The 72,089-nt window shown below is 35.4% G+C and overlaps 3 protein-coding genes across 4 annotated transcripts in view; 1 reads left to right on the top strand and 2 right to left on the bottom strand.

Annotated features, from left to right (window-relative positions):
- LOC113311997 (uncharacterized mitochondrial protein AtMg00810-like) overlaps positions 1 to 390 on the bottom strand; it is a 961-nt gene extending 571 nt beyond the window's left edge. Inside the window, exon 1 of the mRNA XM_026560775.1 lies at positions 1 to 390. This exon is cut by the window's left edge and continues 249 nt beyond it. Coding sequence (XP_026416560.1) covers positions 1 to 390 — 390 coding nt within the window.
- A 21,984-nt stretch (positions 391 to 22,374) lies between these two features.
- On the top strand, positions 22,375 to 23,434 carry LOC113310807 (dehydrodolichyl diphosphate synthase 2-like). The gene is made up of 3 exons (XM_026559595.1): positions 22,375 to 22,658; positions 22,736 to 22,803; positions 22,879 to 23,434. The coding sequence occupies exons 2-3, from the start codon at positions 22,754 to 22,756 to the stop codon at positions 23,348 to 23,350; spliced, it is 522 nt and encodes a 173-aa protein (XP_026415380.1). The 5' UTR covers positions 22,375 to 22,658; positions 22,736 to 22,753; the 3' UTR covers positions 23,351 to 23,434.
- A 159-nt stretch (positions 23,435 to 23,593) lies between these two features.
- On the bottom strand, positions 23,594 to 28,331 carry LOC113310806 (phosphoglucan phosphatase DSP4, amyloplastic-like). 2 transcript variants are annotated; one of them, XM_026559593.1, is made up of 14 exons: positions 28,052 to 28,331; positions 27,895 to 27,979; positions 27,748 to 27,792; positions 27,403 to 27,505; positions 27,228 to 27,304; positions 27,050 to 27,126; positions 26,598 to 26,678; positions 26,378 to 26,510; positions 25,847 to 25,906; positions 25,417 to 25,473; positions 25,067 to 25,162; positions 24,820 to 24,879; positions 24,590 to 24,697; positions 23,594 to 24,072 (listed from the first exon to the last, which is right to left on the bottom strand). In XM_026559593.1, the coding sequence occupies exons 1-14, from the start codon at positions 28,075 to 28,077 to the stop codon at positions 23,956 to 23,958; spliced, it is 1,125 nt and encodes a 374-aa protein (XP_026415378.1). In that variant the 5' UTR covers positions 28,078 to 28,331; the 3' UTR covers positions 23,594 to 23,955. The 2 variants fall into 2 exon arrangements, with proteins under 2 accessions (XP_026415378.1, XP_026415379.1); XM_026559594.1 differs by having other exon boundaries at positions 27,904 to 27,979.
- Between the last annotated feature and the right edge of the window lie 43,758 nt (positions 28,332 to 72,089).

Raw genomic sequence — 72,089 nt, 5'->3', positions numbered from 1 at the left:
AGATCTATAATCAGAAGCATCAACTAAAAATTCACCATCATGTTTGCTCAATTTAGAGTTTGCAATAGCTGGTGAAGAATATGGTTTTGCATCTATCGTATTTGTCTTTTTCAGAAGTTCAACTATGTACTTGGTTTGTGAAAGATGCATAACTGTGTCATTTCTCATGATTTCTAATCCTAGAAAGTAAAGAATGGGACCCAAATCTTTAACAAGTAATGAATTAGAGAGTTGACAAATAACCTGATCACAAGCAGAAAGAGAAGACCCTGTAATAAGTATGTCATCAATATAAATGAGTATAATTATAATAATAGATCCATGCTTGAGGGTGAATAAAGAAGTATCAGCTTGAAATGCTTCAAAACCAAGAGAAAGTAGAGACTCCATGAGCTTCTCATACCAAAGCTCTAGGAGCTTGATTGAGACCATAAATTGATTTATGTAATCTGCATACATAATTAGGTTGTGTGGATCTTGGAAACCCTAGAGGCTGAGTCATATAGACAACTTCTTTGAGATTGAAAATGCGGGGGTACCAAAATACACCACCAATATTTTCTTAGGCAATCTGGATGGACTAAACTCAAATACAATTCCGAGAGTTACAACTTAATGAATCTCAATCGGGAATTATATGAAGAGTTTATATCTCTTACTCTCACAATCAGTACGTATTCGGAAACAAATCTGTGAACTTTATTATACCGTGAGAGTTCTTGGACGATTTCAAAGATCAATATCCAAGATCAATCAAGTCGTATCCAAAAATTAAGATGGACGCATTTACTTTGATTGATTTACGTATAATCTGTGATATTACAATTATAAAGATAAACAATATAATGTGGAAAAAGAAATAACACATACACCAGAAATTTTGTTAACGAGGAAACCGCAAATGCAGAAAAACCCCGGGACCTTGTCTAGATTTGAACACCAAACTGTATTAAGCCGCTACAGACTCTAGCTTACTATCAAAACTTTGGAATGAAATATGGTTGAGACCGAATCTAGCGTCACAAATGTTTTAGTTACAGTCGCGCTCCTTACGTCTCTTGAATCTCGCAAGACTCTGCGCAATTGATTCCCTTAGCTGACATCCCTACATCCTAAGAGTTGCTTCAACTCAATTGAAGACTTTAAACCAATCTGCCTCCCACAGATAAGCCTATATGTGATTTTCGTTCAGATCAAATATCAAGGTGAAATAGAAAATCGATTGCAACAGACAAAGTCTAGCAAACCTCAAAATATGGTACTTACGACTCCCTAAGAGCATCCTAGATTATTATTTACCTCACAAGTAATTCATACTTCTATTTCTACAAAGAATCATTATAACAGAATATACCTTTGGAATCACAAAGTCTGAGACGAAGAACTTTGTGATTGTTATCTATCTCGCCTGTTGGATCTAAAGGCTCAAAAAACAGTTGTAAGATCAGGATACACGAACTATCAGATAAAGATAGTTGGACCTAGATTCACAAATCCCTAGGTGAAGTCTATTTAGTCGCTAAATCTAAAAAAGTTTAAAGTAGAGGACGACTCTAGTTTATAAGTAGGACACACAAGAATAGTGTCAGGGATTCAAAGATCCCAGTTGTTCGAGGTTCTCCTTGTATAGAATTTCAAGATCAATGTTTCTTTAGATTTAAGCTAAAGTAGCTTTGGAATCAAGCAATCAATAATCACCATTAGATGAAAAACTTGACTTGATATTAACATAACCGAATATACACTCTGGTTAGGATGAACCATAACTGATCCGTGTACAATGACTTGTTCATGAAAGGTTAGCCGAAACTAGCCAGACGAACTGTAAGCTTAACCATTTTCATATAACACTTTAAGACTTTAATCTTGGGTCACAACCATAGGTTATAATGTGATCAAATATGTCTAGATAGTGTTTTTAGAGAGTTGTTCAAATGCCAGTTATCTCATAGAAATAATTCTGATGCATTTGAATATATTCGATAGGGTAACTACATGTACCTGGTACTTGTGTTGTATGCCTTCTCGTGAGCATTTTTTTGTCATGGTACGTTTACCAGGTGTGTATACCCGTAAGAAAAAAACAAGTTCAGGAGTCAACAGATCTTTTCCGGATTGCATACCGGGTATGGGTACCATCTGGTTCACGAGTCAACAGACTTTTTAAGGTGTGCATACCGGGTATGCGTACCAAAAGTCATTGCCGAACTATAGCTACGCCGGTACGTGTACTGGGTACATGTACTGCGGATCCAGACCTATAAAAGTTATGCCAGTATGTGATCTGGTATGCATACTATCCTGTATCCAAATTTACAGTAGTTCTATATCTCTCTAATAATCAATTTGAAACATTCTCGAATAACATCAATGACAAATGTCACTGTTCTAGGCTATTTTCAAATGATTAAATCTTGAATCATAATTTAGGTCATAAACACTAAATTGTTCTTAACCAAATTCATAAAGTGAACAAATGTTCTTAAACTTAGTCAACATATTTCGAGAATGATTAACAAGATAAACTTGACTCGGAATTTTTGTTATGCATGTAATATTTTAGGCATGCGACATTTTATCATAGATAGAAATGTAGAAAATTGAGTAATATGTGGTTCAGTCTTCACTTACCTTTTGTTGATGGAGTTCTCCAAAAGCTTCGATTGATCTTCGCCTTCAAATAGTAGAATGCAGTGATGTCTGGTACTCAACTACATACTTTTATCCTAATCCAAGACTTGACTAAATGTATACTAGAAATCAAGATACAGTTTTGATCAACTAAATTTGACAACAAGCTTGAGATAGAAACACTTGTGAGTTCGACCGAGAAATGCTCTAACAATATCCCCCTTTGTCAATTTTAGTGACAAAACTATCAATACATATGGATTAGAAAATAAAGCTTCAAAACTCCAAAATCCATCATGCTTGATTTCCTTGGTTCTCCAACTCCTTGAATTCTTCGTTACTTCATGTTGCAATGATTCTGAACGTGTTCAACTTAGCATCGTTGTTGTTGAAGATCCGTAGCGATGACAACTTTGAAAACAAATATTCTCAATCGTCGTTATACAGAAACATAATATTATTATCTTTTCCAAAGTTCAATTATATCGCAACTTCGAAGTAATACTACAGTGATATGTTTCTCCCTCTTAGTCGATACTTACATCTTTTTCATAATAGGTGAAACCTATAGATATTGATTCACTCCCTCTTACATAATGATCTGTAAACCATATGTATGTAGTACGAAACTACTAATTAATTCTCCTCCTTTTGTCAATAAAAATTGGCAAAGGTACAAAAATTATGGGATTGTAATGAATTATAACAAAAAATGCTTCAAGACTTAAAGGAACATATATGAACTTTAAATTAGATGATATCATAGAGTTTAAAATACTAAGCATCTCATCTAGGAGATTTAAGATACAAACATCCCCTTTATATTCCACATCCGCTCTCCCCACAAAGATATAGCAATTAAGCACAAGTTCAATTAAGAACTCTCCCCCATATGATGTCATTCCCAACAGAACACCATGATTGACCTTACTTTAATGAAAAAGGATTTTGTCGTAAATTATAACAAATCACATGGATTTGTATCTTAAACATCGACATAAGTTAATCTCAACGCCACTTACGAACAATGAGACAATTTAATCAATAAGACTCAACATATGAAAATCTTACAGAGTTGATAATGCAGTAATTACACAAGAGTGTGACCACGAGTAGATCAATACTGTGAAAAATTCTTCGAAAGATTGTTCTATTTTTAATTCATAAAACTTAATAGATTTAACTTTAGAACATATATGAGATATCAGTTCAATTCACAAAAAGTAAAGGACACATGTATCTCATAAGACTTTGCAATACATAAAATCAATAATGATTAGATACTGCAAGTTCATCTTCCAAAAACTCTAAATAAATAAACCTAAAAACATGCAAGATGAAAATCGTTGGAAATAACTTGTGTACTCACAATATATGTTATACCAAACCATAATTATCCTTCTTGAACACAAGAATAAATTCTCACAAGAAATTTCCTAGTACATAGACGAAAATATCCATTATAACTTTTAAACTTCATCTATTTCTTCGTACCTTTCCATAACTCCATTGTAAAACGTGTCACTGATGTCCTTAATTCGCTGAACTGCTGAGAGGCCATGCTCGTGGGTTAGGATACCAACCTTCCGATTGATAATACGAGCAAGTTGCCTAGCTTTAGTGCACTTAGATATCAGCTTCTTCTGGTTCCATATCATGACTTTTTGCTTTTCAAGGATTTTGGTTTGACCATCAATGAGATGATTTAATTGCAATTTTAGATTTGCAATATCAACCTTTGATTCATTCTGAAAATGAGTTAGATCTTTGATGGACTTAGCAACCCAGGAGTTTTGTTCTTTTCTTACAACCATCTTTTTTTAAAAGAGACCCTTGAAACGAACTTCTTTCTTCTTTGACATCTTCATCATCAAGATCAATATTTTAATGAGATCTCTTCGAGCTTCCCTTCTTTCAATAAGAAGAAGGATGAAGGACTCAACTAATTATTCGGTCAACACAAGGGTTTTTCAAAAGAATAGGAATCCTTTGTCCTTATTTATAGATAACATACTCTTAACCCTAGTAAGATAAGTGAACTAGTTAGCAAACCATAGTTCATGAGTTCAAGTATTAAGGGATATTATAAGATTTTTTCAAAACATTAGTTTTACTTAAATAACATTCGATCTCTTAAGTGTCAATTATGAATTCTTATCTCAATAAAAATGATTTCCAAGAGAGATACATCTTTAGAGCATCGTAACTATTAACACTCATTTTCCCAGAGGGTAATGATAAAAACTCAATAAAACATTAAGGAGCCAGGCTCAACTAAAATATTATATGTTAATTTCGTAGAAAGAGATGTAAAACTAACTACTTAATACTTGAGCAACCTCATCATTCATACAAATGTTGATATGAGTGCAGTCCTTGTAACTCTCACGTTAGTTTCAAGGACAAATGATGTACTGTTAGGTAACAAAGTGAGACAGTCTCACTAGATGTATCACAAGGTGATGCATTGAGGTTTTTCATGTGATGATTTTTTTTTCTATTTCGTTTCCTCATAAAAGATTTAGATCTTATTCCCTTTGTTAAAAGTAAATTTGATGAGCTCTCTTGTTTCCTGAACTGATCAATGTCACTTGACCGCTCCTCATAAGAAGAGTTTCTCAAAGAAGAAAGTCTATGACCTCTTGAAATTTGTTTCAAGAAATAGGAGTTACTAGGAACCCAAGTCTTAGAGGTGGAACTTTCGGACTTGCCCTCTTTATCAGTAGGAAATCTTATACTAGGAGTGTTGTTAGACACTTCAGAGTGAGGGTATCTGGAATTACGTAGATTTTTTGCGAAGTTAAGATCTATTGAAGCTGCTGACAGATTTTTTACTTCTTCAATTGCAAAGGTAAGAAATTTTTTAAGTTTTGTCATCTGTTTCTTCCTACTAAAGCACTTCAATGCAAGATGGCCTCATTTACCGCAGTGTGAACAAACATGTGGATTATCAAAAAACATTATCGGTTACTGATCTCTACTCGAAGTATTCTTCGTTACTGGTTTTTTACACAAACGTTTCTTACCGTTTTCCTTATTTAAGGTGGAATTCTCAATGTTAGAACATACCTTTGAATATCCAAAGACATCATCAGGTTTTGAGAATGTTCACTTATAAGAGAAGAACTATTCTTTTTAAAATAATTCAAATTGTTCTCGACTACGAAGAGATCAGATTCAATTTTTTATTTTTCACACGAAGTTCATTCATCTTTGATGAGTGGGTCTCAATTAGATATTTCTCTCATATCCCGTATTCCTTGACAGTATCCTCAATACCACTAACATTTTCTCTGTACATGTTAGTTTCTTGAATGAGTCTTTTGATATTATCAGTGAAAGAATTAATCATGTCAAAGATACTGTGCTCTCTATCTAGAGACTGTTGAAGTTCATCAGTAATACTGAGCCTTTTCTTTTTCAAGATTTCTGATTCTAAAAGCTTGAAAATCAATAATCTCAACATCCTTTTTTAACTTCTGTTAAGCTCCAACTCAGATTCTGACATGGAACCAATTATGTGCTTGAGAGTTGTATCTTCATAACGTGAAAACATAAGCTTATCTCCTCTAGATTTGGAAGAACCAACAAGGAGTTATCCTTTGAGGTAAGTCCCAAACACTTGCGTAATCAAAATCAATTCGAGACATGTTGGTACATGAATACATATTCCTAGAGTGTTTCAAACACAAACTTGTTAGGTCTTTCGCGTGTTTGCCTGCTCTGATACCAATTGAAAATACGGGGGTAACAAAATATACCACCAAATGTTTCTTAAGAAACTTGTATGGACTAAACTCAAATACAATTCTGAGAGTTACAACTTAATGAATCTCAATCAGGAATCATATGAAGAGTTTATATCTCTTACTCTCACAATCAATATGTACTCAGAAACAAATCCGTGAACCTGATTATACAATGAGAGTTCTTGGACGATTCCAAAGATCAATATCCAAGATCAATCAAGTCATATCCAATAATTACGACAGACGTATCTACTTTGATTGATTTACGTACAACCTATGATATTCCAATTATAAAGATAAACAATATAATGCGGAAAAGGAAATAACACGAACAATAGAAATTTTGTTAACGAGGAAACCGCAAATGCAGAAAAACCCAAGGACCTTGTCTAGATTTGAACACCAAACTGTATTACTACAAATTATAGCCTACTATCAAAACTTCAGACTGGAATGTAGTTGAGACTAAATCTTCCGTCACAGTGATTTAGTTACAGTCGCGCTCCTTACGTCTATTTAATCTTGAAGGACTCTGCGCAATTGATTCCCTTAGCTGACGTCCTTTACATCCTAAGAGTTGTTTTAACTCAATTGAATACATTAAACCAATTTGCCTCCCACAGATAAGCCTATATGTGATTCCCGTTCTGATCAAAGATCAAGGTGAAATACGAAATCGATTGCAATAGACAAAGTCTAGCAAACCTCAAAATTCGGTACTTACGACTCCCTAAGAACAACCTAGATTATTATTTACCTCACAAGTAATTCCTACTTCGATTTCAACAAAGAATCATTATAGAGGAGTATACCTTTGGAATCACAAAGTCTTAGACGAAGAACTTTGTGATTTCTATCTATCTCGCCTGTTGGAGCTAAAATCTCAAAAATCAGTAGCAAGATCAGGATACACGAACTGTTAAGATAAAGATAGTTGGACCTGGCTTCAGGAATCCCTAGTTGAAGTTTTTTTATTCGCTAAACCTGAAAAGGTTTAAAGGAGAGGACGGCCCTAATTTACAACTAGGACATACAAGAATAGTGTCAGGGATTTAGAGATCACAGTTGTTTAAGGTTCTCCTAAGGAAACTACGGAATCAAGCAATCAATAATCACCGTTAGATGAAAAACTTGACTTGAGATTAAAGTAACCGAATATATACTCTGGTTATGATGAACCATAACCGAATCGTGTACAATGACTTGTTCATGAAAGGTTAGCAGCCGAACTGTAAGCTTAACCACTTTCGTGTAACACTTTAAAACTTTAATTTTGGGTCACAACCATAGGTTATAATATGATCAAATATGTCTAGATAGTGTTTTTAGAGAGTTGTTAAAATACCGGTTATCTCGTATAAATAATTCTGATGCATCTGAATATATTCGAGAGGGTAACAACATTACATGGTACATGTACTGTATTCCTGTTTGTGAGCATTTTTTGTCATGGTACGTTGTAGTAGGGTAAAAACTGATTCTAGAGAAAAAAGTAAAAGTAGATAGATTGATGAGAAACGAGTCTAGACCCTAAAAAAATGTACTGCACATGATTACTTTAGATTCGACAGATCAATCTGTTCAATTCTGGCTTAAACCAAGAATGGCGGTTCCAGCCTTGCTTCAGTCACAAAATGAAGGAGAAGGGTTGATCTTAGGGAGGAAAGCAAGGAAGGTGTTGAGATCAGAGGGATAGACTTTGTAAGGTGTAGTTGTTTTATGACTTGTATCAGAATGTGGAACTTGCTTGTAAAATATAAGTTGTATGTTTTTAATGTTTTCTGGATACTTGCTTTGATTTTTCCGATTCAATAGATGGAAAATCTATTTTATTGTAAGTCATAATGAATACCCTGATCTCGTAGGAAGTAGAGGTAGTTGAGTAGTGAAGAGGTGGAGATCGTGTGAAAGTGATGAGAACCATGTCCCTATTGTGAAGGGAAGACTAGCCGGTTTTACATACACTACTCCTCTACTTTTATCAGCTTTCCACCTTTCCTGACACTTTCTCGTAATGGGTGTGTTGCACACCCCATGCTGTAAACTTCCATATCAATACCCTGATGAACATCCCCAATTGTGACATGTTTGATGTCTCGAGTACTTTTGTAGAAAATAATACATAGTCTTGACTTTCATAGCTATATTACTTGCACAACTAGGCCTACTTGCATGGTAAAGTCCATATGACATGGAGCAAGTCGTATCACAACTGGTAATGTGAAGCGTGGTAATTGCTGAGTGGGCCCACCATCATATCGTGTGAGAAATGGTTATAAGGGGTGTAGGAAATAAACACGTGATTATCCCAGCAACTAACATGTGTCGTGAGCCTTGTATGTAAAATCTACAAGTAGAGAAATATTTCGACCGATCACGCGCAAGATAGGCAGCAGGTGGTCATAAGTGACAAGTCAAGTCGTAAGAATGGGACTTACCGTGAGTAGTAATCAAAAAACAACACACGGTGCTTTGGGTTAAATAATTAGATTATATATTCGATGCTCTAAAAATATCGTTTGTAAGTGATGCAGGTGAAGCATCATTTTCAAGCAAGCAACTCAAAATAATCGATGCACGTAAAGCATCATTGTATACAGCATGCCTGAATTAGTCGCAGATTTCATAGTTTAAAAAGCGGTCTGACCACCTTTGTTTGGCCGGCCATTGGTGGTTGCACGCGTAGGCTACGAACGACGTGATTGGTCCGTTAAGAAGAAGGATGAAAGGTGGGAATCACGGTACCTCATTAGATCGCCTAAATTTTAATCTAGGCCGGCCAAATTGGCCAACCAAATTGGACGACTGAGATGAATTGCAGAAGTTATGGGTCGTCGTTGACCTAATTAAGACTCTTGTAGGCAGCTCGACAAGCCTATTTTGGTAGACGATTTAGAGTGGAGCATGTAGGCTAGGAGTGCTCTGATTGGTTGAGATAGTAGAAGAGCGACAGGTAATCACCATAGAGCTTGCTAGGTCATGCCAGGAAGGAGCCAAGCTTGTTAAATCGACCGGCCATGTTGTGTGGTCGTGATCATTCTGTGACTGACTTGGACGACCAATATTTATATTTAAATACAAATAGGAAGATCGAAAAGCCTACTTTGGTCGAAGATTTTGAGCGGAGTTTGTAGGCTAGGAGTGATGTGATTGGCCGATAAAAATGAGGGGCGCAAGGGGGCCAACATGGAGCAAGGTCGGTCGTCCATGGAAGACGCGAGCTAGGAAAATCAATTCCATGACTGACCTAATCAATGACGGTTTTCTCTTTGTTTATTTTTTCCAACTTCTATTAGGATTTTACTCCTACTGGCTCTATGATGGGTTAATTCCTAGCTTGCCTAGGTTTAATGTCCACCAATAGGATCACAATATCGTGCATGCTCCAATTTAGGGCAAAAAAATCCAATTTTGTGAGTTGACACAAAATTAGGTTAAAAATTGAATTGACACAAAATTAATCAATTTAGGTGAATTTTTTATGTTAACACAAAATTACTAACTTTTGACTCTTGCGAGTAGCGGGAGGTTTTGCTGGCACAGCTTACACGCTTTAGGTACCTTCATGCATATCTTAATTCAGACACTTCGGGAGATTCATGTTACTCAGCTGAGAGTGAACATTAATCGTCATGTGATGTCAGTATTAAGAGTTCAGCTGGGAATACAACATAAAATAGATACTCAGGAGGCTCTGCATTAGTGAGTAACGCAACTAGGAGCTCGAACTTTAATGTAACAAAATTATAGAATACCTAGGGGTATTGCAACATGCACCAGTATCATTCTAATAATTTTCATACATGTACATACTGAATTATACAATAAATACAAATCACACATGCATATATATATATATATGTGTGTGTGTGTATATATGAATTCAGCCAGGCGAAGTTCATAAATATAGCTATATACATGTAGAGAAAGAGGTGAAAAGACGAGGATCCCAAATATACCTCAATCTAAAACTTTTACACCTATAAGTCCTTTCTACGAAAGTGATTGTCTATGGACTGAGTCGAGACAATACAATTAATCGGTTCACACTTCGTGTGATTGTCTATGGATACGAGATCGAGACAATACGACAACAAGATAATTTGCATGATTGACCATGGATACAAGATCGAGACAATACAACAACGAAGTATGTTTACTTGATAAAAGGTTCGAACTTAACCAAACACAATAGGATTAATATCAAGTAAATAGGAATTAACGTTTGTGTATTTTACTTCTGATTATAATAAAACGATTATAATTGCGGAAATAGAAAAGTAAAAGACACAACAAGATTTTGTTAACGAGGAAACTGCAAATGCAGAAAAACCCCGGGACCTTGTCCAGAATTGAATACTCCCAGGATTAATCCGCTATACAAAATCTAAACCAACTTCGTATAGTTGAGACCAAGCAACTAAACCTATAGTTCACCTAGTTCCGTCTGTATCCCTGCGCCTCCAACTTGCAATAAGTCACGCACTTGAACAATTCCTTTTGTTCGTATTCCAAACAGTAAAGGAACAACAAATATGTTCCGTAACAACTCTTTTCAATCAAGTGATATGAGTTCGACAAAAGGCTCTTCCGTTTATCACAATAAACTCATTTGTCAGGTCCTTAGATCTATCCAATAACAATTACCAAAGTAATTGTCAAGATTTTGCAATCAATACTTTGAATCACAAAGAATTGTATTGATGCCGATCAACTCAACCAATCAATCAAATCTATCACAAAGATAAATAGATTATAGTTGGATCCTTTTCCAGCCGAAACAATTATTGTGCACACCAAAGATTATGTACCCAAGTCAGAAATTTTCTTCGTCTTCAGATCTTCTTAGGTCTTCAATAAACACCTGCACACAATCAACTTGAATCTCTTGTGATCAATCACGCACAGAACATAATATATTAACAATGGATTATCACAAGACGTCTTTAGATATACAAACAGTCTAAAGATCCCCGTCGAAACTTCGATCTAGTTTGAGAGAATCTTATATCATAAGAGAAGATTCTCAAGCATAAACAAACTAGTTGCAATCAAAGTTCAACAACTGTTAGTCAATCAAATCAATCGAAAACTAATAATAAACCACAATTATCTAGTTTCCCACCAACGTTACTAATAGAGCTTCTCAATCCCAAATAAGTCTTTAAACCGAGCAGTCGTAAGAGATTTCGCCGAATAGGCGGCTCCACCAGTAACAACACAACTAGGTAGTTTTGCTGGCCCTGAGGATTAGTTTGCTCGAAATGCAAACTTCAATATTTATAGACCAAGGAAGTTTGGACACCAAGGAATTTCCAAAACCGAAAATATTCAAAAGATATGCAATATATTTCCAAATTCGGTTTTCATAATTCCTGGATATGCTTTGTCCAAATATTGACCGAAAATCTCTTAGAAGATCTCCAACTAGTAAATGCACATTACTATTTTTTATTTCCTAAAGATATGCAAAAATAAAAACCTTAATTAAAAGATTCTTAATTTATTTCGATCCAGGATTCTCCTTTAGCTATTAAGGAATATCTTTGAACAATAATATATAAACGTTACTGCACATGTTCAAAGTATGTCGACATCTTTACTTTGTAAGTCCTTTTTCACACTTACAATCTTGGAACCGATTTGCCACACTTCCAAAACGAGTTTATAATTGGTTCATCTGACTTCCAAGAACTATGTGATTGATTATCCTATCAAATCACCAAACATGGGTTTCATGGTTCTACCAAAACAAGTGTCGGTTTTACCTCCATGTGAGTACTAGAATTAGTAACGCTAGTTACCAAAACTTGGTTGACTAGGTACTAGGATCGGTTCCCACATATATATGGTATCTAACTTGTATTTGGTGCACATGTCCATAGGATCGGTTCCCAATAACTAAAAACGTGTTGCACATGTTCATAGGATCGGTTCCCAATAACTAGAAACTTTTTGCACCTCTTACAAGGATTGATTCCCCTTTTGTGATCGGTTGCACCTCTTACAAGGATCGGTCCACCAATGTCTAGAGTTGGTCATACCAATTACAACAAATCGATCATACCATCTCAGGTGATTACTTAAGATCGGTTTCACTAATAAAAGTCATACCAATACAAAAGTCAGGCCTTATGGATAGTTTTACCAAGAACATAAGCAAGTCATGAGCGGTTATACTAAACACACATATTGGTAATTCAAAAGATTTTCAATGAATAACAATACCAATAAGCCTAGCGATTTCCTTTTCGATTCAAAAAACAAGTTCATGAATGTACTTCCTTTAAACGAATGTAAAACATTGTTTCCTAGGACGAAATCTTCACCTCTTACCTATACATAATCACAGTAGCATTCAAACGGTTATGTCGATGTTTTATATACGAAGTTCAAAAGATAAGCGTTATACTTCGTATTGTATCATCTCCCGCAATGAATTCACAAATCTCTGTGATTATACATGGAAAACCGAGATGTCTCTTTATTCCTTGGGAGGAAATAGAATCTGAGATTTTGATCATTTGGCTAACAATAATTCCGCAGAGATCAATGTGAGAATCTCTTTTCAACAGGAAATAGACGAATTCTGCAAAATCCTTATCCCAAACTGACTTATCTCTTGTACTTGCAAATAGGGTAGCTGAAGCAATTTTACCGAATACCCTTAGGTGGAAGGGTATATATTTTTTTGGTAGTCTACCATTTTCCCACTCTGTTGATCTTCCAATGAGATGTGTTGAAATGGTACCATAGTCAATTTCAACTCCAGTAATCAAGTGATTACATTCCACATTGTAATTAATATCATTAGATATTGTGTTACGATCAACATAGTAGAGTCCTCGACCAACAAGAGTAACAAAGGTAAGATTTTTTTGATCAACATAATGAATATTTGCATAAAAAACTCTTACCATATCAGGTGAAAAAATTTCACAATAAATTTTTTTTCCCCAGTTCCGATCTTGAACAAACTTCATATAATCCTTATCTTGGACATCTGGATCGAATTTATTTTCTGTGGTAAACTCCATTCTCTTGAGAGTTTCATATTTCCTAAAACATAAGTTGTCAACAAAACAAGTGAATTCATGCTTTTCATCAATACTATTAGGAAATCTGATCCTATCGATGTCATCCCACCTGACCCGATCATCAGGGGATGTGCCACTGTATTTCCTCTTCCTCATATTTGTGAAAATATGAAAAACCCTAGTTAAGGTTTTGATCGGTCTTCCCCAATATGTTTGTACACACAGCAAGAGATTATCTTTTACAGGAAGAATAGATATCAAAAACCGGAAATAACTAGCTTTAGGAAATTCTACCAAAATGGAAACCGAGGCTTGTGGGGAAACAATTCCGATTTTATATCTAGGTCTTTCTTTTGGAAAACCGATTTTTCATGGTCTGGATCTTTATTACAGATTTATTCTATGCTTTTGTCCAAAAATATGTTTACTCTTTTATTGTCAGAATTTGATAACATCATTTGAAATTCACTCAAGAATTTTCTACAAGAGTATCCACAGATAAATTTGAACAAAATATGATATTTATTAAAAATACCATTAGAATCATAAACTCTGTAATATTTCAAAAGATCACTTGCTTCATTAAATCAGTTGTGAGGTGTATGGAGCAATCCATTGCTAATAGAATTATTAACTGAAAACTCATTCCTTGTAGGATTATACATTTTCCAAAATCGCATCCTAGATAGCGATACATTGACAGTCTTTGCTCTGAAAATGTACATATATATACGTTGGTAGTTCATCCAAAATATATTTAAGATTCCAGATTCTTCAAGAACACAATGGTCATGGTTCATATAATAATGAAAAATTCTGAGAGGAATCTTATGCGTTTTCAAGATACATACTGTCACATATAGAATTGTATCATTGTTGCAGTTAGTATCAAACACAATGATATACAACCATATCTGATCCAAAGGATTATGTAAGTCATCCAAGACATACATAGACATAATTCCAATTCCTAAAATATTTAGGAATAAGAAAATTACATACTTCATTCGTGTCTTCCACCACGATTTTTTGAAGTAGTCAAATCCTGCCTTTACATTAACTGAATCAGACATAGATTCAATTTCTTATAGGTTGGATCGCACCAAATACAGATTGTTAGATCTTTTCGTGTTTGCCTGCTCTGATACCAATTGAAAAGACGAGGGTACCCAAATATACCTCAATCTAAAACTTTTCCACCTATAAGTCCTTTCTCCGAAAGTGATTGTCTATAGACCAAGTCGAGACAATACAACTAATCGGTTCACACTTCGTGTGATCGGCTATGGATACGAGATCGAGACAATACGACAATAAGATAACTTGCGTGATTGACTATGGATACAAGATCGAGACAATACACAACGAAGTATGTTTACTTGATAAAAGGTTCGGACTTAACTTAACACAATAGGGTTACTATCAAGTAAATAGGAACTAACGTTTGTGTATTTTATTTCTAATTATAATAAAACAATTATAATTGCGGAAATAGAAAAGTAAAAGACACATCAAGATTTTGTTAACGAGGAAACCGCAAATGCAAAAAAAACCGGGGACCTTGTCCAAAATTGAATACTCTCAGGATTAAGACGTTATACAAAATCTAAACCAACTTCGTATAGTTGAGACCAAGCAACTAAACCTATAGTTCACCTAGTTTCGTATGTATCCCTGCGCCTCCAACTTGCAATAAGTCACGCACTTGGAACAATTCCTTTGGTTCGTATTCCAAACAGTAAACGAACAACAAATCTGTTCGGTAACAAATCTTTTCAATCAAGTGATATGAGTTCGACAAAAGGCTCTTCCGTTTATCACAATAAACTCATTTTCAGGTCCTTAGATCTATCTAATAACAACTACCAAAGTAATTGTTAAGATTTTGCAACCAATACTTTGAATCACAAAGAATTGTATTGATGTCGATCTACTCAACTAATCAATCAAATCTATCACAAAGATAAACCGATTATAGTTGGATCCTTTTCCAGCCGAAACAAGTATTGTGCACACCAAAGATTATGAACCCAAATCAGAAATCTTCTTCGTCTTCAAATCTTCTTAGGTCTTCAATAAATACCTGCACACAATCAACTTGAATCTCTTGTGATCAATCACACACCTAACGGAGTCTGTTAACAATGGATTATCACAAGACGTCTTTAGATCTACAAATAGTCTAAAGATCCCCCACTATTGGAAAACAACAATTCCGCGACTGCCATGACACGTCATATATACGAGTTAAACGACCTGTTCTAGGGTTCTCTGAATGGGTCGTTTATAAAGCGTTTTTTAATTGCACCACCCTTATTGCGTGGGTCTCTGAACAGAGACCGTTTCTTACAGTAACTAGTTGTTGACCCGCGATGTTGGTCTTAGATTTGAATTATAATATAAAAAAAATACAGATTCAGATCAGCTGAAATTTCTGAATGGCTGAATCTGAATTAATGTTACTGGCATTTTAGTCAAACAGTCAACTCAAGTTAAGTCAAACTACAATAAAGTCAAGTTAAGTCAAACTGAAATTCAAATGCAACCTCAAATTTAACTGCAATTTATAATCAAAGTGAGAATTTTAACATTCATTCATTTTATCCATTAAGTGTAAAATTACACAAAAAAGGATGAAATACTGAGTTCAGAGAATACATGCCCAATATAGCTAGTAAATTCTAACAATAACCTGTGATTCAATCACGGAGAACTAAGTAACATACAATTAGATTATATGCCAGCACAATCTTTGATACGAATTGAATGTGTACAGCGAAAAAAGCCCCCATACTTGACTAAATCCAGTATTAATTAATGTGTAACAAACTACGAATACACTCGTAGAGAAAGCGGTATGTTAAACAGAACTACACAATATAACCTAATATGACCTAGCTAAATTTCTTACTAGTGGCGTTAGGTCCATGCTCTTACCTCATGCCAAAAAGAGAAAAATAAAAAGCATTTATTTCCTCCTAAAATGCACATGGCCTCCAACCAGTAGCTAACTTAATCCAATATCAACAAGGGTTAATGCTTGAAGTTGGCATTTACGAACCTGAAATAATTGAGCTATTCATCAAATAAAACAATAAAGGAAAGGAATATGTTAACAACAAATTCTACAAACTTTGAGATAAAGGAACTAAGGTTCTAACAATCATTTCTGCAAGCACCTTGAGCTCCTTAGTGACAACAAGCACTCGAAATTGCATTTCTCATTTTTAGCATCACGCGTTCTCATTGTTACCTATCTACTTGTTAAACCTATCATGCTGCATAAACCTATCTACTTATTAAACTTTCTCTGTGGAATTTGACTTACGTAAGTATCAATTGGTAGAATGGTATCACATTGCACATCCTTAAAAAAAGGATAATGTTCGAAAAATTAACATTCCTTGTGACATTAACAAAGGGTGCAACAATAAAATCACGATGTTATGCTAAAAAAATTGTGCAAGTTTGCAAAACTGCAACTACTCCCCTCTAGCCTTAAGCTGCAAACAAAACCCAACTATATGAATTAATATTTTGGATCTAAGCAAATCCCTTGTAACAGATCCCAAAATATATGTCTCTGCCTAAATCAGAAAGTTATTTGGTTAAACAATAATCACAGTAAGTGAACTTCTCCAACATACACTTCCACAATTTCATAAAATTGAATAACCGAAATCTATTGACAAAGAGAAATCGGATCAAAACACACAAACCTTGATTTTCTGAGGGTGTCATTATAACATGATGACAATTATGAGCCTTGAATATGACTTTGGATTATCTATTCTGCTGGTTTAGGATACCCTGTAACCAAAAAAAAACAAAAAAAACAGGACATCCATCAAATATTAGAGCAAATCATAAGCAATCATCTAACCAGTAATACCAATATGGAATCATGAAATTTATACCATTCTACGATGAGGTTAAATACTTCTTTTGCGAAGTTCCAAAAATACTCAACCAAAAAAATAAAGAAATTGTTAGCTAGGGTTAAAGATCGAAATAAAATTAAACTTATATTCAGAATTAGAGTTAGGGGTTTTGATTCTTACACTAGGAGAAGAGATCTTCTACCCCTGGATTAGTTCTCTTGTAAGGAAAAATAGAAAAAAGAAACACCTAGATGCAAAACGATAGAACATCAAAAGAAATTAAATCATTTACAATACTAAAAGTTCGTCAATTTATGAAACGAGAACAAGATTGATATTACCCTCAGGAGTAAAATAACTAGATCTAGTGTTACAGAGTTTCCTCTTGATTTCTTCTGACACATGGGTTTTGATTTTGAGATATGGATTAGGATGAAGCTTTGATTTCCACAGTAACTTTCAATTTGTGAAGTGAGAAACGATACATATTTGTATTTTAGGGTTCTTGTGGGTTTCGTTGATTTTGAGGAAACGAATTAAATTAGTGGAGATTGTATTTTAGGGTTCTTATGGGTTTCGTAGATTTTGAGGAAACGAATTAAATCATTGGAGAAGATGAAGATGAAGATGAAAGTGGTGTTGTGGTGATGAAAGTGGTGGATGAAGATTCTGTTGTCTGTGGTGGTGAATAGTGATGAAAGTGGTGCGGTGAAGGTCGGAGGGAGCGGAGAGAGAGGAGATGGGTTATGTGGTGTGAGTGGAGAAGATAAAATAATGGATATGGATAGGTTTTAATAAAGATATGGGATATCTTAATTTCAACCGTTAGATCAATTTTAGTTTCAATCCGCAGACTATGATCAGAGGTCGCCGAATCGGTGGTTCTATGGGGATAAGATGGTAAATAAAGTTTTCTATTCAGAGACTGTTTATTAAGCTCCCGAATTTTTTCCGTTTTTTTTATTATATCAGAGACCGCTATGTTTGGTCAACGGTCCAACTACGGTCAACAAGGGTCTCTGATGTGGGTTACAAAACACTCATTTTCCACTAGTGCCCGTCGAAACTTCGATCTAGTTTGAGTGAATCTTATATCAGAAGAGAAGATTCTCAAGCATAAACAAACTAGGTGCAATCAGAGTTCAACAAACGTTAGTCAATCAAATCAATTGAAAACTAATAATAAACCGCAATTATCTATCTTCCCACCAACGGTACTAATAGAGCTTCTCAATCCCAAAGAAGTCTTTAAACTGAGCGGTCGTAAGAGATTTCACCTAATTAGGTTACTTTCCTCTCCGAATAGGTGGCTCCACCAGTAACAACACAACTAGGTAGTTTCCTGGCTCTGAGGATTAATTTGCTCGAAATACAAACTTCAATATTTATAAACCAATGAAGTTTGGACACCAAAGAATTTCCAAAACCGAAAATATTCTCAAGATATGTAATATATTTCCAAATTCGGTTTCCATAATTCCTGGAAATACTTTGTCCAAATATTGACCGAAAATCTCATAGAAAATCTCCAACTAGTAAATGCACATTACTAATTTTTATTTTTTAAAGATATGCAAAACTAAAAACCTTAAATAAAAGATTCTTAATTTATTTCGATCAGGGATTCTCCTTTAGCTATTAAGGAATATCTTTGAACAATAAAAGATAAGCGTTAATGCGCATGTTCAAAGTATGTCGACATCTTTACTTTGTAAGTCCTTTTTCATACTTACAATCTTGGAACTGATTTTCCACACTTCCAAAACGAGTTTATAATTGGTTCATCTGACTTCCAAGAACTACGAGATTGATTATCCTATCTAATCACCAAACATGGGTTTCACGGTTCTACCAAAACAAATTTCTGTTCTACCTCCATGTGGGTACTAGAATTAGTCACACGCTAGTTACCAAAACTTGGTTGACTAGGTACTAGGATCGGTTCCCACATATATATGGTATCTAACTTGTATTTGGTGCACATGTCCATAGGATCGGTTCCCAATAACTAAAAACGTGTTGCACATGTTCATAGGATCGGTTCCCAATAACTAGAAACTTTTTGCACCTCTTACAAGGATCGATTCCCCTTTTGTGATCGGTTGAAGCTCTTACTAGGATCGGTCCCCCAATGTCTAGAGTTGTTCATACCAATTACAACAAATCGATCATACCATCTCAGGTGATTACTTAAGATCGGTTTCACTAATAAAAGTCATACCAATACAAAAGTCAGGCCTTATGGATAGTTTTACCAAGAACATAAGCAAGTCATGAGAGGTTATACTAAACACACATATTGGTAATTCAAAATATTTGCAATGAATAACAATATCAATAAGCCTAGCGATTTCCTTTTCGATTCACAAAAAAAGTTCATGAATGTACTTCCTTTAAACGAATGTAAAACATTGTTTCCTAGGACGAAATCTTCACCTCATACCATACATAATCACAGTAGCATTCAAACGATTATGTCGATGTCTTATATACGAAGTTAAAAAGATAAGCGTTATACTTCGTATTGTATTCCTTAATACTATGTCTAACTAGAGTATAATCATTCATACCTTCGCAGTTATGTTTTCAATATGCACGAATTGAAAGATACGTTAGGGAATGAAATAGTTCAAGTCAAATATTACTAACCTCAAGTGGAAGGATGATGTCGTCGTTGTAGCTTCTTACTTCTGCACATTCTTCAAGTCTTCACGTAATACTTGTAATGTATCATATCCTAATACTTTCAAGATAACCTATACGAAGTTGACTCTAGCATATAATCAAGCGACTCAATGAGTTTTGATTCACTAAAATATGACAACCAAACTTGACATACCAACGCTTGGTGGGTTCAACCGGGCTATGCTCTAACAAGAGGCATATGCACTCATTGGCTTTTAGTGGCTCTACTTCCTTGCAGAATGAAGGCACATAAATATGGAGCTTTACGGTTTTAGCCCTGAACTAAAAACTACCATCAACATAACGTGTACCGGGTTTGTATACCCTTAAGACAAAAACAGGTTCATGAGTCAACAAATCTTTTCCGATTTGCATATTGGGTATGTGTACCATCATGGTTCACGAGTCAATATAAAATTTTTAAGGTGTGCATATCGGGTATGCGTACCAAAAGTCGTTATCGAACTATAACTACGCCCGTACGTGTACCGTACATGTGCTGCGACTCTAGACCTATAACAGTTGTGCCAGTATGTGAACTGGTATGCATACTGTCCTGTATCCAAATTTACAGTAGTTCTATATCTCTCTAATAATCAATTTGAAATATTCCTGAATAACATCAATGACACATATCACTGTTCCAGGATATTTTCAAATGATTATATCTTGAATCATAATTTAGGTATTAAACAATAGATCGTTCTTAACCAAATTCATCAAGTATGAACAAATGTTCTTAAGCTTAGTCAACATATTTCGAGAATGATTAACAAGATAAACTTGACTCGAAATTTCTTTATGCATGTAATTTCCTATTTATTCATGTGACACTGTCTCGTAGATAGAAAGGTAAAAACTTGAGTAATAGGTGATTCAGTCTTCACTTACCTTTTGTTGATGAAGTTCTCCAAAAGTTTCGGTTGATCTTCTCCTTCAAACGGTAGAACGCAATGATGTCTGGTACTCAACTACACACTTCTATCATAATCCGAGACTTGACTAAATGTAGACTAGAAATCAAGATATAGTTTTGATCAACTAAATTTGACAACAAGCTTGAGATAACAACACTTGTGAATTCGACTGAGCAATGCTCTAACAGAGATCACCATGAAGAAAGCTTTGTTGATTTCAAGTTATTTAACATGCCTATTATTGTGAACATCAAGAGCGAAGAAAAGTGATATGGGACGTTTCCTAGCACAAGTTAGTGGCTAATGTTTGTTTCCATTCTAAGGGTTTAGCATATCTTTTCCCGTCTTAAGTAGAGAGTCCAATAAAAGGAAGATATTCATATTCTTGTTATGTTTTAGATATTTAGAGTTTGATTATGTTTAGTAATAATTTTAGGGTTCATCTAGAACTATAAGTAATCACATGTTCTCATCTTGTAGAGCAGCTTGGATTATCTAATTCGTATGATAATATTAATCAATCAGTTGATTGCTATTATACCATTGATATTCTTTCTTTTAACTCTTGAGTTACAGTTGTTTGTTCTTTTATTCTAGCTCCTGGGTTGGAGTTGTTTTTACTCATTTTAGCAGTGGATTCTCCTACGGTTATATTTATTAATCAGCAGCTTCGGCTGTGCTATATCAGGTGTTACCAGAGAAAGTTCTTTCCTACTACCATCTTTAATATCTATCTTAGAAACAGTTGAGGAGTCCCGTATAATCTAGGATTGTCATAAAAGATGAAATTTACGGAAGGTGAAAAGAATACCGATAAGGATCCTATTTTGATCATGATTGAAGCGCAAGACAAAATCATTGCTGGACTAGGGGATACCTTAGCATCTTATACAAAAGTCTTGAAGGATATAAAAGAATCAATGAAAGATTTGAAGATTGGGAAATCATACCATATTGATCATAACCAGGAAGGAGAATGACGTCCTAATAGTTTTTTTCATAACCAAAGATTTCCTTCAACATGCTCGAGAGTGGAGATTTTTATGGGTCAATAAAAACTTTCAGAACCGGTCCAAGTCATATTTTTGAAGAGGCTGGTGATACTGGTTTCAGAAGAGGAAATCATCATACATCAAGGGCTCTGTGGAATGTGCCAAACATCATTGAGTATCGAAAAAAAAAATCGGGACGACCGAGGGTTTTCAGAATATGATTTTTCTCCTGATAACTTAATGGATTTTGAAGATATAGATAATGTCATACAAAAGAAATTTATGCAGAACCGTATGAATCTTAGAAGTGAGGTCCACAATCCTTACAGAGACAACCATAATTTTTTGCAACGTCGACCTAGATTCAAATCAGGATAAAGGGGGATTGAATGTCCAGACCTGAACGAGTGGGAAGAGGATGACTACAAGAGAAATTTCCTGTTTGGTCCAAAGATCCGACCCGGGAGTAGTGTCCAGTCCAGCGGGATAGAACAATTATCCGCTAGTCCAAAAAGATTTAAAATCCTAGAAAATTACTAGCCTACCCTCAACATTCATGCGTGGGTTAAAATTGTCTCCTCCCACTTCTTCTTCTTCTGCCTTGATGAATCCCGCTACCAACTCCTTCATCAACTCCTCATAATTCAGAAGCTCTTTGTTTTCCTTTATTTATTGGAATTTAATTTCTGATAATTTTTTAGTTTGACACTCTGTATCCGTTGTCGAGAATTTGCAAAGACGCCTGTCAGATCTTCTTCGACCTAAAGTTAGTCATCTCTATCTCTCTTGTCCTTGTCGCTTTGTTTTGTTTTTCATGAAATATAACCTGAATTGTATTCTCAGGTGGAGGTTGACTTCTTAATGAAATTGTTTGAAAAGATTTTAAAGGAAGAACTGGACTCTTTTATGAGGTAATTGTCATTTGACATTTCATCTGAAAATATAACTGTTGGACTTATTCTCGTCTATGAACTTACTTGTAACAGGCAAGGGGTTCGAATTTCTGTAATAGGGGATTCCAGGAAGCTTCCGAGATCACTACAAAAATGCATAACAAAAGTAACCGAAACCACCAAAAGGAACTCAGGTTGTCATCTGATTATGGCAGTTAACTATAGTGGAAGGACTGACATTGTACACGCATGCCGGAGGATCTCTAACAAAGTAAAAGATGGTTTAATACAGCCGGAAGACATCGACGAGAGACTAATCACTCATGAACTGGAAACAAAATGTACAGAATTCCCACATCCTGATCTACTTATCAGGACTAGTGGTGAGCTTAGGTTGAGCAATTTCTTAATGTGGCAATTGGCTTATACTGAACTTTACTTTGATGAGTCGTTCTGGCCTGATTTTGGTGAAAAAGAATTCGTACAAGCATTGCATTCATTTCAACGACGACAGAGAAGATTTGGTGGACAAAACGATGATAATTTGGTAAACCAAAAATCTTAACTAGCAATATGTCCTTGACATTTGTACACAGTACTGATGACAATAATTCGGTACTATTGGTCTTGCATTAATATGTATACAAGTTTCTGCTGTTGATTGGGATAGGATGTTTAGAGGCACCCATGATAACGCTTTTGCCTTCTTTACTAAAGAGGCACCCATGATAATGCTTGGTCATAAAAGGTTTGCAATGTCGAACCAACTTACAGTGGAAGTTGGAAACAGAATCATGAGCCACTGGAATCTGTTCAACATGGCCACCATCTTTTTATATTAATTTTATTTCGAAGTCCCAGGTCTAACATATTAGTACAGACAATAATCGAATCAGCGATTAATAGAGTTCTTAATGATACTAAGACATTTAGTAGACATTATTAAGTGTTCCTTTAAAGAACGGCTATCAAACTCCTCAGTATATAGCTTGCCCGTTTCCTGATATGGCACCTTGAAGATGCCAGACCTAACTCGCCTCTAATCAACAGCTGCAGCTCGACTTTCTACTTGCTGGACCTCTGTTGGTTTTATTTTGTGGTACATCTTCTATCCATCACATGTATACATGTTATCTTTGATCACCTTTTGCGTTTACTTGTATGGGTTGCTTAGGCTTCTAAAAATTCTTTAATTGCAAGCCGATCCTCTGCAGTAAGATCAGCATCCTCAGCACTTAAACGCTCCCTCAACTCCTTGCTATCAATATTGACATTTTTGCTAGAAACCTAAAAAAGATGAGAGTAAATTGGATTTTACACTAGAAGAAATTGTCTGCAAGTCCGAATTGTGAAAGAAGCACATAATTTTACAAACTTAGGGAGATGTGAAAGACCATTGACATGCTTGCTCTAAAAGAGGTTGTGCTTGGTTTGGGATTTGAATGTAACAACTATTAAGTGTATGAAAAACAGGAACATTTTTGTTTTCCAAAAGGTAACTTCACGGTACTTCAGAATCCTGAGAACTTACCGAAATCTAAATACGAACGGAAGTGTATCAAGTGTTTCTTAGTTCTATATACCTTCATCAAAAAATAAAAAGGTTCTCTTTTGAATCAAATGTTGTACCAATTGAATAGGGTCGAAGGAAGAGGAATTCAGTTTCCCTCACGAAATACTAAAATTCACAAAGTGATCATAATATACTCTAGTTTTTTCAGTTTTTTTTTTTTTTTTTTGGATCTTGAGACCAACCAAGCTTAGTATAAGAGAATCGTGTTTTTAGAGGAGTTTAGAAACTTACTTGGACATAATTATTTACATGGCCATCTTGGTTCATTTGTGTTAGTAGCTCGCTGTTGTTGCATTTCCATTCACCGTCTACAACGTATTTGTACTCATAGTGTCCTTCCTGTGAGAGAAAAAGAATAATCTTAGGCCCCAATTTAACTCTTCCAGTTATTTGCTTTTCATTTCAAGAAGCAGAAATAGGACCTGATGAGCTGATGAGTTTAGGTCTGTGACAATACTTACTGGTAACTCTCTCTCAAGAACCCACAAGCCTTCTTTGTCGTCAAATGTCAAAGGTTTACTCTACAAAAATGTCCATAAAAATACTGTTAGATTTGAATGTAAGAACAAACAATAGCTGCTTCCGGTTAGACAATTTTTTGGATTATTCAACATGTGTAGCTAAATGCAGTTCTGCCCCTTTTTTTTTCAATTGAAGTGTCAATAGGTACAAAACATAATTACATCAGAACTTCACCAAAACTGTTACCTGTCCCCATCCAATGTCGAGTCCGGCTATTGCCACTGAGGAGCAATTACCACCTGGCCACGTTAATTTGACCAAATTCTTCTCCAGGCCTGTAAGCTACAGAATAATAAAGTTAATCCACAAGTATTACAATGAATTACAGTCCTCTTTTTTTCTCACTGAGGAGTATGAAACTAATCAGATGCTCTGTGACGGTTCAAAAGTCACTTTAAAATAAATCAACCATTTTTAAAAGATACTGTCTTTCTTTCTTTTTTTGGCTTACTTTCTTGCCTAATGTAATGATGCTAGAATGCTATAAATAAGGTGAAAATATAATTTAATTTACAAAAATTGAGATGGTGACTCACAATATCAGCAGTCGCACTCCTTATGGCATCCAGCTTTGGACAGCATGTACGCTTACTCTGCGAGCAAGAAACCCCCAAACTATATGAGACATTCCAGAAAAATTACACCAATAAATGATATCATGTTTGCTGACCAAGTAAAAATGATGGAAGTTCTAGTCGTACTTTAATGTGCATATTTAGTGCTTTAATAGGTACAAAATCCAATTTTCTGTATGAGTCTAACTCTGACTTATACATTCAACGTGAAAATTAACCAAATGTATAAGATATCAAATTATTATCCTGTTTGTGAATGCTTTCATCACTGAATATTCTATTCTTCCATCAACTTGGAGTAGATTCAGAAAAATGACTCCATTTTCATGTGATTTTTTTTAAGGCGGCATGAATAGAATCTTTGATATTTCAGTAGCAAATTGAGTGTTACCAGAAGCAAACTGTGTGCCTCGTTGAGTTTGTAACCTTGAACCCAGTACATGTACGCCAACTGCAATTCATAAAACTTTTTATTAGCAAACCATTGTTGAAAGAATGAGGATTAAGTTCATAAATTGACTATGCTTAATGTCAGTATTAAGGATGAAAGACACTGCCATGATTTTATATATTGAAATACTTCCAGAGAACTCGTTGCTGCGAGGCCAGACTGGCAATTCGTTGTCAGTCTACTTCTTATAGAGAAGGGTGCAGCTAATGAGTGCAGCACACACACCAAAGTTCTCTTTTCCGCAAGTAAAAAAAGATAGAAGAAAGTAACAAAGCTTCACCATGTTCAGTTAAATGTTCCAGCAACCGAAGGTGAAATTGAAGTGGTTTATGTATTTGGATTAAGACATGCAGATTAAGTTTCTACCAACTCAGCATAAAAAAAGGAAAATTATCTCTTAAGTTAAAGATTGAAGGGTACACGAGTTAATGAAACTATCTCATGCTTCGGAAACCAAACTGATATGCTTACCGCAACAGCAGGAGCTCTTCCAAGCCCAGCAGTGCAATGTATATAAGTCACACCTCCATTGGACTTTATGGCCTTATATAAAACGCTTACCGCAGCTGGCAGTCTCATTCTCAAATCAAATGCATCAAAGTCCCTGTCACATCTCACAATAAGATGCCCACCATGGTGAAGCTTTAAAGAAGCAAATGAAACTATAAACAGGATACATACAGAACTTTACCGTATTTCAGCCCGCACATGCTGAATATCATCGCACTGATTTGCATATTCTTGGATTGCAGTAATATCAACAGAAAAATATCTTAGCAGCATTGGTAAAGGATTAACCCAGCACAGCTTTTCGAAACAATTTTTCCGAAATTCTAGTATTCCCCATACTTGGTGATTCAAGTTTAACAAGATGCATAGTGAGAGTACTAATTTGAGTATACTTTCGGGGACAGAGAAGAAACACTGAAGATTTTGTTTTAAACTTGACTTGTAACATGCATGTAGCTCTCAAGCTCTATGGTAAAATATCAAGTGGAAAGCAACATGAATTGTACAAGGTCACCCTCAACAAAGAGTGTGCGTCCACATGCTTCTTCTTGCTGAGATCAACAAGATAAGAAATTAAGAATTCATGACTTGTCATTCTAATGAGTTTTCTAAGTTAATAACATATTTGGATACTCTAGATCCGAGTTTTGCTGTACGCAAAAAATAGTCTTCACTCCGATTTTGCGAAGCTTGTCAACATCTGCAGGGGTCTGTTTAAAAGTTCAACCAAAGTAAAATTAGAAAAATAGTTTAAAAACTTCCTTCCTTGTTTGTAATGAATGTAGACCACAAAACATAATAGCTGAATTACCTGTAGGCAAGAGCCGACAATCAAATCCGGTCGAATGAAATTATAATTCATCCCCAATTCATGTCTATACGTCAATGCTACAATATTTAAAAATAAAAACATGTACAAATCAGAATACAATAAGAAATTTAACAAATTCTCCTCATAGAACCAAACTTAAGTAAATTGTACTTACAAGCACCCATAGCTTCAGTCATATTATTACTATATATCTCAGACTTTTCCTCATCTACTTCAGCATCATCCGTTTCGGTATTCGTTACAGGCCCAGAAATTGCCTGGATACATTCACTTTATCAGAAAAAAAGTGTCTCAAATCCAAAATAATCTCATTAGCATCACAAACATAGTATCTTAATTAAAACGACATTACCAATATTTCAAAGTACTAACTCAACTAACAAACCTAGAATTTATCAATTTCTAGATACTTCAAAAACACAACATTACTCATCAAATTTTTCAACACCACAAAATGAAATATGAAAAATGAAAAATGATTATAGATTACTTAACCAACCTTCATCGTGATTCTTTGACGAAGCTTACTTGAATTCTCTACAAACTGCAATAATCAAGAATAGGAATGTGAAATGAGAATTCTAAGTTCAAATTTGAAGATTAGCAAAATGTTATAAGAATTAGAATGTGATAATAACACAAATACCTTACATACATTAATGATAACTGAAAGGTGGTTTTTTCCATGGGATTTTAATTCTCCTCCTTGTAAAGACAACCCAATGAAGGATCTAAAAAATAAATTTCGATTAGAATTTCAACCAAAGAATAAGAATCAGAACAAGAGAATCAAACATTTTTACCTTGGAAGATTCTGAAGGCAATTCATTTGCAGAGTTTTTGTAAAAATAGAAGAAGTAGGATCTGCTCTGTCGTGGAAGTACGAACTTTTTGATTTTCTTATTTCTGGTTATTTAGGGAACTAAAAAATTTCTCTACACTGAGTGTTGTGTTGATAGCTTTACCCAACTCTGGTGTTATATCCTTGACACGTCTTGATATAGAGTGATATTTTCATGTGTAAACTACGTGTATGCTGAAGAGTTATACATAAACCTGGAACAGGTTTTGATAAAGATTTTTATTTTTTTACATAAAACGTGTGACTGAATCACGGGAACTCTAAAAGGGATCTCGAACTTTACAAAGAATCTCGAAAATGCTTCTTCTTTTTATTTATCTTTTAGGCGAATCCAATTGTACGTTAGCCGAATCTCTGAACTACTTGTGGAGTAATTATACGCTACTAGATTATACTATCAAGCTACATGCTTCTAAAGTGATTCCACTGTCCATTCTTGACTGGTGGTACTCTATTTTCGTGAATCGAGTTTGATGATGCTGCTGCTGTTGTCTCTGTATACGATGCATAAACCCACATTTTTGGTCTTCTGGTGAAAATTGAGAGGACTGATGGTTCTGGTCTGGATTTGGGACTACTGTTTATCGAGACAAGGACTTTTGCGGTGCTAAGTGCGTTGGCCGCGGGGACAGATTGAGTGTAAGAAACAATCACATGAGTTAGAATACAAAAATTATTTGGGCTTTTGTACTTATGAGATGCAAAAGATGATACTACGAAATAATTGATCTCTTGGGTTAATTATACGTCGACAACACTACCAAATTGGTTTCGCATTTGTTTGTTTGTGTTTTTTTTCAATTTCTTAGATAGTTTTGGCTTTAGTGGGGTATTTGCCGGGAAACATTAAAGCCAATATTTCCAAATGGTCTAACAAAAAGATTAATAAGATGATCAGCAAAATTCAGAGTTTGCTCCCGAAAGATTTAATGGTTGAAAACAACAAATATTTTTTGTGATTTCCAGAGACTTTAATAAATTTCCAAAGTATTGTATTACTGGTTGTATACTTTATAAAATTCCTTATAAGTATATGTTACTCGTTATATACTTGTAAAATCTCGTTCAAAGTTTGTGTTACTCGTTATAAACAAGAAAACTTAAAGACTTTGCATACTTACCAATTTTTAAGACTTTGAATGACATTTATGTGTATTTTTGCCTTAGAGAAAGTCTTGCAAAATATGAAAGATTTTGGGAGACTTCTAACAAAATTTAAAATTTCATTTATTATCATTTATTTGTTTTGATATTATTTTATTTTATTTCAAGTTGATGCAAACGGTGACACGTGTACTCTAGATCTATTTCTCTCTCTTCCTTTTTTTTAATTATATCCCATATATATATATATATATGCTAAACAACATATAATACGATCAAACTCTTTAGATTTTGAAATGAAAATTTCCATTGATGACTAAAGTGTTTCAGATTATGATTAGTGCTCAATTTAATTTGCAATCAACGTTTTTCAAGAATTGTTTTTGATAGGATAAATTTTATAAAACTCTACAAATCTCTAGATTTGTCATGTTTGGTTGTTATACAATTCTCTAGAAATCTTGTTTTCACAACTTTTTAGAACTCTACAAATCTATACAGGAATTAGGCCAACTTTACCAAACTCTGCAAGTATTTTTCCAACTCTGTAGAACTCTCCGAAAGTTTTTATTTTTCATGATTCTTTTTAAATCTATACAAATCTACAAAAGTATGTATTGAGTAAACCCCCGTAAGTTTTTGATAATCTAATTATAAGAGAGAGAAAGTCTTTTAAAGGTTGTACAGACAGACTGTATTATCTGTTACAGACAGTCTGGCGGTTACAGTTAATGACAAAACAGAAAAAGTGTGTGACAGGCACACTTACAATTCAGACAATCACTCAGATTTAACTGGATTCAGACACTATACATTCTGAATCCTTACAGCCTCCCTCAAGCTGATATTGATGTAAGCAGAGCAGCTTGCCAGCCAAAGAAAGAAACACACAGTGAACCAATCCTTTTGTAAACTAGTCTGATAGTTGATTTGCAGAAGAAACATAGCTAACTTGTGAAAAACCAGAACTGACTAACTCCCTGGTGAAGTGATAATCTATCTCAATATGTTTTGTCCTAGCATGGAATACTAGTAAAAAAGAAATCCACACTACCTCAACTGCAGCGATAGCCAATGATTTATACTCAGCCTCAGCTGAAGACTTTGATATGGTAGGCTATTTCTTTGAGGACCAAGATACCAGAGATGAACCCAAGAAAACATACATACCTGATGTTGATCTTCTTGTATCGGGACAGCCAGCCCAGTCTGAGTCTGAGGAGGCAGAAATAGCAGTAATATCTCCAGCAAAAAGTAAAACACCAGTTCCAAGTATGCCTTTTAAGTATCTTAGAATCCTTCTGACCATCAACAAATGCTCATCTGTAGGAGATTGCATAAACTGAGGAACATAATTGACACTGAAACAAATATCAGGTCTGGTCATTGTCAAGTACTGAAGACCTCCCACCATACTCCTATATTCTGTAATATTTGTTAATGGAGTACCAGTAGAAACTGACAACCTTGGTCCTTTGGTTACTGGTGTTTTTGAAGGTTTGCAGTTGAGCAGATCATACTTCTCTAACATCTCCAATGTATACTTCTTCTGAGTCAATAAAATTTGTTGGAAGTTATTCTGAAACTCTGCCTCAATGCCCAAAAAATAATGAAGAATACCCAAATCTTTAACTGGATAACTCTGCATAGGAAAGCCAATAATGCTATCACTGAGAGCAGTAGTGGAACAGGCTAAAATGATGTCATCCACATACATAAGGAGCACAATCATATTGTCACCAGACAAATAAACAAACATAGAATGGTCACAAGTAGATCTAGTGAAACCAAATTCTATCAAGATGCCACAAAATCTCTCAAACCAGGCTCTCAGTGCCTGTTTAAGACTATACAAACTTTTCTTGAGCTTGCAAACAAAATCTAGGTGTTCAAGATCTTCAAAACCTTTAGGTTGCACCATGTAGACATCTTCTTCAAGAAAGCCATGGAGAAATGCATTACTAATGTCGAACTGCTTGAGTGACCAATTTTTGGAAAGAGCAATTGTAAGAACAATTCTGACAGTTGTTGCCTTCACTACAGGGCTAAAAGTTTCAAAATAATCTACTTCATCCATCTGATTATAGCCCTTAGCTACAAGTCTGGCTTTAAATCTCTCATAGTTCCATCAGCATTCAGTTTGACTTTATAAACCCATTTATTGCCTAACACATTATAACTAAGATCATTTGGTACCAGATCCCATGTACCATTCTCAATCAGTAATGTATTCTCATTCTTCATTGCTACTTTCCACTTTGGATTTTTGATTGAAGTCTTGAAGGATTTTGGCTCGATAAAATCTGAATTAGTAGCTGTAAAGACTTAATGTAAAGGATACTTAACCATACAATGAGAAACAAAGTCAGTAGGCAATGATTTTGGTTTTGTAATCCCTGATCTGGACCTTGGAGTAATAGAAGATGAAGTCCCAACAGAAGTATCAGCAGAAGTAATACCATTGGAAAGTTCAGTTGAAGGAGCATAAGTAATAGTTGAACTTGAAGTTTCAACAAGGAAAATAAGCTTCATCAAAGTTCACATGAACTGTAATATATGTCTTCTTACTAGTTAAATCAAAGCATTTATAACCTTTATGAAGAGGACTGTAACCCAAGAAGACATGATGAGTCCTAAAAAGTGCATATTTCTATATCTTTTTGTTGGCATTTAACTCATCTTTTGTGCATTAATTCTACATTTTATCCCATATTCTGTATTTTCTTTGTTTTCAAGAATAAATATTTTTATTAACTAATTTTGCATTTTTAGGTAATAAATAAAGTTTGGATGAATAGCGGAGCGAAAAGAGCAGAAAAGTAGTGAAAAGCCGGGAGGAATTACACAAGGAAGCCGCGAAGAATGTTGTGCACAAGACCAAAAGGCTAGAAGTGGGCTTGAAGTGGAAGAATTGTTCTTAAACAAGATATGGGCTTGGCATACCCAAGGCCCAAAACCCTCACCCAAACCCATTACCAATATCCATACCCGCATTCATCTTCAGCCGTCAGATAGGATCCATCACATCATCCTACGGTCGCCTCATCATCGTGCATCAAACTCTGAAGTTCCTGTCAAACATCATAGTACCTAACTCCAATCTAAGCCGTCAGTTTTGATGTATCATATATCCAACGGTCGCTCCAAGCCTGCTTCCATCTTGCCGTTAGATCCATTTCAGAAGTGACAACCCAACGTTTATCCTCGTTGTTCATCAACATTTGCTACACCCGCCTAACACTACAACACCAAACCCACCTTCACCTAATCGAACCAAACACACCCTTCTCCCAAAACCATCGAATCCATATTCTTCCCCTCTCCGTCTGCAGAACCCGTACGCCATCACCACCACCTTCTCCCCTGCCATCTCCACCAAATGCCACCAACAACTCTCTCCACCAAATCAAACAAAACCCATCATCACCCTACCTTTCCCTAGCCTTCTATTTCATTAATTTCCCCTCTTTTCTCTCTGAAACCCTAGATGAGAAAATGATGAAATAGGTGAAGCTAGAGGATCAATTGAGGCATGGGAATGGAGCAGGAGAGTCAGAGGAAGAATGGGTCGACGCATGGGGGAGAGATTGTGCCATCAAATTAGGTAAAGTCGAACCCTAATTTCAACTGCCAATTTGGGGCAAAATTGTAAACCCTAAAATTTGGGTATAAATAGGATGTATGTTGTGTTGTAGAAGGTATGCCTGGACTAGCCAGTGCACCACCAAGAGGACTGGACTAGCCAGTTCCTCAATTGTTCATGTTCTGTTTTTGCTTCACTTTTAAATTCAGTTTTATTTTCACATATTCATCATGTTTTAATTTATCACTTGTTAAGGCTCAGATGAAGCCTAGTGCACTGTTGAATGATGTATTGCTAGGATAGTTATCTTGATGCCTGTTTTGCTTGAGCAATGGGAAGTAATCAGTGCTCTGGTATGCCTGTGATTGACTGTGCTGTCAAAAGACAGTCAATACTAGGGGCATATCAGTGAGCAAGCTGATTTTCCTCCCATTCTAATATATGCTTAAGGTCTTCAACTCAACCTAGAATTGCATTGCTTGATTAGGTCACAAGGTGGATTCTAAGCCTTGGCTTAGCCACAAATCTTTTTACAGTCACTTATAATTTCAAGCCTGTTTTGATTCCCTGCTCAGTTAAATTTCTTAGCCATCTTATTCAGTTTTTCTTGCAAATTGTAGATGTTGTGCATTGAAATCAGTGCACAAACTCCTCCCTGCCCTTGGCTTACAGCCTTGGTTGTTAACTGTTTTCCCATCTTTGCATCTGCCTTGGCTTGCTTTGCCTTTGCCACTGCCTAAACACCATTGTATATGCCACTGTCACCTTTAACTCACCTTGTGTAGGCCCTTTTTTGCTCTCTTTGCTTCATTGTGTCATTGTCACTCATTGCATTTAGATTAACTAGCTTAGGAATGCTTCAATACACCCCAAGTCTCTGTGGAATGACCCTGTCTTGCACACATTACTACAATTTGACCCTGTGCACTTGCAGGTTATCACTGTAGGCTGTCTTTGCTCTTATTTTATACATATCCCAAAGCCTACCAAGTTTTTGGCGCCGCTGCCGGGGACTTGGTTGTGTTGTGTTGAATTTTTCTTGGTTGTTTTTGCATGTTAGTTCATTTGCATCATTGCATACTCTTTTGCATATTGTTTCATTCTAGCATACTCATCATGCATTGCATTCTTGCATTTTAGTGTAACTTGCTGTTTTAGTAGCTGCTGTGTAGTGCAGCTGAACTTCTTAGCTTCTAGCAAGAAACTTACTTCTCTTTTTGAGCCAACAGGTGTTGCTGTTGTTGCTGCTTCCTGTTGCTGCTGCCAGCCTCTGCTGCTGTGCTGCTGCTGCTGGGCTTGCCACTTGCTGCTGCTGGTGCTGAGCCTCTGGTGCTCTTGCTGTTGTTGCTGCAGCTGTTGTTGCTGCAGCTGTGCTGCTACTTTCTTCTTCTCCTTGCTGCTGCTGCTACTTCTGCATGCTAGGCTGCCCTGGTGCAGTTGGAGTGAACCTGGTACAGCTAGCCATTCTTGCTGGTGCTGCCTTCTCCAAGCTGCCTGGTGCTGTTGGGTTGACCCAACTGGGTTTCTGTTGTAAAGCCAAAGGAAAGCCAAAGCCCAACTGGGCCTCTCCAACAAAAGTTTAGGAAGATCCCAAGCCCAACTGGGCTTGTGCAACTTAAGAAAAGGGATAAAAGCCCAACTGGGCTTCCCTCCAAAAAGGTAAGCCTAAACCCAAACCCAAATTTTTTGGGCTTGTATTTTTTTTGGTTTGTATTGTTATTCTCTTTTGGGCTTGTAATTGTAATTATCTTTTTGGGCATGTAATAATTATTTTAATTTTATTTCTTTTATTTATTTGGGATTGTAATAATTTTAGTTTTATTTTATTTTTATTTTTTTTTGTGGGTTTGTAATAATTAGTTTTATTTTTATTTCTTTCTTTATTTGGGCTTGTAATTTAGTTGTTTGTTAGGCTTGTAGTTTCTTTTAAACTAAAATTTGGGCTTCAAAACACACAAAAAAAAAAAAAATGCTCATATTTTCGAAAACCAAATTTTATCCCAAGCAAAACCAAATTTTCTTTTCAAAACCCTTTCAAACCAAATTTTCAAAACCCATTAAAACCAAATTTTTTGAAAAAATGGGCGAGTGTGTGAATAAACCTCGTGCTCTCCATGAATACATGTATCCCACAATAAAAATTACATTATCATGTATTGTCTTACCTCAAACCAATAACCCTTTTAAAATAAATGCAAGCATGATACAAATACTTCCTATATTTCGAGGGTTCGATTCTGAGAACCCCTATACTCATGTAAGAGAGTTTGAACAAATTTGTCGGACTATGCAACCTGATCATATGTCCGAAGACTCTCTGAAATTGCGTTTGTTTACATTTTCTCTAAAGGAAAGGGCCAAAACATGGTTTTACGGTTTGAGACCACAATCAATCAACACTTGGGACCAACTCACAGATCTATTTTTCAAAAAATTATTTCCACATCATAGGACCATCGCTATTCGTCAAAGTATCAATTGTTTTGTCCAATTGGATGAGGAAACTTTTTTTTGACTATTTTGAACGTTTTAATGATTTGTTGAGCGAATGTCCACACCATGGATTTGAGAAGTGGAGACTTGTCGCTATCCTCTATGAGGGACTAGACTTTAAATCTCGAGTCGTGGTTGAGTGTATGTGTAATGGTGAATTTCTTGATAAAACTGTGGACGATGCATGGAAATTTTTAGCTGAGATTGCAGAGAAAACCCGTCAATGGGAATCCATTAGGGAAACTGAGACACTGTCACATGATATAGGTGGTAATGAATTGAACTTTGGAAATAGCATGTCTAGTCCTTCTCATGTGTATGATATTGAATATGAACCTAATCTAGAGGAACATGAGTTGACTAATAACACCACAACTGCTAATAGGGACAAGTATGCATATTACTATGATGATGATGATGATAATGTTATGTTAGAAGAACATGTCTATGCTGAAAATGTTGTGGAACCTTTGGTTTCAAATACATTAGGCTTTTCTGCCCCGACCTTCATGAATGATATTTCTTCTAGTATTTCATATGCATGTGATGTTGATACTGATTTAGATATTGTGCAATTATCCTGTGAAGAGCATGACTTAGGTAAATCTTCTGTTGACACTAATGATCCTATGCATGAAAACATAGTTGGTGTGTCTGATCCCATACTTAAGCCACAATATATTGCTTCTGTTGATGATAATTTGAATATATCGGATAACCATGATTCTGAATTAGGACTTGTGCAAATTTTTTGTGATGATGAGCATGCTACACATCTTGAGTGTGACTTAGATAATGCTAATGTGACTGATAATATTGATACTCTTGATCTCATGCATGTGAGACGCTTAGATGTCACTTTCTTGCCTAAGTCACAATCTGATAGCCTTGCATCCCACCTAGATTTAGTTTGTCACAATATTGTCAAACCAATTTTCATGAGAATACCTAATCTAGGCCTGGAACTGTGTGCCTCTCAAGTCCTCTTGGACTATTTTGCATCTAAGTATAATATCTTTGAGGAACCACAGTTGGAATTAGCATGTGTACCCGTCCCTAGCAAAGTTCATTTCGAATTAGACCTTGTGCATGATGAACCCCAAAAACTGCGAGATTTTGTATCCAAAATTTTATCTGTTGAAAAATACAGTTTTGGGGGTAGCTCATTTTGTTTCACAGTTTCACTTGCGTTTATTTCCTGTTATATTTGTGTGAAGCTGTTGAAACCTCTACACTTTGTCTTTTGGGTTGATCCTCAACTCTTTAGATTGTTAGTGTATGGTGAATTTTTTGTATATAATCCAGTAGATAAAATTTCTTAAAACCCTTTTGTTCCTTTTGTATATATTTTTCTAATCCAATATGATCTCGGCTGAAATATGTTGGATTTTTTTTTCCTTGAATAACGGAGTTCTAATCTTGCTTTCGCCGAAATCGGGTATTCTCTTTCCTTTTTATCTACTCAACATGATCCTCTTCATATGTTGTATTATAATTTTGTTCATATTTTGAAACATTGAGGACAATGTTTAGTTTAGGTTTGGGGGTGAAAAGTAGATACTTTGATAATATGCCATAATTGAAAACAAGAACTCCTTCTTTTTGAAAAAAATGAAAAAATCAAAATAAAAAATGAAAAATCATAAAAATGGAGCTCATTTACCTTGAAATGTTGACTCTTGTGCAAATATGTAAATTTTAGGAGTCTTAGTCTAGATATTTAGGCACCCTGATTCTAGCACAATTCACATGTGATAAGAAACTTGCACGCGCACGATCTACCAATACATGTATAGCCTCGATCTTCAAGGTGTTTGATAGGAAGTTAGATTGCCAATCACTTTAGAATACTGAATGAGACTTGACTAGCTTGTTCTTTGGTTGGCTGGGACAGAAGTTGGAGAATACGTTAAAAAAAGCAACCATAGAATTTGACCGGATGCATTCGATAAGGGCCACCTCTTGCTAAGAGTCATGTAATTATGTTTTTCTTTTTGTTCATGTATCAAAAGTGTCACTATGAGATCAAAGTTATTTACAAAAAAAAAAAAAAAAAAAAAAAAAAAAAAAAATCAAAAAAAAAAAAAAAAAAAAAAAATCAAGTATTTATTTATTCCATGTTTTGTCATGTTAAAGACAATAGTTCTCTCTTGTTCCAAAAATAAAAGAGAGTAATCAATGTAAATAAGAGTCATGTAAAGAGTCATCTTTTTGTTGTAAATAGTCTTGTAATAGCAAGGAGGGTGCAGCCATCGATGTATAACGCGGGTAAACTGAAATATCACCAACTCATTGGGTGAACATTCACAATTCTCGTAAAGCCGGACAGCTAGCTTGGCTTAGAATTCGGTTCTTAGCCTAAAAACTATCTCTTGGTGATTAGTAGTCATAACTTCAGATCTTTCTTTACACATGTGTAGATACACTTTACACTCTTATCACATGTCTTTATTTGTTATCAGTGCTAGGATTGTGCCTTTGATAGCTAGATTGACATCTCCATTTTGCTGTGAGCTTAAACTGACTTGCACATGTCACATTTGATGGAATCTGAGCTTATATTTTGGCCTAGAACTTTGTAGGTACGTTCTAAGCAAACCTTCACGAGACTTCACTCGTCCACTAGGGACACTTAGTGGTTTAAAAGGCTTAGTGCATACGCTAAATGCATTCGAGAGACCAGCGACAGTGGTATAGGTAGGATTTCCTTAGTTTTGTTTTACTTGAGGACAAGTAAAATTCAGGTTTGGGGGTATTTGATGAGTCCTAAAAAGTGCATATTTCTATATCTTTTTGTTGGCATTTAACTCATCTTTTGTGCATTAATTCTACATTTTATCCCATATTCTGTATTTTCTTTGTTTTCAAGAATAAATATTTTTATTAACTAATTTTGCATTTTTAGGTAATAAATAAAGTTTGGATGAATAGCGGAGCGAAAATAGCAGAAAAGTAGTGAAAAGCCGGGAGGAATTACACAAGGAAGCCGCGAAGAATGTTGTGCACAAGACCAAAAGGCTAGAAGTGGGCTTGAAGAGGAAGAATTGTTATTAAACAAGATATGGGCTTGGCATACCCAAGGCCCAAAACCCTCACCCAAACCCATTACCAATATCCATACCCGCATTCATCTTCAGCCGTCAGATAGGATCCATCACATCATCCTACGGTCGCCTCATCATCGTGCATCAAACTCTGAAGTTCCTGTCAAACATCATAGTACCTAACTCCAATCTAAGCCGTCAGTTTTGATGTATCATATATCCAACGGTCGCTCCAAGCCTGCTTCCATCTTGCCGTTAGATCCATTTCAGAAGTGACAACCCAACGTTTATCCTCGTTGTTCATCAACATTTGCTGCACCCGCCTAACACTACAACACCAAACCCACCTTCACCTAATCGAACCAAACACACCCTTCTCCCAAAACCATCGAATCCATCTTCTTCCCCTCTCCGTCTGCAGAACCCGTACGCCATCACCACCACCTTCTCCCCTGCCATCTCCACCAAACGCCACCAACAACTCTCTCCACCAAATCAAACAAAACCCATCATCACCCTACCTTTCCCTAGCCTTCTATTTCATTAATTTCCCCTCTTTTCTCTCTGAAACCCTAGATGAGAAAATGATGAAATAGGTGAAGCTAGAGGATCAATTGAGGCATGGGAATGGAGCAGGAGAGTCAGAGGAAGAATGGGTCGACGCATGGGGGAGAGATTGTGCCATCAAATTAGGTAAAGTCGAACCCTAATTTCAACTGCCAATTTGGGGGAAAATTGTAAACCCTAAAATTTGGGTATAAATAGGATGTATGTTGTGTTGTATAAGGTATGCCTGGACTAGCCGGTGCACCACCAAGAGGACTGGACTAGCCAGTTCCTCAATTGTTCATGTTCTGTTTTTGCTTCACTTTCAAATTCAGTTTTATTTTCACATATTCATCATGTTTTAATTTATCACTTGCTAAGGCTCAGATGAAGCCTAGTGCACTGTTGAATGATGTATTGCTAGGATAGTTATCTTGATGCCTGTTTTGCTTGAGCAATGGGAAGTAATCAGTGCTCTGGTATGCCTGTGATTGACTGTGCTGTCAAAAGACAGTCAATACTAGGGGCATATCAGTGAGCAAGCTGATTTTCCTCCCATTCTAATATATGCTCAAGGTCTTCAACTCAACCTAGAATTGCATTGCTTGATTAGGTCACAAGGTGGTTTCTAAGCCTTGGCTTAGCCACAAATCTTTTTACAGTCACTTATAATTTCAAGCCTGTTTTGATTCCCTGCTCAGTTAAATTTCTTAGACATCTTGTTCAGTTTTTCTTGCAAATTGTAGCTGTTGTGCATTGAAATCAGTGCACAAACTCCTCCCTGCCCTTGGCTTACAGCCTTGGTTGTTAACTGTTTTCCCATCTTTGCATCTGCCTTGGCTTGCTTTGCCTTTGCCACTGCCTAAACACCATTGTATATGCCACTGTCACCTTTAACTCACCTTGTGTAGGCCCTGTTTTGCTCTCTTTGCTTCATTGTGTCATTGCCACTCATTTCATTTAGATTAACTAGCTTAGGAATGCTTCAATACACCCCAAGTCTCTGTGGAATGACCCTGTCTTGCACACATTACTACAATTTGACCCTGTGCACTTGCAGGTTATCACTGTAGGCTGTCTTTGCTCTTATTTTATACATATCCCAAAGCCTACCAAGACACACTTTGCAGATTTGGCACTTAATATGTCTGCTCTATAAGGCTCCAAATTAGGATAACAACAACACCCAAATACTCTAAGAAAGGAATAATCTGGAAGAGTGTTGAAAAGCATTTCATATGGAGACTTAAAGTTAAGTACTTTGGTAGGAATCCTATTAATGATATATGTGGCAGTTAAAAAGGAATCATACCAAAATGTTTTTGGTAGAGAGGCTTGAAAAGATAAAGTTTTTCCCATTTCAGTTATATGCATGTACTTCCTTTCAGCCAAGCCATTTTGTTGATGCAGATGAGGACAAGAAACTCTCAAAACTATTCCACACTGATCCAGATATTATTTAAATTGTCCTTTGACTAACTCAAGAGCATTATCACATTGGAAGTACTTGATAGAAGCAGATAAAATATTCTCTGAAGTAGCTTTGAATTGTTGAAAACAAGACAAACTATCAGGTCTATTCTTCAGAGGGTAAATCCAGTGGTATCTAGAATAATCATCAATGAACAAGATATAATACTTGAAACCCAGAGAAGAGACAACTGGAGCTGGACCCCAGATATCACAGTGTACTAAATGTAGAGGTGAAGTTGTTGTTCTCTTTGAATCATATAATGGAAGCTTATGATTCTTACCTTTCTGACAAGCTTCACATAAACATGTATTACCAGAAGTCAATGAAATGGATGAAGTATTGGCAATCTTCTTAAGAACCAAATCAGAAGTATGCTCCAGTCTGTTATGCCACAAAGAAGTATCTGATTGAGCAGTAGAAGCTGTTAAAGCAAAAGAATTAATACCCTCCATTGGATACAGATTATTCTTAATTTTTCCTTCTGCCAAAACCTTTCTAGTCTTCACACATTTGATTCCATATCCTCAATAAAAAAACTCTACTGAGACCTGATTATCCTTTGTAAACTTAGCAATAGATAACAAGTTCTGTTTGATAGTAGGCACATATAGAACATCATCCAAATGAAACTGACTGCAGCTAGTATCAAGAACAATATTTCCTGTCTTCTCAATTGGTAACATAGTGCCATCCCCAACCATTACTTTGTCTGTTCCATCATAAACCTTTGCATTGTTCAGTAGATGTATATCTTTTGTTAAATGACTAGTGGCACCTGAATCAGGCAACCAAACTGAACCTATATTGCAATCCGAGCTAGACAAGGATGCAAAATTAACTTGTATTGAAGCAAAAGCTTGTTGTAAAGAGTTTGAAGCACCACCACCACCACCAGTAGTGTTGTCCTTAGTTGTATTACTACTTGAAGCACCAGATATGGCTTTATTTAAAATGTATCTAAAATGACACCTATTTGCAGTGTGTCCCATTTTCTTACAGATTTGACATTCCACTTGACTAAAATCATTCACAACATTTTTATTCTTGCTAGTCTCAGGCTTAGACTTAGAAGTAGATGCATTATTAGAATTATTGTGCTTAGTATAATAAGCAGAACTTTGTGAATCAAAAATTGATGAGGACTCATCATCTTCTGCTTTGAGCCATTGCTCATGATGTAATAGTCTTGAAATAACATCATGTAAAGAAAATTCAGTATCCCTATTATTTGCAGAGATAAAAAATTGTATATACTCCTTCCCTAATCCCATTAAGGCATACATGACAATATCAGATTCATATATAATCTCTCTTATTGCATCAAGTGAATCAGTAATGACCTTTAAATCATCAAAATAAGTTGAAACACTTTTGGTACCTTTCTTGATTGAATGAAGCTGACTGCGGAGAAGAGACTTCTTTGCTGAAAACTTTTGAAGAAATTTACGCTCCAAGTAAACCCAAATATCTCTTGCAGAGGAAAACCCAATTATCCAGCGAGAAATTGTTTCATCAAAAGTTGCATTCATACATGACATAATGAACCTGTTCATCATGCACCAGTGAAGAAATAAGATTGGATAAAACATCACCCTCAAGAACAATCGTTTCAGAAGGTTGATTTATACTTCTATCAACAAACACATACAAATCCGTTGTGATCAGAATAAACTCAAATTTATTTTTCCAAACTAGGTAATTTGAACCATCTTCTCGTAGCTTGATGGAAACAAAATTAGTGATGTTTTGGAAGGGTAAAGCAGAGGATGTAGAAGACATCATTGTAAAGATGAATATCTCAAAATATATTCAAGAATTGCAGAATAAGAACTAAATATTGATAACAAGAATCTAGATCTAGAAATCAGAGTAATTATGGTAAAGATTTTAAGAAATTGAACAATTGTATAGTAGAGATTTTAAGAAGTAATAAAAATTTGCATTGGAATGTTAAGAAATTTTGGATCAAAAGATGAAAGAATCAAGATCTTCTTTAGAAGACTGATACCATGAAAGATTTAATGGTTGAAAACAGAAAATCTTTTATTAAGCTTTTGATAATCTGATTACAAGAGAGAGAAAGCCTTTTAAAGGTTGTACATGCAGACTATATTATCTGTTACAGACAGTCTGGCAGTTACAGTTAATAACAAAACAGAAAAAGTGTGTGACAGGCACACTTATAATTCAGACACTCTCTCAAACAGTCACTCAGACAATCACTCAGATTTAACTGGATTAAGACATTATACATTCGAAATCCTTACAGCTCCATTTTGTAATTTGGTGGAAACTTAGCGTAATTCGCGACTTTATATACAACAAAAGAGATATTTTGATCCACTAGTCATTGTTGTTAAATATACTTTATTTAATTGGTTTTTATTGGCAGAGCACTGATTGGTCAAACTCAGAATTTTTTCTATCTCAAGTTTGTTGTCAATGTTAGTTGCACAAAACTATATCTTGATTTCTAGTCTACTAAAGTCAAGTCTTGGACTGGGATTATAGTATGGTACTTGAGTATCAAACATCACTGAATAACCCTTGAAGATTAAAGATTGAACCATCATATTTACTCACGGTATTTACCATTCCATGTTTATGAGACTATGTCGTATGATTTTAGTAGATTTGATATTGCAAAGAAGAAATTTCGAGTCAATCTTGTCTTGGTATATCTCTCGAAATATGATTCAAGCAAAGGATGTTGATAGATCCTGAACAATCTTGGTCAAGAACAATTTATCATTCATGAGCAATTTTTGTTTCAAGTTGATCATTTGGAAATTTCCTAAGTAATAATCTTTATTATCTATGGTGATCGGGAATGTTTCTAATTGTTTAGAGAGAGTTTTCAGAACAACTGAAATTCTGGACACAGGGTAGGTACGCATACCTAGTAGGCGTACCCTAAACATCTGAGTTACAAAATGGGGGTTCTGAGTTCGTGAAAGGGGGAGGTACACATATCCAATACGCGTACCCCAATGTCATGAGTTCGAGAACGTCTAAGGGTACACATACCCAGTACCGTACCCTAGCATCCTGAGTTCACGGCCTGGTCCATAGGTATGGGTACTCTTACATATGCCTACGTAGTACGAACTAAGCAGATGGTCATAAACTATTTTCTAAAATACGTTTGGCATTACCATAACTTTCATAAACACTTCTAAGACAACTTTTCTAAAATAAGTCTAAAATAAGTCTTGAGTGTTAATGAACACGATTATGCTTATAAGATCATAAGGCATATTTGCCAAGAACTATCATTGTAAAGAGGGTATCAAGTGCATCACCAACTTTTTTGTTCGGAAACATGTATGGACAAAACCTAATACTATTGCAAGTAGACCTATTTAAAGATCCTTGAAAATATGTATATCTAGTTTATATCTCTTTCTCTTCACAATCGGAAAGTCAAGACAATAGATTCCGTGAACCTGATTGTATAGAAGAGTACTTGGACGATATCAAAAATCAATATCCAAGATCCATCTAGTCGTATCCAAACAATCGAATCTGAACTATGCCAAGTTTGAAACTTGTTATCTATCTGTCAAGATACGAATTCTACAAAAACGAGTCTCGTAATTGATCACAATTAATATGGATTTATCTACTACGTACTACTTGGGATATTCCTATTATAAATATAAAACAATATAATGCGGAAAAGGAATAACACAAGATACCAGAAGTTTTGATTGCACCTGCAGAAAAACCCGAGGACCTCATCCAGATTTGAACACCGGGCAGTATTAAGCCACTACAAAGCATACTATCAAACTTCGGACTTGAATGTAGTTGAAATTGAATTCACCCTCCAAGTAATTCAGATGGAGTCGTGCTCTTTACGTCTTTTGAACCTCGCTCTACGCAATTGATTCCCTTAGATGACGTCGTCCTTTACAACCTAAGAGTTGTTTCATCCTAAGTGAAGACTTTTGATACCTATATGCCTCTAACAGGTAACACTTTTCAATTTCCCTTTAGATTGATAGATCAAAGATTGGAAATCTGTTTACAATATACAAAGATAGCAAACCTCACAAATCCGGAATACTTGCACTCAGTTAGTTGAGAATCAACCACCTCTCAAGAAAAATCTTAAACCGATCAATAAAGAAGAGTTTTAAAGATCTATCTTGAGGAATCACAAAGTATGATACGAATAAAAATTTGTGATTTTTATCTATGTCGTTCCTAAAAGAGACTATTAATTCCTCTGTAACAGGATACACGAACTATCAAGGTAAAGATAGTCAGACCTGGCTTCGGAAGCCCTAAGTGAAGTCTTTAAGTCGTAAACTTAATTATGTTTCTTAGAGGAAACCTAGGTTCATAGAGGATGACTCTGGCGAACAACTAGGACACATATGTGTCGGAGATTGAATTTTCTAGTTGTTTGAGTCACTTTATTTATATATTTTTAAGAATAGGGTTGCTTAGAATTTAACCTAAGATAACTTGGGATTCAAGCAAACATTTTCTCTGTTTAGATGAAACTCTTGCTAGGAGTTCATGTGAGCATGTAATAAGTTTGTCTTGAAATTACATAGAAGAGTATACACCATGGTCTAGAGTACCGGAACCGTCTATGATGGTAGTTCATGGAAATTATTATAATTGTGTTCATTTAAACACGCAAGACTTGAATCATGTTGCTATTATGAACTCAGGCTATGCGTGCCCTCCCCCTACGCCCCACACCCACCCATTCGTGAATTCAGAGCACCATTATAAACGTAATGGGTATATGTACCTACCTACATTCCAGAATTTCAGATATCCATGGGTATACGTACCTACCCTGAATCCAAATTTCAGTTGTTCTGAAAACTCTATTATTGATGTTTGAGACATTCCCAATTACCATAGATATAAATATCATTACTTTGGTAATTTTTAGATGATCCACAAACATAGTTTTTGAATAATAAATTATTTGGGATAAGATTGCTAAGGAACTATGAACATTTCATTGATTGAATCATATTTCAAGATGTTTAACAAGACAAGCTTGACTCGAAACTTTTTCTTTGCAATGTTAGATTTATTCGAAGTCATACCACATAATCTCATATTAAAAAAAAATGATAATACTTGTGAGTAAATAAAATGGTTCAGTCTTAACATACCTCTTTGTTGATGAAGTTCTTCAAATGTCTTTGCTTGCTCTCCAATCTTCGATCTTCAAGGGTTATTTAGTGATGTCTGATACTCAACTGCCGAATTATAATCCTAGTCCGAGATTTGACTTAAGTAGGCTAGAAATGAAGATATAGTTTTGTGCATCTAACATTGACAACAATCTTAAGATCACATAACTTGCGAGTTTGGCCGAGCAGTGCTCTAACAATCCCCCTCTTTGTCAATTTTAGTGACAAAACTATTAATACATATGGATTGAAAATAAATAATCTTTCAGCTCAAAATCCATTATGTTTGATTTTTTTGGTTCTTCAACTGAGTGTAAGTGTTACGGATTCGTGAGGTTTTCCAGCTTTTTTGCAAACAGATTTCCAAGCCTTGACATAAAATATCTAAATGGAAATCAAATAGGCTTATCCTTTAGAGGCAGATTGGTATCAAAAGTCTTCACTTAGGTTGAAGCAACTCTTAGGATGTAAAGGACGTCATCTAAGGTAGTCAGTTGCGTAGATCCTTGCAAAGTTCAAGAGACGTAACGAGCACGAATGCAACTGAATTGCTTGGAGGGTTAATTCGGTTTCAACTATATTTCAATCTGAAGTCTGATAGTACGATTGTGTATATAGTTGCTTAATACAGTTTGAAAAAGTGGGGGTACAACAACCACACCCAATATTTCGCTTAGCAATCTGTATGGACAAACTCCAATATACTTTCTAGAGAATCAACTAGATAGTCAGACTCAATCTAGATTAAAAGTATATTAAAGAGTTTATATCTCAATCTCTCGATTTTATATATACTCAAGCAAATAGAAATCTGCGAGTCTTTATCAAATACTAGAGAGATAACTTGGATGGTACCAAAGACCAATATCCAAGTGTCTATCAACTTAAATCAACAACCAAAAGGTCGGATATTCTAATTGATTGAACAACACACAACCTGTGATATTGAATATAATGCGGAAAAGAAATAACACAGACATCAGAATTTTGTTAACGTGGAAACCGCAAATGTAGAAAAACCCCGAGACCTAGTACAGATTGAACACACAATGTATTAAGCCGCTACAAACACTAGCCTACTCCAAACTAACTTCGGTATGGACTGTAGTTGAACCCCAATCAATCTCACACTGATCCAAGGAACATTTATGCTCCTACGTCTCTGATCCCAGCAGGATGCTACGTACTTGATTCCCTTAAATGATCTCACCCACAACTAAGAGTTACTACGACCCAAAGTCGACGAATTTAATAAACAAATATGTATCACACAGAAAAGTCTACGGTAATAGATAAATCCGTCTCCCACGAATATACCTACGAGTTTTGTTCTGTCTTTTGATAAATCAAGGTTAACAGGAATCAATTGATAAACCGGAATTATATTTCCGAAGAACAGCCTAGTATTATCAATCACCTCACAATAATCCTAATCGAAGCAGCGAAAAAAGATATTGTGGAATCACAAACGATGAGACGAAGTGTTTGTGACTACTTTTCTATCTTGCCTATCGGAGATATAAATCTCGAGCCAATTATTACAATTGTACTCGTAACGATAGAAGATGCAAGATCAGATCACACAACTACAATAAAAGTAGTATCGGTCTAGCTTCACAATCCCAATGAAGTCTTTAAGTCGTTAACCTGGTTTAGGAAGAAGAAACCAAAGGTTAAAGGAGAATCGACTCTAGCTATGCAACTAGTATCACACGTAAGGTGTAGGGAATAGGTTTCCCAGTTGCTAGAGTTCTCCTTTATATAGTCTTTCAAATCATGGTTTGCAATCAATGTTAGTCTGGTAAGAAAGCATTCAATATTCACCGTTAGATGAAAAACTGATTAGATTCAGGCTAATATTTCTCAACCGGATCGAAAACTTAGCTTGTTACACACAAATGAAATTTCCAATTTCGGGTTTATGTAGCGTTCCCAAACATTAACATTTGTTGGTTCAACCAAATGGTTAGCCATACGATTACTTTCATATCCACCATACTATTCTTCACCATAACTAGTTCAAATGACTCAAATGAACTACTTAGAGAGTTCTTCAATTGTTTAGATCTTATGTAACTACACAAGACACAATCGAAGCAAAAACGGTTTGATTCACTTGAATCGGTTCATGAACTTTATAGCCACGGTTTGCAAAAGCATTCCTTAGTTTATATAAACATGAGTTCAAGAACAACCGATTTTAGATATAACCTGCTCAAGTTCGCGGATTTAAGCTCACGGAAGGAGTTCACAAACTCCAGCAGAAATTCTCGGGCCGAGAACTTCCGCCAATTCGCGGACTTGGCTCACGCCACGTTCCGTTTCTCTTGATCAACAAAGTTCGCAAACTTTGGTTCAAGGAATAAGGACTTATACATATATGTGTTTCCACAATAATGCTTATATCCTACCAATGGTTATGTAATCTAAAATCTCATTTCAATCATTGAAACACTCTCAGAGGACGTTATATAGCCGTTATTCATAGACCATTTATCGTCAGAGCAATTTCCAAAGTGATTGAAACATAACATGACATTTGTCAGTAAGTAAAGATGAATTTGGCTAAAGCGAAAGCTTACCAACACATATTTCGAGAAATATATAGGCGAGTTACACTCGGATCGAAATAGCAAATGTGTATAATGAAAGTCTATATATCAAAATGACTTTTGTCTCAATAATAGGAGATAGAGTAGATAGACTTTTGAGTGACAGATAGGTTCAAGTCTCCACATACCTTTTAGTCGATGAAGATCCACCAGTTCCTTGAGTAGTCCTTCGTCTTGTATGATGATTCCCATGGAGTCTTGAGCTCAACTACACTTTCTATCCTAGTCTGAGACCTTTAGCTATATAGGTTAGAAATCAAGACTTATCGTTTTGATCACTAACATTGACAAACATGCTTGAGATAGCAACGCATGCGAGTTCGACCGAGCAATGCTCTAACAATCTCCCCCTTTTTCAGTTTTAGTGACAAAACTATTAATACATATGGAATACAAAAAATAAATAAATTAACTATTGTAGCTCCTATTCCATATGCCTAATCTTGAACATTACTCGAAATCTTCGTCACTTCCAAGTACTCCAATGATCCAAAAGGTTGTAAGTTTAGTATCATCGTTGTTGAAAATCCGTAGCTATAACAACAATAAAACAATAGTTCTCAATCATTGTTATACAGTGTCATAGTATCATTACACAACGTCAAAGTCCAATTGTATCACAACTTCAACAACAATACTATGGTGATATGTATCACTCCCCCTTAGTCAATACTCCATCTCACATGGAAACCACTCCCCCTTATATAATGATCCGAAAACCATATGTATTTGTAGTGTGAACTACATATTAATTCTCCCCCTTTTTGTCAATAAAATTGGCAAAGGTACAAGAACGGGATCCTAATGAAATTTTTTCGAAAGAGACATTTCTTGACCGAAAGAAAGCAAAAGTATATCATCTTATTTAGATGCAATCATAAAGCCGAAGCTAAATGCATTCACCAAGGAGTTTTTAAAGATACAAGATAGCCCCTATAATTTTCCACAGCCACACTCCCCACAAAGATTTGGCAATTAAACACAAGTTCAAAAGAACTCTCCCCCATATAATGTCATTCCCGAGAGAACAACAAGAGCGACCTTAATTTCGAAGGAAAAGAAGGATTTCTTTGGACATAACAAATCACATACAAGTATGAATTTGAATCCAAATATTCAATTAAACTAACCACAAGAGAACCCATGATTGATTTAATCGACAAATGCTCAACATAAGTGAACTTATGGACTCAAAATATACAATTAGATTAATCACAAGAGAACCCATAATTAATCTAATCGAAATACACAACCAAACTAATCACAAAAGTAATCAATTTAATTGGTCGTGCTCGACATAAGAAAACTTATGAAGCAACAACTAAATAACCAAACAAGATGATTAATTTAGTTGAATATGCTCGACATAAAGTACCTTACGGAACAACAACATAGCTAATCATGAAAATAATCCACTTGGTCGTTAAATGCTCAACATAAGACACTTTACGGAGCCTCACAGTAATACATAAAATATGGATCATGGAAGATCAATTACTGCGGAATACACAAGGATTCATTCTATTTTCCATCACTATTCGCACAACGACATTCAATAGACATAATCCTTGAAAACAAAAGATTTTAACCTATCTTCCATCAATAATTGACATAATAGGCTTAACTTTTGTATTTGTCAAAAGTCTATTCATTCTTTTATCAATACATGCATATCGACATACGAAAGACTTTACTTTTGACAAGGTATGGGATAGTCATAGTTCACGGACGCCAACACAGATATCTCATAACAATATTGTAATATATATAAAACCATAAAGATTAATACTGCAAAAATCATCTTCCAAACAAATTTAGGATTTAAATCAATAAATCTAAAAACATGAAGATGAAAACGTTGGACATAGCTATGTGTAATCACAATAATGGCTATTCTAAACTCTAGTTATTCTTCTAATAAAAACAAAAAAATAGAATTCTCATCTGAAGACTTACTAGTCGCTGTAGATCTTTCTTAGAGCCTCTACTGAGAATTCCTTATCATTATTGAAAAACCCATTGATTATGGGATCGTTCAATTCCTCCAAATCTTCAGAAATATCAATTAACTCACTCAGTTCTCTTTTTAGTTCACGCAAGGTGTTCTTTGAAAGAGAGAACATTTGTTCATAGTGAGCTATCTCTTCTTCTCCACCCTTTGTAGTCTCCACTTTCTTTACCCTTGAGGAAGAGATTCCTTTACACATATATACATTAATTGCTTCAACTGCATTTCTGCTAGTGGTGCCTCTAGTTACATGAGCCATGAAACTGTATATTTTTAGGGAAAAAAGAAGTATACAAAAGTATTAAATAGACTTGTGAAATGTCTAAACCCTAGAAGAATAAGTCTTCCATAGTTTAAAGATTCAATATCTATATTGTTAGGAGAAAAAAAAAATTTAAACAAAAATAAAAACACTACTTGAGTCACAAAGACGCAAAACCCCATCTTCTCAAGTTAAAGATGAGGATGCGAACGTCCCTGGAATTAGACAGAGACGTTGTGAGCCAGACGCTCCCCTTGTTTACCAAGGTTTGTTGTATAAACAGGTTTCCTACCTCTTCTGATTCTGGAAGCATTGGTTTTATGAGATCCATGTTAATTATCCAGATTCATCTTTTGCATGTTCTTTTGCAGTTTGGAAATTCTTTTGTTGTTCCTCTTGAACCTTCAATACGTGCTTTGAACATGATTCGCATTTCCACAAAACGAACAAATCAATGATCCTTTGTCTTGTTGAAATTCCTTCTGTTTATCACAACCGTCAACCTTTATTTTTTCATGAATATAAACAACGGGGTTGACAATACCTGCAGTCTTGCTTTTAAATCCTAAACCATTTGTGTTTCCAAAGGATTTATGACCAAATAACATTGCTGAGATTTTGTTAGAACTTCCAGATAATCTTTGTATATCATCCTTGAGAGTATTAGTCTCTTTAGTTCTGGTGAGTTTGTCATTAAGACAGTCTATCTCAAGATCTTTCACCTGGATTAATGATTCTAGTTTCTTCAATGAAGCTTTTAATTGAAGATTTTCTTGAAGAACCTCTCTATTCAAGAAATCAAAAATATATGTGTCAGACTCAATTTCTGAGTCAGACCTTGAGTATGTGGATGTTTCTGCTGTAAGAGCTGCGGGTTCATCACATCCATCAGACGTATTCAAAACATTGACACTTCAAGATTTTCTTTTCACAGAATCATTAGCAGCAAGAGCTGACAGAAGATGTTTGTCACATCTAATGCTTCTTTTTACAACATCCTTGATCCTTTATGTTATCAATGGTTTATCAAACCAATCTCCATTTGAACAACATTCATCGGCCCAAGACAAGTTAGAGAACTCACTTGTGTCGGAGAAAACATTGAATGCAAGGGTTTGAACAGAACTTGGATCAAGAATTTTTACCTTTCCAAGAGAGGTATTTTTGGAGAGTGTGTTGAGGTTATTTCCTCCATCGACGACATACTTCTTAGAAACATATCTATTGTCAAATGTAGTTTCTAAGATATCCCAGGCATCTTTTGACTTAGTGCAAGTAGACACATAGTGTTGAAGGTCTAGGGTAATGGCTTGTCTGATAGCATTTAATCCATCAGAGTTTTGCAATGCAACAAGAGATTCTTCTGGACTATAACTACCAACATCCTTAGGTATAGATACATCTCCTTTTGTATTAACCGGAGGATCATAGCCTTTAACTATACATACCCAGGTTTGAAAATCACGAGCTTGAAGATAAGCACACATATCAACTTTCCACCCTGGGTAGTTTGAGCCATCGAAGACTGGTGGTACGTTAATTGAGATAACACCTATATCCATAGAGTCAGATCGCCACAAACAGAGACTTGTAAGGTCTTAAACATGTTTGCCTGCCCTGATACCAATTGAAAAAGTGGGGGTACAACAACCACACCCAATATTTCGCTTATTAATCTGTATGAGCAAACTCCAATATACTTTTTATAGAATCAACTAGACATTCAGACTCAATCTAGATAAAAATTATATCAAAGAGTTTATATCTCAATCTCTCGATTTGATATATACTCAAGCAAATAGAAATCTGCGAGTCTTTATCAAATACTAGAGAGATAACTTGGATGGTACCAAAGACCAATATCAAAGTGTCAATCAACTTAAATCAACAACCAAAAGGTCGGATATTCTAATTGATTGAACAACACACAACCTGTGATATTTCAATTATATAACAAAATAATGCGGAAAATAAATAACACAAACACCAGAATTTTGTTAACGAGGAAACCGAAAATGCAGAAAAAACCCGGGACTTAGTCCAGATTGAACACACACTGTACTAAGCCGCTACAGACACTAGCCTACTCCAAACTAACTTCGGTCTGGACTTTAGTTGAACCCCAATCAATCTCACACTGATCCAAGGTACAGTTATGCTCCTACGTCTCTGATCCCATCATGATTCTACGTACTTGATTCCCTTAGCTGATCTCACCCACAACTAAGAGTTGCTACGACCCAAAGTCGAAAACTTTAATAAAAAAAATCTGTATCACAAAGAAAAGTCTACGGTAATAGATAAATCCGTCTCCCACGAATATACCTACGAGTTTTGTTCCGTCTTTTGATAAATAAAGGTGAACAAGAACCAATTGATAAACCGGACTTATATTCCCGAAGAACATCCTAGTATTATCAATCACCTCACAATAATCCTAATCGACGCAGCGAAGAAAGATATTGTGGAATCACAAACAATGAGACGAAGTGTTTATGATTACTTTTCTATCTTGCCTATCAGAGGCATAAATCGCGAGCCAATTATTACAATTATACTCGTAACGATAGAAGATGCAAGATCAGATCACACAACTACAATTAAAATAATATCGGTCTGGCTTCACAATCCCAATGAAGTCTTTAAGTCGTTAACCTGGTTTTAGAAGAAGAAACCAAAGGTTAAAGGAGAATCGACTCTAGCTAGCAACTAGTATCACACGTAAGGTGTGGGGATTAGGTTTCCCAGTTGCTAGAGTTCTCCTTTATATAGTCTTTCAAATCAGGGTTTGCAATCAATGTTAGCTTGGTAAGAAAGCATTCAATATTCACCGTTAGATGAAAACCAGATAGATTCAGGCTAATATTTCTCAACCGTTGGATCGAAAACTTAACTTTTTACACACAAATGAAATGTCCAATTTCGGGTTTATGTAGCCGTTCCCAAACATTAACATTTGTTGGTTCAACCAAATGGTTAGCCATATGATTACTTTCATATCCACCATACTATTCTTCACCATAACTAGTTCAAATGACTCAAATGAACTAGTTACAGAGTTGTTCAATTGCTTAGATCTTATGTAACTACACAAGACATAATCGAAGCAAAAACGGTTTGATTCACTTGAATCGGTTCATGAAATTTATATCCACGGTTTGCAAAAGCATTCCTTAGTGTATATAAACATGAGTTCAAGAACAACCGATTTTAGATATAACCTGCTCAAGTTCGCGGACTTAAGCTCACAGAAGTAGTTCACAAACTCCAGCAGAAATTCTCGGGTCGAGAACTTCCGCCAGTTCGCGGACTGAGTTCGCGGACTTGGCTCACGCCACATTCCGTTTCTATTGATCAACAAAGTTCGCAAACTTTGGTTCAAGGAATAAGGACTTATACATATATGTGTTTCCACAACAATGCTTATATCCTACCAATGGTTATGTGATCTAAACTCTCATTTCAATCATTGAAACACTCTCAGAGGACGTTATATAGTCGTTATTCATAGACCATTTAAAGCAATTTCCAAAGTGATTGAAACATAACATGACATTTGTCACTAGGTAAAGATGAATATGGCTAAAGCGAAAGCTTACCAACACATACTTAGAGAAATATATAGGTGAGTTACACTCGGCTCGAAATAGCAAATGTGTATAATGAAAGTCTATATATCAAAAGGACTTTTGTCTCAAGAATAAGAGATAGAGTAGATAGACTTTTGAGTGATAAATAAGTTCAAGTCTCCACATACCTTTTAGTCGATGAAGATCCACCATTTCCTTGAGTAGTCCTTTGTCTTGTATGATGATTCCCATGGAGTCTTGAGCTCAACTACACTTTCTATCCTAGTCCGAGACCTTTAGCTATATAGGATAGAAATCAATACTTATAGTTTTGATCATTAACATTGACAAACATGCTTGAGATAGCAACGCATGCGAGTTCGACCGAGCAATGCTCTAACAATCTCCCCCTTTTTCAATTTTAGTTATATAGTCGTTATTCATAGACCATTTAAAGCAATTTCCAAAGTGATTGAAACATAACATGACATTTGTCACTAGGTAAAGATGAATTTGGCTAAAGCGAAAGCTTACCAACACATACTTAGAGAAATATATAGGCGAGTTACACTCGGCTCGAAATAGCAAATGTGTATAATGAAAGTCTATATATCAAAAGGACTTTTGTCTCAAGAATAAGAGATAGAGTAGATAGACTTTTTTGAGTGATAAATAAGTTCAAGTCTCCACATACCTTTTAGTCGATGAAGATCCACCATTTCCTTGAGTAGTCCTTTGTCTTGTATGATGATTCCCATGGAGTCTTGAGCTCAACTACACTTTCTATCCTAGTCTGAGACCTTTAGCTATATAGGATAGAAATAAATACTTATAGTTTTGATCATTAACATTGACAAACATGCTTGAGATAGCAACGCATGCGAGTTCGACCGAGCAATGCTCTAAGAATCTCCCCCTTTTTCAATTTTAGTGACAAAACTATTAATACATATGGAATACAAAAAATAAATAAATAAACTATTGTAGCTCCTATTCCATATGCCTAATCTTCAACATTACTCGAAATCTTCGTCACTTCCAAGTACTCCAATGATCCAAAAGGTTGTAAGTTTAGTATCAACGTTGTTGAAAATCCGTAGCTATAACAACAAGAAAACATTAGTCCTCAATCATTGTTATACAGTGTCATAGTATTATTACAGAACGTCAAAGTCCAATTGTATCACAACTTCAACAACAATACTATGGTGATATGTATCACTCCCCCTTAGTCAATACTCCATCTCACATGGAAACTACTCCCCCTTACATAATGATCCGAAAACCATATGTATTTGTAGGGTGAACTACATATTAATTCTCCCCCTTTTTGTCAATAAAATTGGCAAAGGTACAAGAACGGGATCCTAATGAAATTTCCGAAAGAGACATTTCTTGACCAAAAGAAAGAAAAAGTATATCATCTTATTTAGATGCAATCATAAAGCCGAAGCTAAATGCATTCATCAAGGAGTTTGTAAAGATACAAGATAACCCCTATAATATTCCACAGCCACACTCCCCACAAAATTTGGCAATTAAGCACAAGAGAACCCATCATTAATTTAATCGACAAATGCTCAACATAAGTGAACTTATGGAGACTCAAAATATACAATTAGATTAACCACAAGAGAACCCATAGTTAATCTAATCGAAATACACAATCAAACTAATCACAAAAGTAATCAATTTAATTGGTCGTGCTCGACATAAAAAAAACTTACGGAGCAACAACTAAATAACCAAACAAGATGATTAATTTAGTTGAATATGCTCGACATAAAGTACCTTACGGAACATCAACATAGATAATCATGAAAATAATCAACTTTGTCGTTCAATGCTCAACATAAGACACTTTACGGAGCCTCACAGTAATACATAAAATATGGATCAGGGAAGATCAATTACTGCGGAATACATAAGGATTCATTCTATTTTCCATCACTATTCGCACAACGACATTCAATAGACATAATCCTTGAAAACAAAAGATTTTAACCTATCTTCCATCAATAATTGACATAATAGGCTTAACTTTTGTATTTGTCAAAAGTATATTCATTCTTTTATCAATACATGCATATCGACATACGAAAGACTTTACTTTTGACAAGGTATGGGATAGTCATAGTTCACAGACGCAAACACACATATCCCATAACAATATTGCAATATATAAAACCGTAAAGATTAATACCGCAAAAATCATCTTCTAAACAAATTTAGGATTTAAATAAATAAATCTAAAAACATGAAGATGAAAACGTTGGACATAGCTATGTGTAATCACAATAACGGCTATTCCAAAATCTAGTTATTCTTCTAATAAAACAAAAAAATAGAATTCTCATCCGAAGACTTACTAGTCGTTGTAGATCTTTCTCGGAGCCTCTACTGAGAATTCCTTCTCATTGTTGAAAAACCCATTGATTATGGGATCATTCAATTCCTCCAAATCTTCAGAAATATCAGTTAACTCATTCAGTTCTCTTTTTAGTTCACGCAAGGTGTTCTTTGAAAGACAGAACATTTGTTCATAGTGAGTTATCTCTTTTTCTCCACCCTTTGTAGTCTTCACTTTCTTTACCCTTGAGGAAGAGATTCCTTTACACAGATACACATTAATTGCTTCAACTGCATCTCTGCTTGTGGTGCCTCTAGTTACAGGAGCCATGAAACTGTATCTTTTTAGGAAAAGAAAGAAGTCTACAAAAGTATTAAATAGACTTGTGAAATGTCTAAACCCTAGAAGAATAAGTCTTCTGTAGTTTAAAGATTCAATATCTATATTGTTAGGAAAATTTTTTTTTTAACAAAAATAAATACACAACTTGAGTCACAAAGACGCAAAACCCCATTTTCTCAAGTTAAAGATGAGGATGCGAACGTCTCTGGAATTAGACAGAGACGTTGTGAGCTAGACGCTCCCCTTGTTTACCAAGGTTTGTTGTATAAACAAGTTTCCTACCTCTTCTGATTCTGGAAGCATTGGTTTTATGAGATCCATGTTGATTATCCAGATTCATCTTTTGCATGTTCTTTTGCAGTTTGGAAATTCTTTTGTTGTTCCTCTTGAACCTCCAACACGTGCTTTGAACATGATTCACATTTCTACAAAACGAAAAAATCAAGGATCCTTTGTCTTGTTGAAATTCCTTCTGTTTGTCACAACCGTCAACCTTTATTATTTATGAATAAAAACATCGGGGTTGACAATACCTGCAGTCTTGCTTTTAAATCCTAAACCATTTGTGTTTCCAAAGGATTTATGACCAAATAACATTGCTGAGATTTCGTCAGAACTTCTAGATAATCTTTGTAGATCATCGTTGAGAGTATTAGTCTCTTTTTCCTTTAGAGCAATGGTTCTGGTGAGTTTTCACTAAGACAGTCTATCTTAAGATCTTTCACCTGGATTAATGATTCTAGTTTCTTCAATGAAGCTTTTAATTGAAGAACCTTGATGGTATACTTGATACTCTCTCATTTTCATTTACATTCTTCTCTCCCTTTAATGGTTTCTCTTGAAGTACCTTGATATGTAATTGGGAAGCTGGCATTGGTATCACTTAGTCGTCTTCTCTTTTCTTTTGTTTTCTTTTGTGTCTGTATTTTTCTTTTCTAATTTTTTCGATGAGTATTAATTTTCAATAAATTTGCTATCAAAAAAAAAAAAAAAAACTGATACAATATGCCATTTTTTTTTCTTAATAAGAAAGTTGAAAATTTTCCAAAAAAAACAAAATAAAATAAAATTTTATATTCCCTCTGCCCTTGTTTAGATGAATGTTCAGAGAATTTCACTTGAAGAAAAAAATAAAGAAATTTTTTGTCCAAATATACCCTTAATAATACTTCCTAAGATATTTAAGTCTCCTAGTTTTGGTTATTAAATTCTAGAGTGAATCAGGAAAAAAAACTGTTTTAGTTGCAGAGAAAACTTGAAAATGCAATTGTTTTAGAAATAAATAGAAGAGTATTTAAAAATGAAATTTAGAAAGTTAAACCTTCACAATTTTCTAAGTATACGATTTCAAGGTGCGGACAGATCATGAAATTTTTCGAAAAATATGTGAAATGACGAGGGTACCTATTACACCACAATCTTTTCGATATCAACATATAAGTCTTATACCTTGCGTGATCTAATACAGAAAAAGACTATCAAGAAGATAGAAACCACAAGGTATACACCTGGTATATAGTCACTAGTTCGAAAGCGAACCTAACTATATGGATCAAGCTAAGTATTTGGGATTAACTACAGTGTATTTAATTTTAGCCATAACCAAAAATAATTATAATTGCGGAAACAAAAAGTAAAGACACAACAAGATTTTGTTAACGAGGAAACGACAATTGCAGAAAACCCCGGGAATCTAGTCCAGTTTTGAATACTCTCAGAATTAATCCGCTATACAAAGACACAACCAACTTCGTATAGTTGAGACCAAGTAAACTATCCCCAGTTACCTAGTTTCCTCAGTATCCCTGTGCCTACAACCAATTTGGCCAACGCACGTGAACCCTAAGATAGAGTCCACTATCTTAAGTTGCTTCAGCCTCTCTGAAGACTTTAAGCACTCAACCCTTTCGATCGTCTTCCAAACAGTAAAGGACTAATCTGTTTGGTAACCACTCTCCTATCTCAGGAAATTAATTAGAGATATATTTGTTGAGCGTGACAAAGGATTTTTAGTTGAAATTCAATTAAACTACTTTGTCGGATTTAGATCTTCCAAGATATGGATTAACAAGATAACTAGATCAAGTAAAACAGAACTACAAGATTCAGATACTAATGGGTACCACCAAATGATAGCTCGATCAAAACACGACTAGCGATAACAAGTCTATCAAAGGATAAACTAAATCTAGTCTTATCCCAGCTGATCAAGTTTGTGCACAAAGAAAATCACAAAGATACGAAACCAATAAGAAAAATCTTATTTTCTTCAAATCTTCAATAGTCTTCTATACTTGCACAATAACAAACTTCATTCCAACCTATGGTCGATCACGCACAGAACAGAGTCTGTTAATAATGGATGATCACAAGTCAACGTCAGATCTAAAAATATATTTAAACTACCGCTAATCTCTTGATCTAGTTTGAGTGATCTTATGTCAGAAGAGAAGGCTCTCAAGAATCATCAAACAAGGTGCAATCAAGATTTAACAACTGTTAGTCAATAAAATCAATAATCAAAAACTAAAATAACAATGCAGATTCTAGTTTCCCACCAACAGTACTAGTAGACACTTCTTGATCCCAAAGAAGTCTTTAAACTAGCAAACGTAAGAGATTTCGCCTAATTAGGTTACTCTCCTTTCTAAGATAATATTACAAGTAAAACTATTAGTCGGCTACAACAGTGACTACGAAACGAATTGCCTGCTTCAGGATAAGTTTGTAAGAAGAACAAACTTCATTATTTAGAAACCAAGGTAGTTTGGATACCAAGGAATTTCCGTAACCAAAAATATTCTCAAGATATGCATAAAGGACCTATATTCGGTTTTGTCTAATTCCAACCAATATCCAAAAGTACAACTGAAACCTCTCTAGGACAACTCAATATGAGTTAGCACTTAACTAATATATCTTTTGCTTGCTGGTAAAACAAAAACATATTCATTTGAAAATCTTAATAATATTTTTGACTATTTCGGTTTGGGATCTCATCTTCATTATCAAGGATTATCTTTGGACAATTATAAATAAGATTTCAGCTCATGTTCAAATTACTCATTATATCGACATCTTGAAATTTCCTATTTTGCAAACCAAATTTCCAAATCACACAAACCCTAAAGTGTGTGTGACTTAGAGAAATCGATTTTTCCTAGCTACTGGGACCGGTTCTACCTTGACTCCCAACATAGGTTAGGATCGGTTCTACAGTGACTCCCAATATAGATAGGGATTGGTCTACCTTGACTTCCAACATAAGTTAGGATAGGTTCTATCTTGAGTCCCTATATAGGTTAGGATCGGTCAAACTTTAAGATATTCAATGAAAATCAGACTTTTAATCCTCTTGATTTTTTCAACTACGAAACAAGTTCGTAAGTCTACTTCCTTAAACTCATGTAATTAAATATAGTTTTCTAGGAATAAAACCAAACCTATGTTCATTGCACAATCTAGTAACGAGTTACAAAGATTATGCTGATATCGAAATTACGAAGTTCAAAAGATCAACATCATACTTCATAATTCAATATACCAATATAAAGTTATATACGTTTGTAGATGGGGCAAAACGAGTTGCTGGTTTTTAAGGAATTGAAGAGACAACCGTGTGGAGGAAACTCCTTGAACCGAGCGAACTGTCTAACCTCACACAGATGCACTGGTTAGTCATGAGACGATTTATTGAAAGTCTAACCGAGCGAACTGTCTAACCGAGCAAACTGTCTAACCTCACACAGATGCTCGTCTGAAACTTAGGTGATAAAACCTAATTAATTATGAAGAGATGAAGGACCGAACAAGGGGTCATGAAACCGGCCCAGGTTAGTCATGGGACCGTCTGGCGATCGTTTTTTGAAATTCCAGGTTGTTTGGAAGAGTTTGAACCTAATGTGAACAAATTAGGTCAAACGATGAAAATGTGCGGGACCGGCCTCTTGCAAGCCAAGAGCTAACCTTGGTCGGTCAAGATAATATGCTCATGCCATCAAAGTGTTCGTGTCTCAGTCCTGAGAATTTTGATATTTTATGATGCGCGTTTGAGCAACATTTTGAGAAAATATGAAGAAATCAAGGTTTTTGCTCAAACTGAGGAAACTTCATAAGATGAAGGAAATAATAATAATAAAATAAGGAATCATGAAGTGTGGGACCGGCTATGGCCAAGGCATGGCCGGCCGGCTAATACGCCCGGTCCCGTGGCACTTTTCCTAATTTTATATTATTTTCATGATTTTAGGAAAATATCATGAAATCAAGGAGTTTGTTGAAATAAAGGAGTTTTCCTTAAAGTGAAGGAGTTTCCATGAGATGAAGGAAACAATAATAATTAATAATAATAAAATAAGGGGAGTGTGGGATCGGCCACGACTAGGGCATGGTCGGCCGGCTAGGGCCCGGTCCCGCGAGTCTTCCCTAATTTTATATATTTTCCTTGATGTGAAGGAAATATCATGAAACCAAGGAATTTCATAGGATGAAGGAAATAATAATAAAGTAATAAGGAATGCAAGTGTGGGACAGACCACAACTAGGGCATGACCGGCCGGCTGGTGAGCTCGGTCCCGCGACACCTTTCCTAATTTTTATTATTTTCTTGATACGGAGGAAACACCATGAAACTGAGGAGTTTCCTTAAAATGAAGGATATTTGTTCAAATGAAGGAATTTTCATGAGATGAAGGAAAAATAATAAAATATGATAAAAAAAGAATTAGGCGTGGGACTGGCCACGGCATAACTGGCCGGCCGGTGGGCCCAGTCTCCTAGCGCCTTATCTTAATATTTTATTATTATTATTTTTCTTCCTATTTTGCATAGGTTCATCGTTCCTTCGTATTTTTGAATGCTCGTTCGTGCACTCAGGTGCTCGTTAGTGCATTATTGCTGAATACACTTGCACCATTTTGGTCGGGGCTTACTCGATAACCGCTCAGATGCCCGTACATTGAATATTTATCACTAACCCATGGAATTCTGCTGGGAAGAACCAAAAATTGAAGTAATGAAATATTATGAAGAACGTAGAATATTTATGAATATTCAGTTAATGAATTAAGGATTAGAGATAATTAATTGATGGATCTATACTAGCAGGCATGCTGTCTAGGAGCATTAATTATCTGAGAGTCGAGTAATATGAGCTTGTTGAAGCGTCATATTTATTTTATATAGTCAGGGAAAACATTGTTACATTCTGAAGACGTTATTCCTCTATACTAGCAGGCAAGCTGTCTAGGAGCCGTCTAATCTTTCGATTCTATATAGAATATTTACTGAAATTGCTCAGTATTTATGAGATATGCCGTTGCCTCAGCTGAGAGGCTACACATCTACATATATTCTGAGAGACAGTATTCTCAGTCAGAGGTTCTTGTGGCATGACCTTTCATGCTTCAATGAGAGACATGAGCCTCAATACTCATCTGATTGCTGGATCAGGAGTATGTACAATTATGGTTTTACGATTTTAGCCTTTTTCGAAAATCCACCATCTACATTAAGTCCCATGGTTAGTGAGGGACAATCATGTTCCTCAGTCAGCATTGGATGGTGATTTTCCAGATATGAACGAATAAGTAATTGAACTTAGATCCCAGTGTCATGATAGAGTATTGTCTAACGAGCGTAAAGTGGTGTAGCACCGCTGATTTGGTGATGGAACCTTGGTCGATTTAGGATTCACGGGCCCGGGCCCAAGGAAGGAAATCTTTGCGAAATTAGGTTTTGGAAATAAAATTTGATATAAAAGGGATAAATACCTTTTTTTTTTAATTTCTTCTCCACACGACCGACCACCACCTTCATCTCTTCATCACCTTCACGTCATCAGCAGTGAGGAGATTTTCTCCCGGAGCTTAGCGTCGCCGGCCGTCCGATCACCTCCCGGCCAATTTCCGGCCGGCACCGACCAGGCAAGTAAAAAAAAAATCTTCAGAAGTTTATGGTTTCATGAGTTGTTCATGTTAAAGTTATGTATATACATGTGCATATATAAGTGTGAGTTTTGTAGAAAACCCTTGTTTGAAAAACATATGTTCGTTCGATCGTTAGTTTAAGATACTAGCAATAATCCCTGATTTAGAAGAGAGATTTTTTTTTTATATAGACCTGTGTCTAGTGATAAAATTTTGTCTATGAGCTTTCATGAAAACCAAAACTTTATCTTGATGTATGAATTTTCATGAAATCCGAATAAACCTTCGTTTCAAAGACGGACGATCATACGAAGGAAAAAGAGATTTTTTTTTGTTGATAAAACCGTGATATGTTCACAATTTTATATTTATGTGAGTCCTGCTCACGTAAAAATATTTTTATTATATATATTTTTTTAAAAATTTACGTGAGTAAATCACGTGTTTTTTTTATATGTATGTATTTTGTTTTGTTGAAAATCAAGACCTGATTTTGAGTAATCATTAAAAGCAGACAATTATTTATGATAAAATAGTGCCTTAGTGGGAGTTTTCCATAACTCAGTAGTGAATGTTCACACCGTGAAATTATATTCATGATTTTATGAAAATCAGGTTTCGATTTTTTGAAAGCTAAGTTTTGCTCGTTTTTGCAGGTTCGAAGAAGCGAGCAAGTTTTGAAGTGTTAACTCTTGCATTACAATCACTACTGTTAGTGGAATCATAAAAAAAGTAAGAGTTAAGAATTACCATTTCGTTGTGAAATTGACATTGGCATATCCATGATTCCGTGTCTCTGGTTCCAGATAATGGTGTCTTCCAGCAGTGATTATTCTTATAGCTCTTCTGAAGAGGATTGCGCGTGCCAATACGGATCATGCTAAGAAGATGATAAATAACATGCCCCTCGACAAGCTAAAAGCTGCTCGTGATGAGCTCTTGAAGAGAAAAGCCAGGGAGGAGATAATTGCTGAGTATCGAGAGAAGAGACGTAGAATTCAGTGGAAAACACTAGAAGCAGAGGAGAGACTCCGATCCCGTCCTGATGGTGTACCCTCAGACTCAGATGCTGAAGAAGAGGAACCTGTATGGGTGCCGATGAAACGCAAGAGTAGGCCATATCCACCGCACAGGGAGATTGAACGACAGGTTAAGGATGATATCCAGGTTGAATGTGACGAAGAAGACTATTGGGATGCAATACATCGCGATCTCGTCGAGGAAGAATTCTCTAGTTCGGACAGTGATTCTTGGAAAGAGTCTGAAGAGTAATCTTCAGAGGATGATGATGATGATGACGAATCGGATGACTCGGACGATTAGTCTTGCTCATAATCTTGTTTGAACATTTGAATATATTTTTTTCTTAGTCTTCGTAGTAGACATCTCTTTGATTATTTGAACAATTTCACTTCAGAATTAGGATCTTCTTTTTGAATGAGAAACCCTTTTATTAATATTTATTCCTTCTGATTGAATTAAATTAAATGAACCAATGTTCATGTGCTAAAATCCATCATGATTCCCTTCGGCTCTCCCTGGTGATTTCCATCTGTAAAAAATACCAGGATGTGTCGCACAGGCTGAGAAGACGTGTAACGTGCACAAAGTCGTGTGGCTATTTTCTGACCATGTCCAGCTTTGGTCATTGTCAGTCCCAAGTACGTTATTTTCCTCCGCGTCTCTAGTATTGATCTTGTTTGAAACTTAGGGTTTCAGTAAAACTCGCAACTGAATTGACTATTCACAGAAGATAAGTGTCTACCGTAGTATATATCTTCAGGACTTTGAGTCTATCATCTATGCGAATATTTCCTCCATTTATGAGTTAGTTTCATCATACAGAGGAAATTTTAATCATTATACTTCCGGTGACATGTCAGATAGTAGTTCATCTCCTCATGCATCTCCATTAAAGTGGGGAGCCAAGAAATCCAACCTGGTATGAGGTATCCTTTTTGTTCTTTCTTTCGTGTAATCAATGGATAACTAAAGAAAGTATTTGTTGCAGATGAATCAGGGTGATCAATGTTCTTCTTCTTCCCCACATAACTCAAGACCTAAACGCACCATCAAGGTCCCTGCTCGTTTCAAGCCTGCCTGCGCGGGTGCTGAAACATCTGTGAGTTTTGATAAAGATTTACTTGAATGAATGTTTATTCAAATATATATTAACTCTGAATGTTGTATTTGCAGGTTGATGTTCATGTTGTTGAGAACAGGAAGAGGAAAAGACAGACAGCAGCAGCAATCAATGATGATCATGTTGATGACGATTCGATCAATCTTGTAAATGCTGACGTCGAGGTCCTTTCCCATGAGTATCCGACTGCCGGACTTCCTTTTGACATACCTATGGAAAATGTTTGCCCAGATAATCAACTTGTTGGAGGCTTCATCGTGCCCAAGTGTCATGTGCCGTTGTACACCAAAATCTGGAGAAAATATGGACATATTGCCATCACGGAAGTATGGAGGGGTTTCCTTCCAACTCTATTGACCACGGTTGCCGGCTTTTTGCCCATTATTGAGGAGATGGACAAGAAGAACTTGCGGGATGTCAAGAATAAATATCTTTATAGATGGAATGATATGATCTCGAATTGTGAGCTCTTGAAGTTCAATGTAGGCTTCCTTCGTCGTCGTATCGAGATTATCAAGATTGATAGGTATGTTGTTGTTGCCAACATGATTTCCTCGTCGACTACTATCATGGAGGAAGAGAGAGCACTAGCTTTGAAATCAGTGAGGGTTGACAAAGCAATTGAAGATCTGAGGATAAGAAATGAAAACTTGCGAACGAAGTTGAAGATGATGTCCAGTAAGAATTATCTGTTATTAGACGGTGTGCTTTAGATTAACATTTATGATTGTTGTTTTCAAATAGGTTTAGGCTTTTTCTTTAGGTAGAATAATTGATCATGGGCATGAAAAATTTTTGTTCATTTAGAAAATGTTTAACGAACAAAGGAGCATTTTGCACGCTCTTTGGAGGAATATAAATTACATTTTGAAAAATGCTTGGAATGATGAAAAGGTAATTGTTTTCTACGGATCAGGAATAATATGCTTTGAGCTATTTACCGTTGATTATATTTCCTTCCACTCCTCCATCAATAGCTAAGATCTTGTAATATCCACTGGATACTGCCTTGATGACTACATATGGTCCTTCCCATTTCGGAGAGAACTTAGGAGCAGATATATCTTGTTGAATGTGTTTTGTTGTCTTTAATACCAAATCTCCTACTTGGAATGTTCAGGGTCTTACCATTTTGTTGTAAGCTCTGGAGATCCTTTGTTTGTATGCTTCCACGTATTTTTCTACCTTAGCCCTCCTCGACTCAAGCATGTCCAGTTCAGCGATTCTTGAGTTGGATACTTAGGCTTCATCCATTGTATTCCACTAGCTATTGAAATCCTTGATGAAGGAATTTTGATTTCTGTTTGGAGTATGGCGTCGGCTCCATAGACGAGAGAGTACGGTGAAGTTCCGACCGAGCTCCTTGGTGGGCTCCGATAGGCCCATAAAGCCATAGGCAATTGTTCATTCCACGTTCGAGGATTATCACGAATTGTTCGGCTGAAAATTCGGATCAAAGTTTTGTTGGTGCTCTATGCTTGTCCGTTTCCTTGGGGATATTACAATCGGTTTATATATGTAATATGCAAAACTCGATTATGAAAATCGGATTATACATATGGAAACGTTAACCGATTATAGATGTCCTCTGTTAATTTGGAAACACCAATCCAGAATCGGTTTTGCATTTGCATGAACGTAAACCAATTCTGAGTACTGTTTAAGAAAAAAAATCTAAATGTTTGATGTTTTGAAGAACTCTCTAACATTAGTTAATTTCACATCCAAAACATAATTAACCCCTAATATGATTAATTAATTCTAATTAATCAGGGGTAAAATAGGTATTTGGGTAATTATTTTGATAAGGCGTGGTGTGAAGGTTATTTCTAATGAAATTTTTGGTCATCTAGCTATAGGCCCAAATTAAGTACTATAGGCCCCAATTTAGCCAGGTTAGTTTTGACCGTGTTTTTTTTTTTTTTTTTTTTAATGTTTAATTTTGATTAGATTTCAATGGGAAGTGATTAATAAAACCCTTTCAAATTAATTTTAACTTTATAAACCGTGGAAATAAAACTCTCCCCTGAACACCACCCCCACGTTAATTGTAACCGCGATTGCAGGCTTTCAAAGAATAGTTGCATCCAATTAATGGTGAAACAACAAATATCGATGATGATGATGAGGAGGACGATGATGATGATTATGATGATGATATATTGTTAATTATTGAGATAGTTTCGTAAGAAGCTTCTCTGCAACAAGACCATAATAATCAAAACCATCCTATTGAAACTTAATTACCATCATCTTTGATTAATTACTGAACTTACATCGAGGTGTCAAGTTCTTCAAATTCCCTGTAAATAATAAAGAATCAAATGTTTGAAATTTCAAACAATTCCACAGTTGAAACAATTCCCTTACTTGTAACTGTGATATTGAAGAATCGGTTTTTCAATTGGAGAATAAAATCACAATATATCTCAAAACTTTAGTTAGGATTTGGTGTGAGAATTAATGTTATTTGGGATTGCCCACTTATTGAGATCTTAAAATAAGAAAATGAAGATTTACACAAGAAAGAAGAACTCGACACACTTAAACCTTTGAAAAAGACAACCGAACCCGATGGAAACCCTTAATTGAAACATCAATTCAAAATAGATTGTCATGCTTAATGACTGATTTGATTAGATTGATAAAGGTAACAAAAAGAATCATGTTTTGGGTTATCAAGATCAAGAACAAAATTAAAACCTACCGATGAAAGAGGAGATGATGCAGGTAAGTTTTGTTCGCCAACACTAATATAAGGTTTACAATGTTTTAAAAGGGTTATATTTAATTAATTTTGGTATGGGTTGCATTTAGTCACTGTCTTCGAATGTTTTATTCAATTTTGATTCTAAGTCATTTTATTTAATGAAGAAATAATCAGTGGAAATTAAGGTAGGACTTGTTTGGTCAGCCCCGTAAAAAGTGTTGACTCTCATCGAAAAAATCAATCGGCAGTGGTTTGAGAGTAAAGGGGTTAAAACAAATTCACTTTTGTAATGGCACAAATTCAGGCTTATCTGTATTTTCTTAGTCCTCAATACGTTGTTACTTATGAACCATGATTTTCTTCCTCTTTAGAAGGGTAATGAAGAAATGAAGTAAACGATAAAATGTTATAAACAATCAAACAAATAAAAATACGGGTTCCATTTATATATGGGAAAATTAGGCTAAGGCCCAACCCATGGATAACCCATAATATGAGGCCCCTAGTTAAAAAAGTTTTATTACTAGGCCCTGAATTAGAACTAAATTTTAATTCGGTTGAAATGACCAGAATAACCTTCAATATATAAGTATCTAACCTAGGTTTTCTATCAAACCGACACATTAATTTCATTTCAAGAGAGAGAAACTGAATCTCACCTGAGAAAACTGCCGGTCGAAAACCTTCAAAGAAGTGCAGAGAAATTTGTTTCAAAGAATTTTTTTTGCAGATCGAAGAAAAGAAAAACTAAAACAGGTAGATTTCGCTCAAATCTTCTTCTTCGTGTTTAATATTTTCTTCTTCTTCGTGTTTAACATGTTTTTCGATATGTTTTTGTAACTGTTTTTCGATCTGTTTTTGTAACTGTAATTAAATCTGTTTTTCGATCTGTTTAATCTCATTAAATTTGATCTGTTTTCGAACTGTATTTGATGTGTTAAATCTCAGAGTATTCGTTGTTTTTTGAAGACGAAGAAAGAAGAAGAAGACGAAGAAAGAAGAAGAAGACGAACTGAGGTTTTGAATCTGTTTTCAAAACCCTAGAAACAGTAAGTTGAACTGAGGTTTTGAATCTGATTTAATTACTACATCAACTGTAAGTTGATTGATGTTTTGATTTCATTTATCTCTTGATTTTGTGATTATTTTTGAAAATTAGTGTTTCGCAATTTAGGTTTCATGATTTGAAATCAAATTGATTTGTATTCTTACAATTTCGCAATCTAGGTTTCATGATTAGTACTACTGGAGATTGATGTTTTCTTACTTTTTAAACTGCAGATTCAGATTCAATTTACATTTTGTGAAGTAAAATGGCGCGAGGAAGAAGCAACACCGCTGAAACAGATACTGCAATAACAGGTATTAAGAGTTGAAATTATTTTATGATATGTGTTGTTATGATATCATGATAGTAAAAACTATACATTCGATTTTGGTTGTGATGATTTAATGTAAATGCTTTTGAATGTATAACTATGCAAACAAGGGCCTGTGTAACTATAAGTTACACATTCAAAATCTCACCACCAACTGTGTTGTGGTTTGTATACTGAGTGTGTAACTTGTAGTTACACATACAATTGAGACTTTGTATACTGAGTGTGTAACTGTAAGTTACACATTCAAGATGTCACCAATGACTTGCAAAGTGGTTGTGTAACTATAAGTTACACATTTAGAATCTCATGTTTGTAATGCATATGCATGTGTAACTATAAGTTACACATTGAAAATCTAACCACTAACTTGCCAAGTGACTGTGTAACTAGAAGTTACACATGCATAATAACATCATTGATTTTCCAATTGCCTATGTAACTAGAAAGTTACACATGCAAAATATAACCTACGACTGTATTGTGTTTGTAAATAATAGTTACACATCAAAAAATGATGCCTGTAAACCTTCGTATGCATGTGTAAGTTAAGGTTACACAACACAGAATATAATGATTCAGTTTGTGTACTTGGAAAATACACATAGTGTGTAACATGATTTTCATTTTGCAGTTAAAAATGAGTGTATTTGATAAGTACACAACATACTGACTCATGCTATTTTTGTGTGTGATGTGTACATGAAACCTAAGGCAGTCGTTGAATGCAGTAAAGGATTTAGTAAAGGTGATAAAACCTATAGGACTGACTGATAGGGCTCAGAGATATCTTAGGAGAGCTGCTTACGGTGAACTCGTAATGATGTATTACGATGACTATGATACAGCTGTACCGAGTACAACAAGACAGATAAGTACCAACAAACACGGCGTCTTGAAGCTTTTGAACTGCTTTGACATGGATTGTGAGACACTGTGTTCATTCAAGTTTGGTGATGATAATATTATAGAGTCTACACCGGCAAAGATGGCTGGTATACTTTGCATGCAGAGGATTGGAAGCAGAAAGGGTCAGAAGCTGTTAAAGTACTATTGTCCTAGTGATTTGACTGACAATGTTTTATACAACAAATTCTTCACTGATATCAAATCTATAAAGCATCAGACGACAGTGACTAAGACAAACATTTTAGAGAAGATAAAACAACTTATGGCAAAAAGGAGCAAAAGTGGGAAAAGAAAGAAAGTTGATGAGAAAGATCTAGTTTGCTTGATAGGTCTTTATCTTTGTTGTGTATTGTTTTTTGGCGACAAAAATGCCATGGAGTGAACGCGAAATATCTTACTATCGTTGAAACTTATGATACGGTGCTCAAGGTGTCGTGGCCTGATTTAATACACGAGCACTTGTTTGAAGAAATTCATACTAATCTTGGTTGTTTGTCTAATGTGAAGGCTTGTATGCAATACCTACTGGTAAAAAGCTTGTGTGTAGTTTCTTATTCCAGCAGTTTTAGTGTTACGTGATGGATATTTTTGTTCAATCGACTAATTAAAATTTATATGTTGCAGTTATTGTTTGCTGAACACACGCCAGCAGGATTAATCCCAAAAGTTGAGAACCACGAAGAAGATATCCCGAGGATTGGGAGGTGGGATATATACCAGATTTCTGATTACATTTGGAGAACAGACATGACACAGTTTTCGGTAAGAGTTATATGTCAGTTGGTTTAGGTTTTGTAAATTTATGGTAATGTAATTTAGATAAAACTTTGATGTAATCAAAATTTTCATGTGTAGCTATAAGTTACACATTTAAATGTGCTTGTGTAACTTATAGTTACACATCCAAAAGATAACACCAGCGAATGCATTTTATATGTGTAACTGTAGGTTACACATTTTATATGTGTAACTATAAAATGTGCTTATGTAACTATAGGTTACACATATAAAATGTTCTTATGTAACTTTAAGTTACACATACAACTGAAAATTTGTATATTTTTAGAATGTTCAACTGTTTTTGCTATCTCTTTTTAACCTCTCAATCTGTTAATTGCAGCCAACTCCTAGCTTTGTGGCTGAGTTTTCACATCTTGAGAAGCAGCTAGGTATATCAACAGTGGTACCCAGCAAGGAAGACCTGCAAAGTTGGCTGAAAGCGCAAACCATTGAGAATGACCATCTGAAAGAGCAACTGCAAGCAAAGCAAGCAATGTTTAAAGAAGTGTATGCAATTTCCAGAGAAGGGATATCATAAGGGGACCTTTCAGGAACAGCAGAATTCAAGATTCACAATTTTAGTTGCCAAATTATGCAAGCAATGGGTATTGATCCTTACAAAGTGACCCAGGAAGAGTTTATGCAACATGAAGATGCTGGACATGGAGGTACTGAGCATGGAGATACTGAGCATGAAGAAGAAGAGTTACAGTTAGTTGAGACTGAGCAACAAGGAGATGGAAGTACTGAGCATGAAGAAGAACAGACCGAGAAAGATACTGAGCAAGAGAAAGAGAAAGATGACGCGGACACTTCCTTCCATGAAGAATGTAAGTAGTTGTTCATTTTTAATATGCTTCTTTAACCTGATTAGACTTAATAAATGTTGAGTAAACTAATCATATGGATGTGTAATCCCTAGTTACACATGCTATATGCATGTGTAACTTCTGGTTACACTAGTTAGATGCATGTGTAACTCCATGTTACACTAGGTATCCATGCAATATTCATGCGTAACTTGAAGTTACACATGTTAGTTATCCAAGCCAGTCGATTACACATGATATATATTCTTCTTGAAATTTTATTAAAAAAATTTAACATCATCATCCTAATTCTCATTTCAATCCTTGTGTAGTTCCATGTATGAGCCTTGCAGCTGGAAATACGCCAACAATTCTGCAAGCTCAAACTGCTGCAGAGGGGCACAAAAGACCACTTAGGAAATATATTTCAAGTTTGAAGAGTGTGACAACTTGCAAGACTCCACCAAAGAAAAGGCCTGTTTCAAAGGGAAAGCCCACTCCTACAAATAATGTTGATGAGGAGCAGAAGAAAGATGTTGAAGAGACACCTGTTACGGATGAGGCGCATAAGAAAGCTGCAGATGGTGGAGTTGTGGATGGGGCAGGTGATGATGTAGCTGCAAAAGCCGCAGGTGATCATGTAACTGCAAAAGTCAATGAGGAAACACCTGCAAATGTTGGTGACGGTTTGGTTATGACTGCTCCAACTCAGCCAACTCCTGGAACTTTTGGGGACAGTTCTGCTTCAACACAGTTTGAGGACTCCATGG

This window comes from Papaver somniferum, chromosome 9 (genome assembly GCF_003573695.1).
Source record: "Papaver somniferum cultivar HN1 chromosome 9, ASM357369v1, whole genome shotgun sequence".
Lineage (NCBI taxonomy): Eukaryota > Viridiplantae > Streptophyta > Magnoliopsida > Ranunculales > Papaveraceae > Papaver > Papaver somniferum.
This window is presented reverse-complemented; position numbering and strand designations above follow the sequence as displayed.

What these genes read in the sequence shown, in the direction of transcription:
- LOC113310807 (XM_026559595.1), top strand. Translation starts at nt 22,754, where the DNA reads ATGAAATTGTTTGAAAAGATTTTAAAGGAAGAACTGGACTCTTTTATG. An exon ending in GAACTGGACTCTTTTATGAG is followed by an intron (nt 22,804 to 22,878) that starts GTAATTGTCATT and finishes TACTTGTAACAG; the next exon opens with GCAAGGGGTTCGAATTTCTG.
- LOC113310806 (XM_026559593.1), bottom strand. Translation starts at nt 28,077, where the DNA reads ATGAATTGCCTTCAGAATCTTCCAAG. An exon ending in CATGTGCGGGCTGAAATACG is followed by an intron (nt 26,511 to 26,597) that starts GTAAAGTTCTGT and finishes GAGATGTGACAG; the next exon opens with GGACTTTGATGCATTTGATT. An exon ending in GAAGAGCTCCTGCTGTTGCG is followed by an intron (nt 25,907 to 26,377) that starts GTAAGCATATCA and finishes TATGAATTGCAG; the next exon opens with TTGGCGTACATGTACTGGGT.